This window comes from Nyctereutes procyonoides, unplaced genomic scaffold (assembly GCF_905146905.1).
Source record: "Nyctereutes procyonoides isolate TBG_1078 unplaced genomic scaffold, NYPRO_anot_genome, whole genome shotgun sequence".
NCBI classification, from domain to species: domain Eukaryota; kingdom Metazoa; phylum Chordata; class Mammalia; order Carnivora; family Canidae; genus Nyctereutes; species Nyctereutes procyonoides.
The window spans coordinates 14066943-14133809 of NW_026575160.1; the positions used below are offsets into that span (position 1 = coordinate 14066943).

Here is a 66867-nt window from a genome sequence, read left to right on the forward strand (position 1 = left end):
CGAGAGTTCTCCAGACTGTTCTCTGTCTGAGGCAAGTCTCTGGAGCGCACACGGGAATAGCTGAATTTCAAAATGCCTGATGGTGGCATTTGAGGGCTTCCCGGACACCTACGCTAGGCATATGATTTTAGAGAAGCAGTACTTTATCAGCCATGCCACCAATTAATTGTTTAGGGGCAGTTTTCTTGTTGTAGTGTATAATAGTGAACACAACCCACACATAAGGATTGATGTTCGTATCCGGATTTAACATGAATTTCATGTGTGGATTGTGTGAGGGACCTAAAGATAAAAATCCTCCAAATAAAAAAAGTAGGTATCCCCAATGCAGTAACTTCTGCAGGTACTTTTTTTTTTTAACTTTAAAAACTGGCTAAGGAAAAAAAAACTGGCTAAGGGGTGTCTATGTTTATTGAAGTTGACATGTTTCTAAGGAGTGGCACGCTTTTAACCAATAATGCAGTAACAAGGTTTTCTTGAAAAGACACATAATTGTCTTGGTGAGTAATAGAGGGGGTTTCAGTTTTCTTCATTTCGCTAGCCCAGATGTGGTAAAGTGTTCACTGCTATAACAGCAATCACCACGGTTGTTTCCTTCTATTTTCATCTGGCACACCCCCATTTGGCTTCAAGCTCTTGGCCAGAGTAAAAACTTTACACATTGCACAGTGGAAGCAATCTGATTACTTCCATGAAGGCAGTGCTTAGGAAATATTTACTTTACCACTAAACGTACCTGGCACCAACAAATCCAATCAACCAGAATGTATTGGGATGATCTTAAATATCACTGCAAGAGTCCACATTCTGAGTGGCTGAATTAACTCATTTCTAAAGTTAAAAACACAGAACAAAATCTCATCTTTCTCTTCTGTTTTCCTACTCTGATTACTCAAAGATCAATACATAGGAAAGGACAACATGTCCCCCCTCCCCCAGAAAACAGATTCTAATGGCACCAACTTATACAGCTAATACAGGAGCATGAAAAATAAAATATTGTTTAGTTCTCCAGTTGCAACTCACACATGAGGCATGGTTCCAGTTGGCTTCCTTAACACACTATTCCCTTTCTTTTCTACTCTCCCACCCTTCCTTCTTTCCCCTTAGCTTTATTCCAAATGTATTTTTAAAGCGTCTTTTCTGGAGAATAGAATCCCTCATGGTGGTCTTAGCGAAGTGGTTTGGCTTTTGTGGATTCCCATTTTCCTGTTCAAATGGCATGCTTTTTTTTAGCTTAGTTATCCGCTACTTCCAGACTGTAGCATTTGTCTTACGTTGGAGTTAGGGTTACCAACAAACAGATGCAAAAATTTCCAACAACAGGAAAATTTTCATGGTACCAATAAGAGTTTTCTCGCTGCTGGAAGAATCCTGCCCTTTCTGGAGCATTCCCACTTCCTTCCCTCCCTTCCCAGCTCTGGGAACTCTTTGCATTTAGTGGGTGGAGGTTTCAGAAAGACCATTCTGCTTTTGAAAATGGCAAAGAACACGTTTTGGGAGAAGCGCCTGTGCTTGCCCCTTGTTCTCACACACTTCGGGGGATCATTACATGTATGAGAAAGAAAAAGAAACCGTCCAATCAAAAGAACAATTTTCAAATAAAGGAAGCGTCCTGCCCAGTTCTCTTGCCGCTGAAGATATGATGAAACCTCGAAAACTATATATTGTTTCTTAAATGTCTACCGATGAGTTTTGAGCTTTTTAATTTTGTGACAAACCCACAGACTCCTGGTTCTCCAACATCTAAGGTGTTGGTGTTTTAGTAATCTGTGCCTATTTACCTGCTGCTATTCTCTCCGAATGGGAGCGATAATTCAAGATGAAATACAGCATGTATTACTCTTGAAAAGAGGAATTTTCTCTCCTTTCCTCCGTAATTGAGGTCATTCAACCACCAGGGTTCACCTGGAGTCCATACCATGATACACGCGTCACTCCGAGCCATTTTATCTTTTGTGCTGATAGTCAAGATCGCAGCTCTAACATTGACATCAAACTCCGTCTGGGCAGATGACTAAGAGTGCTGCACAACATAAACTTTTGACCCTCAACTTTCTGACCTGCAGTTGCAACGCACTAACCACAAAGATACACAAAGCTATGCCTCTTCTTTCAGGGGGAAGGGGCCCCCAAGGAATCTCAGGGACACCCTGCTTCTGGCACTGCCTTTTGGATTAAGAGGGTGGATTGGATAGTTTTGGGTGTTTGTGACTCTATTTCCTGTCAAATCAGCCTCCTTCCTACCTCTTTTTGTCAGCACTTAAAAAAGAGTGAGATTATTTTTTTAAATCACTCATCGCATTTAACAGGAAAAATTTGAATAAGGACAGTGGAACCTCAAAAAAAAGTGAAGGAAAAAAAGAAGACAGGGAGAAAGCAGGCAGCGGGGGTTGGAGACATTTTTCCCCCTTTATTTAAAAATAAAGACGCAGTCCTAATTGTTGGGAGAGCTGGCCCAGGCAAGCGAGTTGACTGTGAACTTGTACTAAAGCGTGCTCTGCTGGCGATTCCTAGGGTGTGCAGATTTATCTTCTCTGCATTTACTTAACCCGGCAGTGAACTGCACGGGCGTCATTTGTTAGGCGATGACAGACTTCACCTCCAGCAAGGGCTGCTTCACAAAATCGCAATAATTACCCAATAACCTTCATAACAAATATTATTATTGAAAATACCGGTTTGTGGGGAGGGGACCTAGTGGAAGAAGGACAGCTTTCTTTGTGAAAAACACCAAACAAAACAGACCTAGGCAGATCCAGTTCTGGGGTTTAGAATGGCCAGGACTGTGGTTCCCCTCTCCTAGGTGGGTGGGACCCTAGACCGACCCCCTCAACCTTGTAGGGAAGCCCCGTTACAGTTTTGTCATTGACTAGAAAGAAATTTTGCCTTAGAAGCCAAAAAGGGATGGAGCCCACAACATTCTGCACTCTCCATGGTGGGCAAACCTCAGACAGACTCCCAAGCTAAGGCAGGGGAAGACGCTTCGAAGGGCATCTTTTAAGCTAAAGGGATTGTCTTCCTCTTTAATAGCCCATCTTTCAGGATGCAATTTGCTCTCCCCTCACTAATTGTTTGGATATAATACTCTTCACATCTCAACAAATGAACATGACTCTGTTTCTGGTAGAAAATTCTGTCTTGCTCTCCCAGAGCCGCCAACAATGAAGCAGGGAATGAGCTGGAGAAAAGGAATCTCGGCATAATGTTGTGAAATTAGACCATGGAAAGCCTAACAAACCCCTAAGTAAGTGTGACCAGAAGCTTCCTATTATATTTATAGTTCAGGAAATATTGTCTCTTCAGCTTGTAGAAACAAACGAGGCCCTGCACATACTGGACACCTTCTCCTTTTACAAGATGAGGAGCACAGACACTTCTGCCACCGGCTGAGGCTGGATGTCTTCATAAAGCCCTTAATGACAGAGATTTTTTTCCCCCTAAGTAAGTTCCTCTGCAAAAACAACACCAAAGAATGCACAAGAAGAAATAACTTATCTACAAAATGAGCAGATAACCAGCCATCCTTTTTACTATGCTTCCTATGAAAATAGGAAGAAAAGAAATTCTCCAATCATGCTCACACAGGTCTGACTGGATGCTGTATTTTTTAAAAAGTCATTTAACTCCTTGTGAGTGAACCTGCTCTCCTAAGAACTCTGAAGTTTTATGAAGATTACAAGAGACAGAAATAAGCAAGCTGACAATATTTATAGCCTGTATTTTTTTTAATACATGGGAAAGATTCTCTGTATTGGGTAATGCTGGATATGGGTCCAACAGCCTTTCTGCCCATTCCCACACCCCGGGTGGGATGTGGCCACGGAGGTGGTGTGGACACTTCCTCCGGGCAAGTTACTCAAATGAACCTGCCAGAAGCCCTATCACTCTTTTTTTTCTGCTACTAATTTTAGTCACCAAGAAATCACTCAAGCAAGATCACCAAATGAGTAACTAAAATAAAACCTTAACCCAATATTTTCCAGTAAAGAACTCAAAAGTCAGAGCAGCAAAACAAAGACTCTAGAATTCTCACAGACACACAAAATGACAAAAGAGAACACAAATAGAGTTTATATTCTGGTTCCCAGTAAGATGCCAACACATCTTCCTGAGTGCTGAAATATTAGTACTTTAATAGGTCACACAAGATGACTTCAGAGATTTGCCTCGCCACTGTACTTCAGAGAAGTGGGACTTGTGGGAGGGTCTTGATTTTTCATAAAACTTCCCAGGTCTGTTTTTTGAACCTCTGACTTTGGGGACAACTGTTGGACTTCTGTTGGGTATAAGTGGCCTCTGCACGATAAAGTTTGTTGAAATTCCAAAACTATACCTTTTTTTTTTCATTTTAAGCACTTAGTAAAAATATCTTTACCAATTAGCACTTGCAGGAAAACTATCCAACTCCTAAGGAGAAAAGCATCTGGAGACAGAAGATCTTTTTTTTTTTTTTTTTGGTTCATTTCTGAGTTGGAGAATTTGGCTTAATTCTTCAGAGGGAGTAGGGGAAATCTGCTAGGTCCCTTGTGGGTACCCATCTAGAGAAAGACCCTTGGAGAGGCCACAGCATCCCCAGTCACTTTGCCTCTGAAGATCTTATATGAGGGTTTGGGGACAAAGAGGGTGGTGGCTGAGGCCAAGTTAGAATTGTACCCAGGAAAAATTTATTTCACCTTACTTCACTGTTGGTGCAATATTGGGAACTGTTTTGGAAATCATAGATTATGTAAATTTCCTGGGATCAAACAGAATGAGCAGCTAACAAAAGAAAGGCGGAAATCTCCTACTGACAAACGACCAATTTCTTCCCTAAACTATCCTTTATGACGTGTCAGGAAAAACAACCTAATGGCTCTGGGGACTTTTAAGTTGGGCATTGAAGACACCTCCACTTCCCCCGCAAACTTTAGGGCACATTTTGGAAGGCAGAATTTTTCTGTGTGTTGAGGGGGAGTAAATTTCTCTAATCTTTAGTGTTACCTAGGGGGAAATCCCTAAGTTGCCTTTTGAGTGTCCTGTGCGTGTGTGCACGTTCTAATTCTACAAAGGAGGAGAGGAAAAGGAAAGAAGAGAGGGAGAAGAAAGGGAAGGCGGAAGAAAAGAAAGCGCTTTAACTCCTTTCATTTAGCCTGGGGATTCAAAGACTAAAGTTAAATCCGGCCATAAAGTTTATTGCTTCAGACTCACAGGCGGGTGAGAACAGTCCCACCGAAATAAAAAGACCGTGCAGGGAAACAAGGTTCAGGGCCTGGTCCCGGGTGCAGGGGAGGGGGTGGTGAGCCCTCCGCCCCCCCACCCCCCCCCCACTCCTCGCCCCAGGTGGGGGACCCGCAGTCCCCAGAGCCCTGGGCTCGGCCTGGCAACCCAGGGGCCCAGCCTGGAGGTGCGGCCGGCGCCTCGCCGGGCCTCTGTCGCCCTCCGGCTCTCTCCCGAGCCAGCCTGAAACTCGGCCCCGAAGGCAGCCGCCTCAATTCAGGGCTGCCAGATGACCCCGGCCCGCGAAGACACATTGCCACAGCCCCATAAGGAATCCCGCCAGAGTCGGCCTCGGCCCTGCCCGGGCCTTTCTTTCCAACTCCAAGCACTCCTCGGCGCAGCGCGGCCCTCGGCGCCCGCGGCCCGGCGCCCCACTGTCTCCCAGCCCCCACCCTAGGGCTCCGCGACCCCCGACGAGCCAGCCCCGCCAGCCCCGGAATGGGGGGGGGCGGCGGCCTGGCCGAGTCTGCACACACAGGGCCCGTTCGCACACAAAAATCATCTTTTGCGCGCCGGCGAGAGCAGCGGAAGTCATTAACATTCGCGGTCGTGCAGCAAGCAATTAAAGTTAGGCCTGGGGACGCGGCGGCCACAGGCGCTTTTCACCGGGTGCCTCCGCAGAGCTGGCTCCTGGCGCTGCGACTGTGGCAGAGGAACAGTTGGCTCTGCCCTTTTGAATTCAGAGGCAACCTCAGAGTCATTGAACCAGAGAGAGAGAGAGAGAGAGAGAGATGGAGGAAGAAAGTTTTCAGAGTACAAATAAACTTGAAAGCGCTTAGGAGGCGAGCTTACCTTAACTCGGAGGGAGCCATTTTTCAGAGAGTTTTGAGAACTTGTGGTTTGGACACTTCTTGACCTAAAATTGACAATTTGAATGACCAGGCGGCACACGTAGCCTGCAAAAGAGTCAAATGGAGTCCAGCGTCAGTGAGATTATATGTTATGTGGTATATAATGTTGGATGTCAACTCCCCAAAACCATAAAACTTACTTTAATGGCCCCACGTGATGTTTTATAGCCAGTGAGCCGATCTGTCTGTGCTATGGATGATTTTACGATCTAATTCATAGACAAAACCCTATTCATTTGGCACCCAAATGTCATATAGCCGGAACTGGGGCTTATAAAGTTTACTGTTTTATAACTTTTAAAAGGAAAGACGGCATCAGTGTAAGCAGTCGGTAAATGTGCAAATCTCTAGTTGCGCTTTAGCTGCTCTGAGGAGTTTCCCAATCGAGCTAGGATGGGGTAAGTACCTTCCATTTGTAGCAAATTAATTGTAGCAAAAGAAGCCAACTGGGCTCAGGGTAAGGAATGGGAAGGGGTGCCTGGGTGGGTTAAGGGGCAGAGGGTTTCGAAGCCACGACGGGGCGCAGCAGCCTCTTCAGCAAGTGAAGGCCTAGGATGACCTTAGCAAAGAGGCAGCATCTGTGTGGGCCCTGAGGGCTGCTAACAAAGCCCAGTGCTTTTGCTCCTTCTTTCTCTCTTTTCCTTTTTTTTTTTTTTTTGGTACCCAGTAAGTTCACTTGGTTTCCTCAGAGATGGGCAGGTTGGACTCAGGCTTTGGAACCACCTACATACAGCTTTTCCACCTTCTGCCCTGCACTCTGATGGGTCAGAGTTAGGGAGGTGGCGGGTCAGGGTGCTAGTTAGTCTGAGGTCTCCTAGCACAGGCAGGCTGCTCAGGTAGCCTCAGACTCACTGCCTCCCAGCACTGGACAGACAGAAGAGCAGAAAGAGCCGCTTGCTATTTTGGCACAAACCAGACCAAGAGAACTTACAATAGAAAGTTTATTTTTTTGTTTCCAGTCAGTATTTTTTTCCTTAAAAACAAATACAAAAAAAAAAAAAAAGCTGATCACAGTTTGCTTAAACAGCCAGACTCGGACAATATTTGTAACTTTGTTCACAAAAACATACATCACTGAAGCTGCGCTTAGGAGAGCCACTTCCAGAGTTCGTGCAAAGGGTCCTACAAAGGCACGCAGGGACACACCGCTCGGAGTCACAGTTTTCGTCACAGAGTCACTAGTCACTACACGTCAAACAAGTTAAGTTGTGTCTCATCAAGTCACCTCTACAACAGCATTAATTACACAAGGAATATAGGTAGTTTGAATAAAAATATCTTTAACAGCTTGGAGCTATTGAGACAGGAATACTTCCACTCACATGCACAGTTAAACAACTGGAGTGCAACACACAACATTGGCACTAAACGAGGTTGAAGGGGGACTTTTTTGTGTGTTTTTTTTCTCTTTTTTGTTATAGTTACTTCAAGTAACACAGCTTGCTTCATATAAATAAGTTAAAACATCTATTTTTTTTTTCAAGACAAAGCCATTCAGGACAAAGAGATGAACAGAAAGCAGATCTACTTATACAGGCGCTATAATGGCAATAAACAGGCTCATGATTAAAAGATGAATTAGGGCAACGAGAACAGGGCTTCTTCACAGAAGGAACACAAGGGAGTTTCAGAAAGTCACCTTAGTACTGACACTACGCGGGATCCGCTAATACTGCTCAGTACTTTAAATGCTCAAATACTCAGGGGCGGAAGGCCCCTCCCGCCGCCGCCATGCTCATGCTTTTCAGCTTATTATCCTTTTTCCATTTCATTCTCCGGTTTTGGAACCAGATTTTAATTTGTCTCTCGGAGAGGCAAAGAGCATGTGCTATTTCAATCCTTCTTCGGCGGGTCAGGTAGCGGTTGAAGTGGAACTCCTTCTCCAGCTCCAGAGTCTGGTAGCGCGTGTAGGCCGTCCGGGCTCTCTTGCCTTCCGGGCCGCCTATGTTGTCTGCAACAGAAAAGTCAGCGATTTAGCCACCAACTCCGCAGCCCCCGGGTGCCCAAGTGGAGCTGGGGTCCTGAGCAGGGAGCGGGGGAGAAACGCTCAACAAGTCCTCCCTGCTCGCCGGCCCACCCCTCCCGAATTTCCTTCCCTCTTCCTTTCTAGAGAGAACACAATACAGTTTGGACTCTGGGAACAATCGGCCCATCTGAGGCTGGAGCCGCGTCCCGGAGGATCGCCCGGCTTTCCTTCACCCCTCTCCTGCCCTCTGGCCCTGCCCCTGACGTCCCGAGGCGGGGCACAGCCCTCCCAGGCAGCCCACCTCTCAGAAACCCACGGAAGCAAGGCCCTTTCCTGAGCGCCCAAGTGGCCTCCAGGTCACCCTCCCCTAAAGTTCCAGCCCCGCGAGCCGCCTTCTGTTCCAGCCTGCACGCTTGGGGCGCCTGCTTTCTTTTTCTTCCCCTTTCTGCTGTCCCTTCTGCTCCCAAACTTCAGAATCCCGCCGGCTCTCGCCTCGATTATTCCCCCCCCCCAAGCCCCTTTTCGGGGACTCTAATTAGTAACGCTGTTTCCCCAGCGTAGCCCTCCTCATAAATTATCCGCCCTGACAAGCCCAATTCACGGCCCCTCCTGCCATCCTCTACCTCTCTGCGCCCTGCTCGCTGGCCTGACCCGGGAGCGCGTTCCGAGGCGCCGGGGTTCGATACGGGATTTTTCGTCCCCACCCCCCCCGTTTCAACATCTAAACTTGCCTGGCCAGCGGCCCTTCTCCCCCACCCCCATCCCTCCCCATCTGCGAGCTTTGGGCGCTGCAGAGAAGAGAAGGTGAAAGGAGGAAGGCAGGGGAAGGGAACGGCGGGGAGAGACTCCACAGGGCTGGGAGAGGCGAGACCAGGAGACAGACGGGAAGAGAGGGCGGTAAAGAAGAGAGGGGGGACCGAGAGCCGCGCCCCCGCGGCCGCGTGGATTCAGAAAAAGGCTGGCTTTACCATGACTTATGTGCAGCTTGCGCATCCAGGGGTAGATCTGGGGTTGGGCGGGCGGCGCCGGGCTCGGCTCGCTCTGCGCGCTCGCCTGCTCGCTGCTGGCGGGGGCGTCCTCCTCGGCTCCGGACGCCGTGCCAACCCCCTCTCTGCTGCTGATGTGGGTGCTGCCGGCGTTGGCCGAGGCGCCGCTGGAGTTGCCCAGGGAGTTTTTCCCGCCGTGGTGGCTGTCGCTGCCGGGCGAGGGGGCCACGGCGGAGCAGGGCAGCGGGTCGGGCGGAGGCGAGTGCGTGGACGTGGCCGGCTGGCTGTACCTGGGCTCGGCGGGCGCCGCGCTGGCGCCGGCCGCGTAGCTGCGGGCGCGCTCCCCGGAGCCAAAGTGGCCGGAGCCTGAGCGGCCGACGCTGAGATCCATGCCATTGTAGCCGTAGCCGTACCTGCCGGAGTGCATGCTCGCCGAGTCCCTGAATTGCTCGCTCACGGAACTATGATCTCCATAATTATGCAACTGGTAGTCCGGGCCATTTGGATAGCGACCGCAAAATGAGTTTACAAAATAAGAGCTCATTTGTTTTTTGATATGTGTGCTTGATTTGTGGCTCGCGGTCGTTTGTGCGTCTATAGCACCCTTGCACAATTTATGATGAATTATGGAAATGACTGGGACATGTACTTGGTTCCCTCCTACGTAGGCACCCAAATATGGGGTACGACTTCGAATCACGTGCTTTTGTTGTCCAGTCGTAAATCCTGCCTGATGACCTCTAGAGGTAAACTCGTGCACTAATGGGGGAGTTGGGTGGAGGCGAGAGGGGTGGCGCGCGCGCCGCAGGCGCGTGCCCGCCACCCGCCGCCGCCGTTCAGTCGGACTCGAGCGCCACCCGCTGGAGGCAGGGCGCATCGCTCCGCTTCCGACCCAGGGCTGCAAGGGCCGGGGTCGAATTGAGGTTACAGCCCATTATGGCAAAATTATTGCATTTCCCTCGCAGTTCCATTAGGATGTACCAATTGTGAGGCCGTCAGCTGCCGATCGCGCGCCCGGCGAGGATGCAGAGGATTGGGGGGAGATGGTGACTTGGATTTTATTTACAACAACTTTATTTCCCCGCTGTGCAGCCCCTCTTATTTTTGTGTCGAGGTTGGGGTCGGTTCTGCCCGTCGTGCCTGCAGCTCTGAAATTTGAAAATACAGATAACACCTTCGGGGAAGGGGGGAGGTCATTTAGCCAATTGGAGAAATAAATCCTGCCCGCAGCAGCAGCTACAATTACGGCTCTGTTTTTCTGTGAGTGCATGAGGGACAGTGTCCCTGCCGCTCTTAAATGACAGGCGTCTATTAAAGATAGCTTTTGTGTAGTGTTTCTCCGAGGCGAGGTCAAATTCCATACACTTTTATAACCGGAGTCGATTTTTCTTTCGTGTAAATATGGTTTTCGTGTCATTAGTTCGCTATTTGATTTGCTTTAAGTATCCAATCCGGAGAATCTTCACCACCAGGTCCCTTTCCTGGAGGCAGCCGGGCCCCAAGTCGGAGGGTTCTCTGTGAACCCAGCGAGTGGGCCCAGCCTCCCCGCAGCCACAGAAGCTGCTTGGAGGCTGGGGATCCTTGGGCCGAGGTATGAGCGTCTTGCTTAGACCTCCAGGAGTAAAATGAGGGTGCTAATGGAAGCATTTCGTGCCAGTTCCTAGTAGCTTCGTATTTTCCTGGGTCCTGGAAGAGGAAAGTAGATCACGAATATAGCCGAAAGGCATGGGGGGGTGGGGACTTCCCGCTGGAGGCTGAGCGTCGCAGGCACCCCTGGCACATTTGGAAACCGGGACTCTTGCCCCATGGCCCCGAGCCCCTTCCTTTGGTCCTGAAAGCTACCCTGGTAGCAGCGCAGGCACCATCGGAGGCGGGGTCCGGGATCCGGAGCTGGAGACTTCGGGAGCCCAGGCTCTCCCGGGGCTGTAAAGTTCCACCCGCGCCCAGGTTGGGGCGGCTCTGCTGAGGCTGCTTCTCTTCCACGGACGGTTGCGCGCGCGGGGCCGAGAGACTAGGCTGTCTCAGGGCCCCCTTTGTTCCTTACGCTTCTTCCTGTCTAGGAGCGGCCTGGAATGCTACTGCAGTGCTGGGGCCCCGACCTTTAGGCCCCCTCTTTCCAGTGGCCCGAGTCGATTTGGTGGTACCCTCCGGGACTTGGTGGCGAGGGACCGAGGCGGAAACGCCCAGACACCCACCGAAAGGGGCTCGGCCCCGGGTTCTTTCCTCTCCAGCAATCCCGCGTCCCCGAGCTCAGGAGCACGCAAAGGCGCAATATAGCACAAGAGCCAGGGACGAATTCGGGGCGCGCCCCGGGATCCGGAGCCGGCTAGGGCAGCCTTGGAGAGCGGGACTGTGTGTGCAGTGCGCCCTGCTCCACCGCTGGGATTGGCTGTGTGTAGTTTTTTTTTTTTTTTTGGTAAGAAATAAATGCTCAGGCGTTTGCAAAGCTCCCAACTCCCCTGAAGCTGCGGAAGCCCCCCCGGAGGAGCAGGCGGGGGAGAAAAGTTGGGGAGCAGGCGAAGGCAAGGGGGCAAAGCCGAGGGAGGTTGCGGCGCTGGCCTGGTCCCTGCCCAGGCGTCTACTCGCCAGCCTTTGCCTCCGCGTCCTCCCCGCTGGGCTGTGTGGAATTGATGAGTTTATTTTCCTTTTTCCACTTCATGCGGCGGTTCTGGAACCAGATCTTGATCTGGCGCTCGGTGAGGCAGAGCGCGTTGGCGATCTCGATGCGGCGGCGCCGCGTCAGGTAGCGGTTGAAGTGGAACTCCTTCTCCAGCTCCAGCGTCTGGTAGCGCGTGTAGGTCTGGCGGCCTCGGCGCCCGTGACTCCCATACACAGCACCTGCGGGCAGAAATGGCCGGGCGCCCGGTGAGCCAGGATCCCGGCAGCCGAACCAGTCAGACCCGCGCCCCGCGCCCCTGGCCTCTAAACTGGAAACCCACTGGCCTCCGCTCCAGCCTCTTTCGCTATGTCTAAGGCCAAAAGCCGGCCGGATGGGAGAAGATTATTTCCTACCAAGCGAGATGCTTTCCACCTAAAACAATTTGGAGTGAGAAGTTATTGTTTTTTGAAAAATCTGCTCGGTCAGAAAACCATTACAAGCAAAATAAGAGAATGAGCTGCTTAATTCAGGGTACCTGAGTTGTGCTTTTGTGGGAGTGTAGTCTGTGTGTGTCTGGAAGGGATGGGTGCGGAACCCTGGGAGTAGGTTGGACCCTAGGAATTCACACACGGATCTCTGTGAAGGTGTTACTGTGGCCACCCATGTCAGGACTCAACATGGGGGTTTTTTGGAAGATGAAAAATGGTTAGCCCTCTCAAATCTTTGCAAACTCCCCCAAACTGTATGGCCCTTCTGAGAAAGACAGCACTCTCTTGGGAAAAAAAAAAAGTTGATCTTAAAGCAAAACACTATCAGTCTAAAAATCTGCACTAGGCTCTGCCCTGCTCCAAGGATTCTCTGTCGAGTTTTCGGAAACCAGAGGCAAAGGGATGGAGCGATGGGCCATCTGGGGTTTCTGGAAATGTAGGACTGTGATAGGGCTATCTGTTCTGGTGCCAAAGGAGCCCATGGGTGGGGGGCTCCCCCCCCAAGCTGGGTGTGTGAGACTCAGGCAGGGCCTCAAAAGGAGGCACAAGTTGGCTAAGAGTGAGCAGTTGAGTGGAAGGGGGAGGAGGGCAGGGAGGGGAAAGAGAAAAAATCCCGAGGCTGGGGATGTGGCCCTCCAAGGCTTTAGGGAGACCCTAGTGAGAGCCTTTAATCTATTTGGATTTCTGAAAGGCAGAAAGGAGAGGGATTGGGGAGTGAAAGGGAGTTATCAATGGTGGGTGCAGAAGGCCATCTCTGCTTGGGGATCTGAGCAGGGTGTTATTACCAGGGTGAAGTGTGGGCAGGCACTCCCTCCCACCCAGCCTAGCTCTCTGTTCAGGTTGCCCCTGTCACCGAGTCTCACATAGAGTGGCAGTGACCCCTCTGGATTCCCTAAGGTGTCACCTTACAAGGATACTAGTGCCAAGCCTTCACACGGCCACAGCTTGATTGCCTCACTGGGAATGGGTTGGGGTTGTTTGTTTTTGTTTTTGTTTTGTTTTGTTTTGTTTTTAATCTCTTAAAAAAAAGCCAAAGAAACTTTGTTCAGTCTTTCCTCCTCTCCTTCTATTTCCTCCTTCTACTTTCTCTGTCTCCTCCTTCCTTCCTCCTTTCCCCGTCTCCCTCCACTCTCCTGGGGGGGCTGCAGGGAAATGCCTTACCCGCGCAGGAGTTCATCCGCTGCATCCAGGGGTAAACGGGGCTCGTGTACTTCCGGTCGGTGCCTTCGTCATGGAGGGCTTTGCCCGGCACGCTGCTGCTGTCGGGTTTGTACTGCTGCTCGGGAGAAAAGTGCAGGTAGTCCCCGGGGCCCCTCTGCTTGCCACTGCCCGAGGGCGAGGCGCCACTGAGGTCCTTATCAGAATAGAAACACGAGGCCCCGTACTCGTAGGACGCCCGGTTGCAGGCCAGGACCGAGTTGGACTGTTGGTAGAAACAAGGTGAGGTGTACGTCTTGTCCGGGAGGCTCGACGCCCCGTACGAGGCCGGGAAGGGCCTCAGCGCGTCATAGCCGGCCGGGTAGAGGGGCAGCTGGCCCAAGAAGGAGTCCTGGCCGCTGGGCAGGCTCCCGGGGAAAGTGGGATTCACAAAATAGGAACTCATTTGCGCGCCCCTCCGCAGGACTGTGATTTGTTGTGTATTAGTACATCTGGCTATAACTATTAGTAGTCATCGAACTGGTTTGTTTCTGGATGGCCGAACGCCAAAAGCGACAGCAGCAAATCGCACCAGCTGACGCGGCGGCGGCCAATGGGAGCGAGCGCTGGAGCCCGCTCCCCGGGGACCGCGGCGACCGAGGCAGCAAAGTTACAAACAGCCCCCAGCCCGCCCGCCCGCCGCCGGCCCGGCAGATTGATGGGCGCGCACAGCAGCCGGCCCGGCTCTCTTCCCGAACGCCGGCGGCGGGCGCGGCCCGGGTAGGGGCGAGCGGATCGGGCCGGGCTAGGGACACTAGAGTCCGGGCCGCCGCAGAGGCCCCGCCAGGCCCGCTCCTTCCTCCTCCCCTTCTTGCCTGGTCGGATTTTGCTGGTTTTTCTTTCCAAACAGGAAACCTGACAGCCCCGCGCCCGGAGGGGCGGTCACAACGCTGGCTTTGCTCCCCCTCGGCCTGCCCTCCCGGCAGGGCCCTGAGTTTGCCCCTCCCTCTGCGCTCCCCTACCCGTGGGTGCGGGTTCCAGAGCTCGAGAAGGGGGTGTGAGAAACCAGGCCTTCACGCCCTGCTCCTCACTCCTGCACCTTAGCAGTCGGTGCATCCCTTTCTCCTCTCCTTCCCCACACCCACCGAGGGCCTGGGCCTCGCTGCCGCCGCCGCCGCCGCCGGGTGCGGAAGGCTCACCTCCAGCTGACCAGGATGCGGCCAAACCTCTTCCCCGACCGGCCCCATCCTCCCACACACAACACGCCTCCTTTGAGTCCTGACGGGCTCCCCTCCAATGGCCAGCGACTGCGTGGCCTCAAAGCACCCCACAAGCTGGGCATCCCCCGTCCTACCTCTGCACCCAGGAACTGAGAGGCCAGAAACCACTGTTTTCAACAAGAAAGGGACCTACAGAGGAGTGGTCTTGAGACTGAGCTCGGAAGCCGGCTGTGGGACCTGCTCCCATCGCCCAGCACTTGGGCCTCGCCAACCCGACACCCTGACAGCTCAGAGCTGAGACAGATCCAGATGTGGAACCTCTGTCCTCATTCTGGAGGCACAGCCACCCAAGGTCTCTGCCCAGCCAGGCATAGAAGGAAGCTGGGATTTCCAAGGCTGTGAGATCATTGGTGTGCTTGGTTTGCGGGGCATCCCACAGCCCGCCCTTTCCTGGGGTGTACCCCTTCCTTGCCTTTCCTGGGGCTGTTGGGGGTCTGCTGCCCGCAGTTGCTCCTATACCAGGAAGAGCTGCCTCAACCGCTCCAGGAATCCTCTGCATTGCTTTTTACCGTGGTCCCAGGCCTGGCCTTCCCCAGACAGGATGTGAAAAGCATGTCCTGGTTTACTTTCCCTTGCTTGAGAGGTGTGCCTTCCAGATAGTTGACTTTTACAGCACATGGATCAATCTCATTTTGTAAAATGTGATACCTTTCCACTGGCATTTTTACAACTGTATTTCTTGGGCTAGTAAAACCCTTGAATTAGCTTTAAAATCCTCAATTCTGTGGAGGCTGAAGAAAGACTATTTATACAATTTGGTTGTATTTCCAGAGGATACTTGTAAGATCTGTAAGATTCTGGTGAATGCAGGCAGATGGGGTTCAGGACTTGGGGGGGTGGGATGCCAATGCCTCCTAGGGATCTGCCAACGACTTCCTTAATCTCTTCCTTGCTTTTTGAATTTTTTCCCCTGCCCTCACTTCCCTCAAAAGGATAAAATTGGGAAAGGATGGGACTATGGGTGGCCCCCACAGAATCTCGTGAGCACCCCTGAAAGTGGCTGTTGCCCACCCGATGGGGGCTGCACCCAGAAGCCTTCTGCCTGTGTCCCAAACCAATCCAAGCTGGGAAAGTTTCCCCTTTGTATATATAAAGAAGGGCCCCGCAGGAGAAGATAGAATATAACATTTCCCTCGAATTCCTTCAGGGAATAGACACGATAGGCGCAAATGAAAGCTCTAGGTTAAAATTCTAAAGGAAACTATATTTTTAAAGCTAGATCCAAAGAAAATCATGTTTGAGTTATTGTTTCTTAAACAAGACCATCAGATGACAGTGATTTCAAACAAATTATTATTATATAAGACGAAAATAACTGTTGAGAGATGTTGATAAATGTTTACATTTATAATTTCTGTTTCATATCTCCAGGTCTCACACAGTATTGGGACTGATGGCAGTTTACTACATATGCTACCATTGTTACTATTTGTCATGGTTTGACTTGGATTCTTGATCTAATAATTACGCCAGACAATGACAGAATTTGATTTCTCAGCTAAGAGCCAAAAAATACTGTATTTCCAGCTTCTGTAGGCACTGAGATAGAAAAAATAAATTAAATCTCTACGTGTTAGCCAAGGCTGGTACATATTATGTTGGCAACGGCCCAATTTATTTCTCCAACCAGCATTAGGTGCCTATATATATGGAGAGAGAGAGAGAGAGAGAGAGAGAGAGAGAGAGAGAGAGAGAGAGAAACAGAGCGAGAGACACACACACCGCTCAGGCCAGAATAGGAGCCCCAGACGCTGGAGGGAGCCTCTCCTGGGATAGTGAGAACGGCTCCCAGGACTCTCTCTTCTAGGTCAAAGCCACGGAGAAAGTCCACTTACCTTTCAGCTGCTCTTCAAAGGGGACTGGATGGTGTGCAGGGCCCCACAGTCCGCCCTTTCCCTGGGCTGCCCACTCGACCTCCGCCAGCCTGGAGAGCGGCCCGCCGGTGTGTTGGGGGGGACCTTGAGGGCCACCCAGGCCGCCTGGATCTGTAGCCCAGGCCAGAGCCCATAGCATACAGGTGCGGCCTCCGCCTGTCACAGGCCCTCGCCTGACGCCAAAGCCCGCCTTTCTTGCCATAGTCAATCCTCCTCAGGGCCAGCCAGGCCTGCAGGCCTCGGGACCAGGAGAGGTCTCTCCGATCTCAAAATCCCAAAGCGGGCGTCTTCCCCGCACCAGCGTGCGCCCCGGGGGCGCCCTGGGACGCGCAGTTTGGACAGAAGCAGCCATGACGTGCCAGGCCGCCTGTGCAACCAGTCTCCATGGCGCTGGGGGTGGGAGGAGGGCCCGAGCAGAGCCGGGCGTCCAGCTCTGGTCAGGGGTGGCCAAGGCGGGGGAGGTTCCCGACAGGCCCTGGGAGGCCGCCCATCGGGTCCTCCCTTGCCCCCCTCTCCTCGGCCTGCTTGGGAATCTCTGAGGGGCCCGCGCAGCAGTCGCGCCAGGCTGCAAGACGCGGGGCTGCGGCTGGCGTCGGTCCCGGCGACGGCCACAGCGTGGCAGCAGCGAGCGCCCGGCGCGGCCGCAATAAATAATCTGCCCGCGGCAGCCGCAGTCAGGCAGCCCGCGGCCCTGCGACGCAAACGCGCCGCTTTATCCGCCCCGAGCGCACCCAGGGCGCCGGTGGCCGTCCCAAACGGCCGCGGCCGCTTCTCGACGTTCTAATGCATACCAAGGCATTGTCTTAGGGTGGGAAAACAACATCAACCGAGGCCACAAAACAAACAAAAAGAACTCGAGCCCAGAACCTCAGGATCCTTTCTGGTCGCAGTCCCAGGAAGCGTCTGGGGCAAATCTGGCCGAGACGCACCCGGGCCACGCCACCGCCGGTGCCACCGCGCCCCATAAAGCCAACGCCCACGGCACCCTCCGTGCTCTCCTCCCCGGGCGGCTCCACGGTCCCCTCCGCGCTCGCGGAAAGTGGGGCGTGCGGTCGCCAGCGGGCTGCGCCGAGGTGGGGGGGTGGGGGGGTCCCCCTATCGCCCAGCCTCGGTTTGCGTCCCCCCTTCAACCTTCGCTGCGGCCCCTGCCACTCTCGATAACAACCACTACATTTCTCAGCACCGAAACTTCCCGCCAAGCAACACCAGCCAATTAACCCCATCCTCTCCTCCAACGCAGAGTTCCACCCACGCACCCAGTCCCTCTCCCCGCGCTTCAGACACCTCTGTCATCGGAACACCGAGTGAAGGGAAGCAGGCAATCAGCAGAGGAACCTGGCTGAATTAGTAAGTTCCTGTTGTGTTTTTTTTTCCCCCTCATTCTACCTTCCCCTCCACAAACCTAGTCCCTCCGAATAGAAGGTGCTATGTTGATACTAATAAAACGCATGTCAATTAATTCCCTCTGCCCCCCCTCACCTCTTCCCACCTCCCCAGGTCCAGAATGGTCTCCGGTGGTTGGGGATTTCAATCGAGCCAATTGGGTCATGAATGAAAAAAAAAAAAAAACAAAACACCTTCAAACCCGAGAGTCTGGTTAGGGAACGCAGAATGCAGGGCCACTTCTTTTGGGGGCTCGGCAAGGTCGCTGGGGAAGAGGAGAGAGAAGCCCTCAGTGCTCCTGCCCCGTGCCAGGGCGCTGTGCCACGGAAGGAAGGCTGGCATTACTGCCCTGGTGAGCCAGGGGGAGGCGAGAGAAAGGGAGTGTGTGCGCGCGTGTGCGCGTGTGTGCAGGGAGTGCGTGTGTGCGTGTGCGCGCGCGCTCGTGTGTGTGTGTGTGTGCGCGCGAGCGCGCGTGATGGGGGGCAAGTGTGAGCGCTGAGTGTGGGCGAGGGTGAGTATGTCCCTCTTCCAAGCCGCCCCGGGTGCCCTCTCCCCCCACCGCCGCCGGCGCCGGCTGCCATCTCACCACCTTTGCTCCTGTCTCCCCACTTGTCTCACCTTCAGATGGCGGCTCCCAGAAGCTCCTGCCCCTCTGACAGCTGTCGCTTGGGCAGCCGGGGAGACGAATTGTCCTCCTTCCTGGTGCCAGAGGACGCAGGAAATTAGCCAGGTTGCGAGTTGCAAAGCGGCCGCCCAGGCGCCGGGAACTGGACGCGCCCCACCTCCAGCGGGAGCGGCCGGGCCGGGCCGGGCCAGGGCCTCGTCTGGCTCGCCATCGCCGGACAAAGCGCAGCCAAGCCCGGCTGGAAGGCAGAGCTCCGAAGCAGGCAGGACCGAGCGGAGCAAAAGAATGCGGCTCTATTCTCGCAAGGGAAATTATAAAAAAGTTCATGTTCACGGTTCCCATCCACATGACCGACAGCGGCCAATGGAAGGGCCGAACAACTCATAAAGTTGTATTGCAAAGTTGTAAATTTTCATAAACAACAACGGATTTATGACCCTTTCCCCATCACTAAGAGGAGGCAGCTCTTACACCGGCGCCATCTTACCACGGAGGCCGCCCCGACTTGGGGCCGCAGGTTTTACAAACCCAATTGGGCCGGGTTTTATTAAAAGAGCAATAAGAAGCGGGCCCAGCCTAGGCAGGAGGCTGGAGTCGAGGTCTCCGCCTGCCTGCCCAGCTCAGGCTATCCTGCGCTGTCCCCATCGGCCCTCGCCCCTACCCAGACCCTCCACCTTCCCCGCGCCCACCCGGACGGACGCCCCCGCCAAGGCTCCGCAGCAGCCCAGGCTCAGCAGCAGCCCGGGGCTGCGGTCCCTGCCCCTTCCCACACCCCTCAGCTGCAGCGCTGTGCCCGGCGCCCTGGCTTTGCCTGAATGCAGGGTGGGCGGGGGGCTGCGTCAGAGGCCCTGAATCCCACCTCCTAGCTTGGGGCCCTGTTCAGGACTCATGGAAAATTCGGGATCATTGGCAGGGTAATACCCCTAACCCAGCCCACCCCACAGCCTTAGAGGAAAAGGTGGATTTTGTATTCGCTCATGGAATTTGTGGAGGGGTTTTTTAGGGAGGTTCATAGACTATAACATATCCATTGAAGATTCCGTTTTCAAGAGATCTGGAAGATGTTTGTGCACACACACACACACACACACACACACACAAAACGAAGATGAAAATCTCTGGAAAAATTCATATACAATTATGACACACAGAAAAGCACACACTCAATTATTGACATGGAAATACACGCAACTATTTACACACAGAAACACATGCACTCAGTTATGGACATAGAATCACATAAAATTATTGACTCATGTAGCAATACACACATACATAAAATACACATACAAAAGAGGTACACACATACCTATACAAATCCACACCAAAAGGGACTTGACACACATATACACCAATACATAGACACTCAACACTTGGACCCCATTTGTCCTTCCACTTTTGCTTCTCCAAAGCCCCTTTGGACATAGAGACATAGCCAGGCTTTGCTCTCCAGTCATGCTTACCTTACTTTCCCAGGCCCCCCTGTATAAAGCAGTCCACGTTTCTTTGTCACCAAGCATCTTTATTTTTGTTACATAAAACACGGTTAGCTGGGCAAGACAGGAAGCGTGCCTTCCCATTCCTGGAACCCCAAGCTAGAGCCTACAGGGACAAGGGGGACGCAGGACAACACAAGAGATGAAGGGCATTGGGAAGGGCAACGGCTCTCCCCACCAGCTATAAAGTTAGCTCAAGACAACACACCATGCTACAAAGTCACCCCATTAACACATCCTTCCCAAGTCAAGACATTGCCTTACAAATGAGCTCCAAGACTATATAAATGACAAAAAAAAATCTTGTTCAAATATACATTATTTGCTATTGTAGGAAAAGTCAGGGTGTATATATTCAACATGGCTGGACAGTAGGATTTGGGGAAGTGCAGGGAGGCTGGGAGCAACTCTGCAGTCCTACTAAGCAGAAGCTAACCCAGAGATCTGCAGCTAGCTTGGGAATGCTCCCCTCCAGAAGTGGGGGTAATGGGCCTGAACTTGGGATGCCCAGGCCAGAGAAGGAGGGATTCTAGGTTGCAGCACTTAGAATGCTTTGGAATAAATATATTATTTTTCAATTTAAATAGAAGCCAATACCCTGGTCCCCGGACCCCAGTGCCTTCTCCATGCAGCCTCAGGGACCCCTCAAGGCTGCCAGGCAGAAGCAGGAGGGGCCTGGCGGGGGAAGGGGCCGGCACTAGGTAGCAGGCGAGCCAGTGAGCGAGCACAAAATAGGTAGTTTGGGACTAGTAGGTAGTACTGAGAAGATCAGGTCCTTGTCGGTATGGGGGAGGTGCTGGGTGTTTGCCAGTGTGGGGACAGGTCTGGGCTTCCTGGGAGTGGAGGCCTACTGGGGCTGGGCCCATAGGTAGTTTGGGGTGCCTCTCGCTGAGGCCTGTGCTAGGTAGTATTTTAGCCGTGCCAGCACAGAGCCGGTCCGACTGGGGTTAGGGAGGGTGTCTGCTGGGGGTACTTGGGGGCAGAGAGATCCCCAAGGGGACCCAGGCTAGGCGGCTGCTCGGTCCAGAAAAGATGGGAGCTGGAATGGGTAATGGGGCAGATGGGTGCAGGTTGGGGACTGTTTTGTTTTTGTTTTTGTTTTTGTTTTTACGTTTTCTTTTTATTTTTTTCCACTTTTGTAAATAAAATCAGTGAGTCTCTAAAGACGCTTTTCCCGACTGTCTGCTGCAGCCAGGGCCCCGACTTGGCCCCTCATTCCTCCTCCTCTTCGTCGTCGTCTTCTTCATCTTCGTCCTCCTCGTCGGCCTTGTCGGTGGCGGCGGCGGTGGCGGCGGCGGCGACGGCGGCGGCGGTGGGCACGGCGCCCTCGGGGGCGGCGGCGGCCGGACCCTCATCCTTATGCTCTTTCTTCCACTTCATGCGGCGGTTCTGGAACCAGATCTTGATCTGGCGCTCGGTGAGGCAGAGCGCGTGGGCGATCTCGATGCGGCGGCGCCGCGTCAGGTAGCGGTTGAAGTGGAACTCCTTCTCCAGCTCCAGCGTCTGGTAGCGCGTGTAGGTCTGGCGGCCCCGCTTCCTGTCGGGCCCTGGGAGCAGACATGCGGACACACGGACGCATGGACACATGGACAGATAAACCAACAGAGACACAGACAGGACAGTGCATTAGCCAGGCCGCCGTCCCAGAGCCTGCACCTTTCTCCCAGCGCTGACCCGGGCGCGCGTCCCCCCTCCGCCCGCGCCCCCGAACGGAGCTGGGGGAGGAGCGGGAGCGTTAGCGGAAGACCCCAACTGCGGTGCCAGACGCGCAGGCAGCTCTGTGAGGAGGAAAGGCGCAGAATCCCAACTTTACAACCGCCCTTTCCAGCCGGCTAGGCTTCCACAATGTCCCGCTTCCCCCTGACAAAGGGAAATTGTAAATATAGAGTGTGGGCAAGTGGGAGACGCTGCGCTTTTGCCATTCAAAGGCGAGCTGGGCCGCTTCCCCCCCCCCCTTCCTAGGCAAGTGGGTGACCCTCGGGCAGTCCGCACTCCAGGGGCGCCTTTCCTCCCTGGAAGACCGCGCCCCCATCCCCGGACCTTCCTGGGGCACTCCGACCCCCCCCCCGTCCCCGCTCTCTCCGTTCCCCACCCCTCCTTTAAATGGCCCCTGGCACAGGGGCGTCAGAGGGGCCCTGGCCTGAAGGAGGGTTTGGCTCTTCCTGCTTTTGAAAAAGGAAAGCCTGGCCGAAAGGAAAAGGAGGAGGGAGGGAGAGAAGAAAGGGAGAGAGAAAGAGAGAGAAAGAGAATAGCGAACAAAATGTTAAAATTCCAAGGCAAATGGAGTTAAATAAATTTACGAGGATCGAACCCATTAATTGGGTCATAAAAAGTTTTATGAGCCTCATTTACATACAATGCTACGGGCTCTCCACGCTATGGCGCCTTGACTCTAATTAAAACCAGAAAGGCTGCGCCGCCAGGAGTCACGGGGCCGCCGGCTCGCAGTCGCCTCGCTCCGCGCTCGGCGCTCCGCAGCCCCGCGCCCCGCGCCCCGCGCCCCGCGCTGCCGCCCCGCGCTGCCGCCCCGCCCGCCGGCCCCCCGCCCGCCTGGCTACTTCGCCTACCTGAAGACCGCATCCAGGGGTAGATGCGGAAATTGGCCTCGGCCGGGCCGTGCAGCGCGCCTTCGTCCGCCTTGTCGCAAGCGCCTTTGGCGAGGTCACTGCAGAGCCCGGGGATGTTTTGGTCGTAGGAGGCGCAGGGCAGGTTGCCGTAGGCGTCGGCGCCCAGGCCGTAGCCCGACGCGAAGGGGCTCTGATACAGGGGGCTGTTGACATTGTACAAGCCCGGCACGGTCGAAGCGAAGGCGCCGGCGCCCGCCCCGTAGCCGCTTCTCTGCGAGTTGGGCGCAAAGGAGCAAGAAGTCGGCTCGGCATTTTGGAACAGAGAAGCCCCCGCCGTATATTTGCTAAAAAGCGCATTCACATAATACGAAGAACTCATAATTTTGACCTGTGATTTGTTGTCCGGCAGCTTTCAGTGTCGGTTTTACGAGGTAGCGTGATATATGATAACATTACACCCCCAGATTTACACCAAACCCCATTTTCTTTTGGACGGAGCTCGCCGCAGCACGTGACCGCCCACATGACCGCCTCCGCCAATCTCAGCAGCCCTCACAGGTGGTCTTGCTCCGCGGGGCCCGCGGCAGCCTAGAATGGAAGGGGAAGAGGCTCAAATATGTGGCCAACGAATCCGCCCGCGCCCCGCGGGTGCGGCGCGTCCCGCGGGGAAGGGACCCCGAGGCTCCGCGCGAGCGCTCAGCCCGGCGCCACCTGGACGCCGGGCGGGCGGAGGCTGCGCGGGCTCGGCCGGGGACAGCCTCCTTTTGCCTGTTACCGAAGTCTGGACCGAGCCTGCGGGCCCTCCCGCCCCCTGTCCTGTCTCCTGACCCAGCCTAGCGAGAGGGTCTCTACCCTCTGCGCACCCGCCCGCCCCACGGCAGCCCGTGGGCAAATCTCAGCTCTGGGCAAATCGGGTCTTTGCCCTCATCTTCCTCCACCCTCCACCCCCCACCCTCCCCGCGGCCCCCACCCCCGTCCAGGTCCACTGGGCAATAGGCCCATTTAGACTGTGATCCAGATGGGGCCGGCGCAGCGTCGCTTCCAGCTGCAGCGAGAACGCCACCACAAACTGGAACCATGTGGTTCGAATAAAGTCAACGTCTCCAGGCTTCCTTTCCTTAATCGGCGGCACACTGTTTATCCGCCTTAAAGGAAGCAGTGAAATATTTATCTATTAATGAGCCTCATTTGCCAACAGATTTATTAACGTGGGGTTCTCCTCCCTCCTCCTGGACACCGCTGTCCTGGCAGGCTCTGTGCATTCGCTGCTGGGCACCTGGCTGGCCTCTGGCAGCCTAAGAACTGGCTAGTTCTCTTTTGTCCTCCCTGCAACCTCTGGTTCCCCCTGGCTCCAGGGAAACCAAATCTCCTTCCCTAAGGCTGGAGGAACCTCAGGTCCCACACCGTTCCAGGTACCCCTAGAGCTGGGACTTCTCTGGAAAGCTGCTTCAGGGCCAATCATGTTCCTCTGCCAGCTCCTCTTGGTCTTGAGTGCCTGGGAACAAGCAATACACACTTTAGAGCCAGTTTGGAGAGGAGAAAGAGGGGCCCAGGTGCCTGGGTACCTCAGCCCATTATGGACCTCTATTTCTTTTAGAGACCCCCCAAAACAAAATAGGGGGACACTTCTCGAAAGACCACCCAGCTCTGGAGGCTTCACATTTCCAAGACTGGCTCACAGAGAGGGGAACACATAATAGTCTCCCTCCTCCCCATCCAGGCCCCCAGCGCATAGAGCTTACCTTTCCAAGCCTCCAACCCTGTGCAGGGTTGGACCAGCCGAAGCCCCTGCTGCCCACCGCTCCGTGGAGTGTGGTGGGGCGAACCCTTCCCCTAAACGCCTCATAAACTGCTCAGGCCGCACTGGAAGCCCAGCCGCCAGGTCAGTATGCCTTTTACTGCTCAGCTCGATTGCACACCATAAACCCGACCTCACAATGGAATTGCTCCGGAAATTCTCCTCTAAATTATAGAGTTTGGTTCCTTGTGTACAAAGCACTTCCCATCACTTTCAGAGAGTCCAGGCCGCCCCTGTTCACTGCACCCTCTCAGGGGGTCCCAGGAGCACAAAAGGCAGCAAGAGGGTTCAGACCCGGATGCAACGGAGCCCTAGTTCCTGCCTAGCGGGCTGCCCAGGGGCGTGGGTGGAGAGGTGGGGGCTGTCCGGGCAGGTGGGCGCCTGCTGGTTTCCCCTGGGGGCACGGGGCTGGTGGGGAGGCAATATCCGGGGATGCCCTTTATGGAGGACCGGGATGATAGCTTGTCTCAGTTGGGGAATGGAGGCTGTAACATGGGAAGAGAAGAAAAACTAAATATTCTAAATAGCATCATTTTCTGGCAGGAAATAAATACCTAAAAAAGTTTAAGGAAGACGAAGCAAGCAAGGAAGCTAGGAGATCAAAGAGACGGAATTAGACAGCTTTAGACCAATAAATTGTTCCCCGGGTGACACAGAGCAAGATGCAAAGAGAAAGACCCGGCCCGCCGCCGCCGCCGCCGTCTGTCTAGACTCGGGCCGGCTGGAGCAGCCGACAGCGATGGCGTTTAAGGCAAAACCTTGCCCTGAAGTGAAACGACCCAGCCCCGGTGGGGATGCATTTCAGGGAGCGCGAGAAGGAACGCAATCCCAGCCAAGAGGGCTCGGAGCCCACGCCACAGGCTCATCCCTGCCTGGGTTTTTCCGGCGCAGGTCCAAACGGTCCTGGCAGGACGCACTGCCCCTCTGCTTGGGCCAAGGAAAATCCAGATACTGCCGTCAGGGCCTCAGCCTCTCCGGGCCCAAGTCAGCCAACTGGGCCGAGCCCCGCGGGTGCCGAATCCTTTCTTTCGTTTCTGGGCTTCTCTCTTCCCTCCTGCCTCCTGTGGCAGGGTTTTAAAACGAAAAGGCCAGACAGAGTCAGGCTTTCAGTAAGGCCTCCTTAATCTCGTGTTCTCGATCCATTGCTTTCCTACTTATTTGTCTGAAAAGACACAAATGCACTGGGTTATATGTGATCATATTCACAGAAATACTCGTTGACGATCAGCCTGGATGGAGCAGGCACGTGCAGGCGGGTTTCTCATCAGCCGAGCTGTCTTTAGATAAAGACTTTTTTTTTTTTTCCTCACCGCTCTCCTGGAGAGTTGGGCTCCTACCTATCACACGGAGTGTGTTTCCCTTGCTTCTTGTTACCAAACTGCTCAATATTGCAGCCCAGCTAAGAATGCAAGCCCAGCTCTGGGTGGGGGGAGCGCAGGGAGGCTGCCTGGAGTCTGGCGGCTGGCGATTTGCTTCTCTTAACGTTTCCACTCGCGCCCCTGCCCCTCGCGCGGGCTGCGCTCGGTTCCTCCGCCACTGAGCAGTCCCCGGTCCCGGCGCGGGGACAAATCCATGCCCGACGAGTGCAAAGGAGCGAAGGCTGGCAGCTAACCAGGGAAGCGCTTCCCAGGCAGCCGGGCCAGGAGAGCCGCCTCCCAGCCAACCAGCCGGCCAAGGGCAAGGGAGGCCCCGCGCGTGGCAGTCCGTGAGGCCTCTGGGATCCCAACCCGCCGGCACCTACCTGAAGCCTCCGTCATTGGTGGAGAGAAGCGGTCGCCACCGATCTGCTCCTTCACCATTTATTTGTAGTTACATAAATTGAGCTTTCTATCTGCAGCTTGGATGCATGACCACGGGCGGCTCTCGGCGGAAGCTATATAAAACCCTTCTTACAATCAGATGCTGTCAAAGTGTGTGTGTTATATAAGGAAATATAATGAGGACGTGTGCTGCAATACCAACGTGTGTCTATAAACGGAGAAGAAGGGAGGAGAGGGAAGAAGAGGGAGGGAGGGAGGGAAGGAAGAAGAGGGAGAGAGAGAGAGACACTCAGGAGATGTCAGCCAAAATCCAGTCCCCAGTTTTACAGCGTGTACAGCGCGGAGACGCAGGTTGTAAACATTTTGTGGGCTTGGCAGAGACTATTACAACCCAAATAAACACACCGCGTGGCGTGTTCACAGGGCTCCGGGGTGCTTCGAGGGGTTCTCTGTTTGCTTTGCGTTTTCCCTCCGAAACTATTGGGCACCACGGGCTGATCCTCGCACCCGCGCTCGCGGCCGCCTCCTGGAAGGTTCCGGGGCGTGTTCCCCGCCCACGGTCCAGGATGGGCTGGGCCTAGCTTGGGGTCCTCTCCCTCCTCCTCGCCTCCTGAGCCGCTCCACTGCCAAGGAAGTTCGGTGGCGAGAGAAGCACCGGCAGCTTTCACGAAGTGAACTCCTAGCCCGGAGCGAGGATGTTATTATCATTATTTTAAGCATCGCGTTTATTTTTAGAACAATCAAAGCAGCCCCTGCTGTGCTCCCAGGGATTCTCCGTCTCGGGCAATTCAGCCGCCAAACGCACGCCAGAAAGTCAGCAAGAATGCCTTTCTCCACCCCCCCCACCACCCCCCGATTATCAGCCGCCTGATTTTACTGTCACTTATTCGAGGCGGCCGGGTCCTGGGGCCCTGGGGTCCTGGCTCTCCAGGGTGCTGGCTCCCCGGGGCCGGGCACCCGGGCGCAGCGTGAGGGAGCCTCCCCCGCCGCCGCCGCAGAACCCTTGGCCAAGGTAGGCGCCCTCTGCACACCCTCCGGGAGGTCACCGAGTCCCGGGGCTGGAGGCCTCAGTCCTGCGGTGTGTCCGCCGGTCAGTCGAGTTCTCCGAGCGTCGCGCTGGCCCAAGGCCCGTCCCGGACTGGGGACGGTGACCTTAGAGCCGCCCCCGCGCCCGGGGCTGCAGCCCCGCAGCCGCCGGACAGCTGCAGCCACGCAGCGCTTAGGCCTCCGGAATCGGGCAGAGGAAAGGGGGGCCGGAGCGGTGCGGGTCCGGAGAGCCCCACCGCTTGCCTGTTTGCGGCCCGGCCTGAGCAGCACAGAAAATATACGAGCGCAGTGCATTCAAATCTGGGGCTCCCATTCGAGAAAGGCGAGCGTCAAGTCGACATCTTAGGAACTTCCCAGGGTTGCGGCGGCGGGAGATGGCGGCGCGGGCGCCTCTTGCGTGGAGCCACACTGCCATCTGCTGGCCGCATCTCTGCACTGCAGCCCCGGCAGCCCGGCCTGAACTTCGTCGGCCGCCGAGGCGGGCCGGGGCGCCCCACTCCCAAAGGTGGGCGAGGGCCGGGTCCCTGGGGCGGAGGCGGTGTGTGTGTGCGTGGAGCCCGGAATCTACGCTGCCGAGAGCGCGGTGCCCATAAAAGAGCTGTTTCCGCAGCCGCTTTATCGGTGCAGACAGAGCAAACAAATGAAAGGGCTTTGGTGGAAAATCTTAATTGGGGCTGGACAGTTGTAAACTCATTAAGGGCCGAATTCCAGACAGTTCGCAGACCCGGCCTTTATGGCACACCCTTACTGCCCATTCTTTGAAGTTCCTTCTGTCTGCAACAACTGAGGGCGTCCCAACCTGGCGGCGGGGTGGGGGTGGGGGTGTAAGGGGAAGACCCATCCCTCGGGCGTCCTGGTTCCCCCTTAAAGCGTCGGAACTCAGACAACTTTCCAGAAGTCTCGGGGTGGTGGGGGGAGGGCGAGGAGAGCGAGAAAAGAAAAGGGGGGTGGGAGATGAGGTGAACCCTCTGGCCACATCTATAAGGCGCTCGGGCCTCCGAAGTTGTAGCCATTCCCCCCGCAGCCCTTTACACCCCATAAACGGCAACAGCCCTCATTTGCTTTTATGGCGTTTCAGGCTCCCCGGCTGCCTAGGCCCTGCCGCTGCCAGGACTTGTGCTCGGGAGGGGAGTGTGGTACAGAACCCAGAGCCCCCCAGGTAGGCCAGTCTGACTGAAGGCCCCGAAGTGCGGGGGGGGGGGGGGGGTGCAGTCGGGCTCCTGTTTCCCTCCGTGGAGACTCCTCAGGAGGCAGGCCCTTCAGCGCTGGGCCCTGCCCTTCCACTCGCCCCCCACTCCACCCCAAGCCAGAGGAAGGCCCCGGAGACTCAGTGGACCCGGCTTGTGGAAATTTCTGGGGGCCCCAAGATGAAACGGTGGCCTTTTACTACTCTTGGCCAAGGATACCCGAGATCTCAGCCCAGCTCCTCAGAGGCCTCTGGGCCTCCCCGCAAATGGGACGGGTCAACCCCGGGAGCTAGGCCTCGCTGCCCCTCGTTTCCCAGCCTTCCTTCGTCGCTCCTTGCTGCGGGCCCAGGCAGCCAGCGGGAGTGGGAGCGCAGCTGGCTGCCGCAGGTCCCCGCTGCAAAAGCCCGCAGGAGGTAAAATTCAGATTCTGTCCTCCTCCAACCCAGCCCGGCCCGGCCCCCATTCAGAGACTCTACCCACGCTCCCCTAATCCCAGAGGAAAAGGTGCAAAGAGCTGACCCGAAATAAATAGAAAAGAATCAATATATTTTATTTGGCAAAAAGTTAAATATCATCTCAACACAACAATTTGGTCAGTAGGCCTTGAGGTAAATATTGCAAAATATACAGTGTATGTTCAGCCCGATGGAAACCCCGATTCATCAAGGATACAAATCTACAGTAGCCCAATGGCGGTTTCATAGTGTATAATTTATTATCAATAAAATTAACTCCATTACAATAAGCATTCATTCCCCCCCCAAATTAAAATTAAATGTAAACCATAGGTAGTAACCTTCTGCACATATGTATAGCTCCGAATTTCCTCAATGTTCATCCGGTGCAAAAACAATATTCAAGCTTGTCTGATTACTTTTTCTTTAATATGTGGATTATATATACAATGGACAAGACAGGTCTATAGAGCATGTAGAGACTAAAATGTCCACATTTCAAAAGAAGAGAAAAACCATGAATCTATGCATCCTGGAGAACACTTTCTTTCTTTTAAAATTTTATTTCACTGAGAAATCCTTACAGCTAGTTTACAGTCAAAGGTGAACAGCCTAGTCATACAGAAGACATATTCCACTACAGAGCTATACTCTATGCAACTGTTTTTCTCCCTCATCAACAACCTGAGTTGAAATTGAATTCTAAGCTTTCACAATCACAACGGGTGCATCACCCAGCACAGAAGTTTGAGTCACAAAACATAATTACCACAATAAAACACAGTGTTCAAGTATCTGGGCAGATCGCTCTGCCACACAAAGAGTAAATTAAATTAACTACACAGACTAAAAACTATACAGCCCGCCAGTCAACAGTTGTGCATTATAAAAAGGTAGTTTTTTTTGTTTCTTTGTTTGAAGTCAGGAACAGGTAGATTGTTTAAAAAATATATACAAGCCAGCACACACAGCCATCAGCGCTAATGTCCCCCCACCTTTTTTTCATCTTATAGAAAATGGAAAGCTTACAATACCTCCTCCATCAAAGCGGCAGGCGGAGGAGCCGGCCAGAGCAGGGTTTGCCAGGGGGAGAGGAGGCCAGGAGTTTAGAGCTGCTTTGTGCGGGGTGGTGGAGGCCTGGGGTGGAATGGGGGGGGGAGAGAAGGGATGGGGCAGTTTTTTCTCGTTCTCTCTAGCTCTCTCTCTCTCTCTTTTCTAAATGAACTCCGTTCGAATCACTCGTCTTTTGCCCGGTCCTTGTTGATTTTCTTCATTTTCATCCTGCGGTTCTGAAACCAGATCTTCACCTGCCTCTCGGTGAGGTTGAGCAGTCGGGCCACCTCGTACCTGCGGTCCCTGGTAAGGTACATGTTGAACAGAAACTCTTTCTCCAGTTCCAGCGTCTGGTGTTTGGTGTAGGGGCAGCGCTTCTTTCTCGTGGAGCGCGCATGGAGCCAATTGGCAGCAGGGTTGCCTGCGAGGGAGACAGACAAGGGGGTTCAGAACGAGGAGAAGCACCCACCTCCCCCCTCCATTGGGGGCCAGGGAACCTCCTGGGGTCGTCGGCCAAAGCGCAGGATGCTGCAGAATTGGTTAGGGAAGGGCAGCGGAACCCGTACACAATGGAACTGTGGCCGACAGACAGAGGACCGGTCACTTACAATTGCACGCAGTAAAACCTCGGCCTCCCCCTCCCTCAGGAGACCCTCCTTTCTCCTCCTCTGTGCTCTGGTCCGTTTCCTCTCCTTCTTTCCACCCTCTGCACACTGTGCAAGGAGTGAAATTTGGAAATAGATCCTCTTCTGGCCAGGCACAGGGACAGCACGCTCCCTGTGTTCCTGTAACACGCATATTCTCTTCTCCCTCTCACCATCTCACACACGCATACACACTGTCTCTGTGTGTAGCCTCCCTTCCCCTCCTTTCCTTCTCTCCCCAATCCTTCTTTGACCTCCCTGAAAGGCCGCGGGAGCCTCGGGCAGCCCTCACCGCGCGCCCCAAGGCGCCCCAAGGGCGCGGATCACTTCTCCAGTGTATTTGAATAATCTGGCAAGGGGACCACCGTGGCCCGGTCGCCTACAGCCTCATCCTGGGCAGGATTTACGCCGCCACTGGCTGAAGGCAAGAAGTGGAGGGAATCGGCCGTCTTCTCCAGGGTCTAGGCTGCAGTGGCTGCCGCCGCTCCAGGACAATCTAGCCGCACAAAAGATTCTCTGCCGAGCTGCTTTCGAAGAACGGCCCAAAGTATTGCTGTCTCGGTACCGGGCAGCCAGGGAGAGGGGCGGCTGGTCTTGGCTAGGCCGGCAGCGCCCGCCCCGCCCTCTCTCTCTCTCTCTCTCTCTCTCCCCCCCCCCGCAGCAGCCGCCTCCCCTCCCCCCTCAACCCGGTAGCCGGCTTGTCACTGCTCTCTGGAATTGGGGCCCCATCCGAGGCATCCTAAACAGCAACTTCTGGTTCCCGGCCCCTGCTCAAGAGGCTCTCGGCGGCGCAGGCGAAGGCAGGCTCAAGAGAAAGCCGAAGGGCTGGCAGATCCTGGTGGCCGGCGTGGAGGCGGCGGCGGGTCTGAAGGGAGGAGACACTTACTGGGATCGATGGGGGGCTTGTCTCCGCCGCTCTCATTCTCAGCATTGTTTTCGGAGAAGGCGCCTTCGCTGGGCTGTTTTTCTCTATCAACTGGAGGAGAACCACAAGCATAGTCAGTCAGGGACAAAGTGTGAGTGTCAAGCGTGGGACAGTCACCCCTTCTGGCGGACAGTGGTTCAGGTTTAATGCCGTAAGGCCGGCTGGAGGGCAAGCCCGCGAAGGAGAGCGCGCCGGGCGTGGGCTCCAGCCAGGAGCGCATGTACCTGCCGTCCGGCGCCGCCGCCGCCACGGGCGCCTGGGGGTGCACGTAGGGGTGGTGGTGGTGGTGGTGGTACACGGCAGCGGGCACCGCGTTGGCGCCCGCCGCGTGCACCGGGTTCCACGAGGCGCCGAACACCGCCGCCTTGGACTGGAAGCTGCACGGGCTGAAGTCGGGGTGTTCCGCCAGCGCGGTGGCCTGCCGGGGAGGCTGACCCAGGGCCCCCGGCGCGTAGCGGCCCGCGCCCAGCTCGTCCGCAGCGTCGGCGCCCAGCAGGAACGAGTCCACGTAGTAGTTGCCCAGGGCCCCGGTGGTGGCCATCGCTGTGCCCCGCGCCTGGCCGGTCGGCCCGACCCGCGGAAATTATGAAACTGCAGATTTCATGTAACAACTTGGTGGCACCAGGGGGGGGGGGGGGAGTACAGTCACCTAATAAGTTGCCGGCGCCCGCGCCCCGATTGGCCGCGCGCGTCACGTGCCCGCCCGGCAGAACAATAACGCGTAAATCACTCCGCACGCTATTAATGGCCTGGTGTTTTGCAGTCATAATTTTTATAGCAAAAGCCATATGTTTTTATGCAAAGGGATCGCGGCGCTCCACGATCGGGTTTGTTTTAATTGTGGCCAACGAAGATTAAAAGATCAAATCTGGCCTTGCCTCTGTACTCCCTCCCCTCCCACCGCCACCACCAGACACACACTTCTTAAGCGGACTATTTTATATCACAATTAATCACGCCATCAGCAAGGCGCGGGTCCCGCGTGCGAGTGCGGCCAGTGGAGCCCCTCACATAAAATTAGACAATAATTGAAGCCATAAAAAAGCAGCCAAATCGCATTCTCGCTCTACTGTATTTAAATCTATATTTATGATATTTCATAAGGAGTTATTGTTTCAGAAGCCACACAGGCTGGTGGAAAAGTTGGGAACGACCAACTGATTCGTTTGCTTCGCCGTGGCTCCCAGCTGTAAAAATTTACGAGGACTTGGAAAGGTTAAATTAGAGTGTTGCGTTTGGTCGGCGAGCTCCCTGTAAATAATCCCTGCAGCCCCGGGAGATGCGAGTTTACCCGGGACGGGCCGCGAAAAGTCTAATTCAACGCAGTATCCGTCCCAAACTGAGTCACCACCGCCCCTGCCCGAGTGCGCTGGGCAGCGACAGGCCCTGGAGAGGGCACTGCCTATTGTGGGGCCCTGAAATCTGCCCCCATGGGATCCCAGGACACCCGGGCAGCTAGCTCCTAGCTTCGCCCGCTGCGCCTCCAGCGAGCGCTCCACCGAGGAGCCGCCAGCTTGTCCCAGAAGCCAAGGGTTGGAGGGCCTGGTTGTGCCGCGGGTTCGGTCCCGGCCCCGCGCCCCCGCGCGCCCCCGCGCCCGACGAGTCCTGTGCCGGGAATCAGGAGGAGACCCAGGCGAACGCAGCGGGAGACCCAAAACTGTGCCCAGACCCCAAAGGCCCTCACGCTGAGCTCGGCAAGTTTGTCGCGTTCCCCCAACCCGAGCTTGCGAAAAAATACCCCACGAGGCAGCCTCCGTGGAGGGCGAGATCGGCTTGCGAGAAGGCAGCCCAGCCGCACAGACCGCGGGGCTCCGGGAACTGCGAGGCCCGCACGGGAGCGGTTGGCCTCGCCGCCCAGGATGGGTTCTTCAGGGCTCCTTCCTTCCTTCCTTCCTTCCTTTCTGGCCACTGCCCCGGGCCCCGCCTCGGTTTTCACCAGGCCGGACAGCCCGAAGCTGGGCGACCGCGGCTCAAGTCCAGGGCTAGATATTAAAGCGGGGAGGGGCACGGGGCATTGACTTTAATCCCATTCCTTAGCTTGGCCACATTGAGGAGGGCATTTCTCACCCCTCAGAGTCTTGCAGGGTTAAATTAAAAGGCCTCTGGTAGTTGGAAGGAAAAAAAAACCCACCCCAAATCCGAACGGAAAGCCTCGACTCCAAAAAACGGGGTAATTAAATTCACGTGTGAACACTGTGCCTGCAAGAGTGTGTTTCTCATTAGCCCACTTCCCTAGCGGCGAGGGCGGGCGACGAGGGCGCTTCCATCTCCTTTTCTGCCTTCATGCTCCCCAGCAGTTCCAGTAATCCTCCCCCAAAGCCTGATACATCCCTACCCGGGACAGGGACCCTCGAACGCCAGGCTCTCCCCTAGACCGAGGCTGCGGAGCCTGGCGGAGACCAACCGGGTGCCCCTTTATCCGCTCTCGCCGGAAGAGGGAAGTGGCCGACACAGTGAACTCCGACGTGGCTGGTCCTGGTCGCCTCAGCCTCCTCCCCCCTAATATTTTCCTTTCCCTGTAAATTCCTCCGCCTGATCCCCACCCCCACCGCATCCCGGTGTATCCCAAATATTGGGCAGTTCGCGGGTGCCTCTGAGATTTTCATTAAGGAACATTAACCCTGGAGGAAACCTCGCTCCAAATTGCAATTGTCTGCAAGCAGGCTGGATTCGCCTCATTGCTTTTTGACTTTTTGTGCCCAGAGAAGACTCGAATTATTAGTAGTATTTTTTTAAAATATATAGAAAGCCTGTTTAAAGAGCCTTAGTCCCCAGAATAGGACAGTTACCAAGTAATTAGCAGGCGCTGAGTGTTAAGCAGTCCTTACTGGTGCCTAAAAGGGAAGAAATCTCACATACAAAAAAAACTAATATTACCTCTTCGTCAGTCCAGAGACTCGGGGAGAAAATATTCAGGCTTTGGAGTCAGCTTTTATTTTGGAAATGAAAGGGACTGAGTGTGTATATAAAAAAAATAATAAATGGATGTAATTACAAACCGCCTCTTTTTGCCTGAGAGTTCTAAAACCTTGGCCTCTAAACAAATCCAATACTCTGGTCCGGAAAATGGCACAGAAGAGTTGAGGGGAAAGCGGTGTGCTGGCCTTTCAGATAAGAGGACCGCAGGCAGAGCAATGGAAACAGTTCCAGGGCCGGCAGCCAGAGCTGGGAAAGGAAGCACACACAGCTCAGTGGGCATGAGTCTCAAGGCCCCATGAGTGTGCGTTTGGGGAGCAGGGAGGGATGAAAGTTATTTTCTGTTCCAGACCAAGCATGGTTCGACTGCCTTCCAACGGTGGACTACAACTTGGAACAAGGACTCAAGTTTGTAATCCAATGGTTGTAGCATTTAGGACACCTTTCCCCTATTATTTGAAGCCGACTGGAGCTGGAAGGGTCCCTTTCTCCAGCACCCGTTCTGCACCAAGGATGCCATTTCTAACAGAGTCTGAACCTGGGAGAAGCTACTGGCAAACAAGCAACCAGTTTTTGCCCTAGCGGGGCTCCCCTACCGCGGTTAAAGCCAGGGCTGGGACCCGCAGGCAGGCCTGGGAGAGCAGAGGAAGCTTCCAGGAGGAAGCTTCCAGTTCCCCGCATAGTCAGGCTCCACGGAGCCTGGCGTGGCCTCAGCCCAGGTCCCACCCTCAGGTGCCCACTGAGGCTGGCGAAGGCCTCCTTGCCCTCGGTGTGGGCACACAAAAACGCCGCGAATGCCCCCCTCATCCGGATCTCTTAGGCTGTGGTTGCCGACCCGCCGAATAAGAACGCAAGGCCGCCGCCATCCGGTCGTGATCGTAACCGAGGCCTTGTCTGTGCAGCGACACACCAGGCCCAGATCCACAGCCCTCGACAGCTGTCCCACGCGAGCCCTTCCTTGGCAGATGATTCCAAGCCCAACTTGAGCACGCAGAAAAAAATAAGACCACCACCCCAGGCTCTCCCCAAGCCAGGTCTGGGTCCCTCCAGAAGGAAGATATGGGCAGACAGGAAGTGGAGATAGAAAACTGGGTGCACAGAGACAGAACATGAAAGACAAATGAAGGGAAAGAAAGAAGGAAGGAAGAAGTAAAGGACGGGATAAAGAAAAAGAAAAAAAGAGGAAGAAAGGAGGAAATAAAAGACGGAAGAAACGAGTCAAAGGCGACTCCTGGGAGCAGAGGGCAGCTTACACGGAGAAGGGTAAGTGACAAGGCCAGGATCCCAGCCCCTTTCAGCCCTGTCCCTCCTAGTTTGGCCTGAGTCTCTCTCAAAGGGATCTTTCCTGATCTCCTACCCTGGATTGGAGCTGGTTGGATCCCAGCCTTGCAGGAGAATGACCTGGATGGGGAGGAGGGGAGGCCCAGGATGGAAGCGGGCGCCCCTGACCTTGAATGGCGCGGGCCCAGAATCCCTACCACGCCCCTGGCGTCCGCCTAGGAGCTGCTAACCTGACCGTACCTGCTCTGGGCCAGGTGAGGATGGGGGAATGCGGCCAACAGCCTGGCAAAACGCTGAGAAGCAGGCAGGGACGAGGCTCCTGCGCGGGAAAAGCCGAGGTTGCCACCGCAGGCCTGGCACGACCAGGGCCCGGATGCCCCGCCCGGCCCGGCCCCCGCGCGCACAGGTACCTGGAGACGATTTCAACTGAAGTAATGAAGGCAGTGTCGTGCTGTCGAGAGAAAGGTGGATCCCAACAACAGGAAACTACCTAAATCACCGACCAGTTCTGGTGCTGCCCGCGCGGGGCTGCCTCGCCCGCCGCCGCCGCCGCCACCGCCACCGCCGCCGCCGCCAAGGGAGAACCCTGCGATCGCGCCCGGCCCGGCCCCTTGCCAACCTGCGCCCGCGCTGCCACTGTGTGTCCCGCGCTGCCGCTAAGGCGTCGCGGAGGGAGAAGCCACCGGCCCCGGTACAGTAAATCTGGGAGGGGGGCGGGGAGGGAAGGAAGGTAAAGGAGAGAGAGGAAAATGGAAGGAGAGGGGGAAAGCGAGAAGAAAGGAGAGCGAGCAGTGTGCGTGCTGGTTCCCCAAATCTTGCTCCTCGGCGAGCCGGCGCCAGGCGGCCGCAGCCCCGGGCGACTCGAAAGCGCCTGGGACGGCACCGAGCCCGGCTCCCGGTCTGGTCGCGGCCTCCGGCGCTCGCTCCCCGCGCCGCTCGCTCTCCCCCTCTCTCCCTCCCAGCCAGCCAGCCAGCCGGGGCGCGCGCTCCCGCGCCCCCTCCCCCTGCCGTCGCGCCCCCCCCACCTCCCGCGAGCAGGAAACGCGTGGCCCCGCGGAGGGCGACCAGGTGGGGGAGGCCGTGCTGGGGGAGGGGGGCTTGCAGCCGGCAGCAGTCCACCTAACTGCTGCCGCGGACGCTAGTGACGCGCCCTGGGCCCAGCCTGCTCCCCTGATTTCTAGGCTGGGGGTCATCTAAGACCAGGGGACCCACAAAACAACCGGCGTCTGCGAGCCTCCCTGGGGCTCCCGAAAGAAATCCTGTTTGGCTTCCTCTGTCTATGCAGCTCCCCTCTCAACTGAAACCACTGGTCCAAGACAGCCACAATCCAGATATACTAGCAAGTCATAAAACTGAACAAAAGCCGACAAACCTTACGGCACCAGGGCTATAGGGCCCAGACAAATTACGACCGTCTAGGTAATATTTAAATAGATGCCTAAAGTAATTGCAGGGGGCGCGGGCTAGTCCTCCTGTTGTAAAAGTGGTGGACGGGATAAAGTGGAAGGTGAAGATAAGAAGTCAAAAAAAGAGGTAAAATTAAAAAGCTTCATTCCACAGCTTTTATTCTTCTATAAGAACATAAACATCGTCTTTTTTTCCACGCACAGCAGCATTACAATATTAATTTATTCTGATTTAAGATTAGAAGTAAATAGAGCTAGAACTAACATTTATAATAACGATAGAATGCATTTGCATAAAACAAGATTGGCAATTTTTCATAATAATAGACATTTATACAGATTTGTATTTATAATTTTTCTTTTTCTGCACCTACAGGTTTGACCCTTTTATGCATGTAACTTCACAGTATAAAGGAAACCCAAACAATGTCTCCCTTCTCTAGTCTATTCCGCTTGCCCCAGCCCTCCTCGGATTCTGTGAATTTCGGAAAGGAAAAAATAAAAGAGGAAGAAGAAAAAAAGAAAATGAGAAAGAAAACTCTCCACAAGATAGGGAGAATTGTGGTGTGCTTGTCGCGTTACCAGTGGTAACAATTATTTAATAACAAAAAGCCCCCACTAAATCCGCACGCATAAACAAATCTACATTAGATTATTTATCTAAAGCAAGAAGGGTATGGAAATTCAGAGGTAAGTGAAATAATTTAGTCCCACAATGCAAGACCTTACACAAACTGGAAGAGAAGTTTCCTTCTCCTGATCGTTCTTTTTTCTTTTTTTCTTTTAAAGCTGGGATATCTTACAGAGGAAGGAAAGATTAATCTTTCTGACTCTCAATTTTCTAATCAGCCAAAGCCAAGCCCTTTTGCCAGCCTGCATATCCATGCCTGTAAGCCCTTCTCTTTGCCAAGGAAGAAAGAAAGAAAGAAAGAAAGAAAGAAAGAAAGAAAGAAAGAAAGAAAGAAAGAAGAAAGCCAGGGGCCTGTGTCCCCTGATTAAACACAGCCCAGCACTCCAGGCAGGCGAGTCCGGTGGCGGCTCCTTGCACCATTGACCTCAGGCCAGACACCTCAGCGCCTACAATGGGACCTCGGCCTTCCGGGCTAGGTTTGCCCGCCCCCGCAGGAAACCAGCTCCACCGGGAGGACAGGAGCCATTTCCAGCAGAGGAACCCCAAGATAGCAAAGCGGCCCAGTCACCACTCAACACTTTAGGATAATATTTATCTCTATAGAAATTTAGCACGATATGGCTTTTTCCCCCAGAACACAAGTAAACCAGCACCAAGCAAACAGACAAAGAACAAAAAGTCAGAACAAACCAGCCCTGCACAGATGTAACGGCCAGCGAGATGGCGAGTGTGGGAGGGAGGGATGGGGCTCCAGCACAGGTGCGAGTTCCTGGCAGAGGCCGAAGACAGAGGGAGGAGACCGGCTCTCTGGCAGCGAAAACAAAAAAAAAAAACCAAAAAAATGGCATTGCCTGGAGCTTCATCAGGAAAAATTAAAATTGGCTGTGAGCTCCCGGATCCGATTCTCTCGGTTCATTTTCTTCAGTTTCATCCTGCGGTTCTGAAACCAGATTTTAACTTGTCTGTCCGTGAGGTGGACGCTGCGGCTGATCTCTAGGCGCCGCTCTCGAGTAAGGTACATGTTGAACAGAAACTCCTTCTCCAGCTCCAGGGTCTGGTGCTTGGTGTAGGGGCAGCGCTTCTTCCTGCCGCTCTTTGCAGTGAGCCAGTTGGCTGCATTTTCGCCTTTGGAATTGCCTAGCATTTAAGAGAATAAGGAAGGGAAGGTTAAATAGGGGCCACCCTAGGCTGTGCGTAGGGGTGAACCTGGGACTTCTCTGCCATAAGAGGGATGCCCTAAGTCACACAGAGAGAGTTTTGCACAACCACCACCCTCCTTTAGCTAGCTCAGAAAGAGCAATTCCTCCAAAGGGCTTGTGCAAAGATGGAGAGGGCCTCCAATCTACACCAACTCGCCCAATTTACATTTTCCTCCACTTTTTTCCAAACACCTGCTTTAGCACAAAGCTGTCTGGAGCTAGCCTACGGAAAGAACGGCCTGGGAGGGCAGGCTGTATATCTTGAACTTAACACCTTTCTTTGCTTCTCGCCCCAAGGCAGGCAAGCATTTCCTGCAGCCCCCAGTCTGGGGGCATGGGTGCTTACTTGGAAGGGAGGTGAGGAGCGGGGCTTGGGTCCCATTCCTGTACCCTGATTGCCTAAGGCCCAATGAGGAGAGGAGCTAGGACGTAGTTGGGACACCGGGAAGGCACGAAAAACGGATTCGGGGTCAAGGGCCGTCCCTCACGTCTTTCCAGGAGCCAGAGACATGCAGTCTGGGCGACTCCGAGTTCCAGGGGAAGCGAAATGGCCCCTCTCTGCCTCTCAGCTCAGGGGCCCGGCGTCCGGGCCGGATTTGCCTTTTCTTCTCCCCGCAAGGAGGATTCCCGCCCCTCCAGCAACTTTGAAAAAAGCATGGGGGATCGTAAACTCGAACTTCGCCGGTTAATGGGCTTATTTATTGGTGCTGGCGGCTGCTTATTTTGGATGCCTTACAAACATCCGCGCTATCTGCGGGCGAGCCACTTTCCTCCCTCCCCCTCCCCCCCGCGTGGGCCGCGCCTCGAGGCTGGGCCCAGACCACGGTTTGGGGTGCTCGGGGCCACGGAGAAGGGCATGCACAAGAGGGGGGCTGCTCGTCCGTGCCCTCGACCCCAACTGGGGTGAGCTGAGGCCAGCGCGGAGGACGTCTCGGTGTGCGGCGCTAAGCAGGACATGAATTTTTACTGCGTCCCCACGCCCAAATATTAAAAAGCAAGTTCACAAGGTCAGCCTGCCTGCAGCTTGGGCCAAGGCCCGCCGGCTGCTGCGCGGACTCCTGGCTCTCCGCTCCTTCCCTTCTCTGGGTCTGCCTGTCTGCCCGCCTGCCTGCGGCCCTTCAGCGCGCCCTGCTTACCCAGGGAGTCCTTCTCGGGCGAGGCTTTGCTGCTCTCGGAAGGGGCTGGGGAGAGCTCCTCTGCGGCCGAGGACGACGCGTGCGCCTCCTCGTCGCCCTGGGAGCCCCCGCCGCCGCCACCGCAAGTCAGCGTGGGGGGCGGCGGTGAATCGAGGGCTCGCTCTTTCCGGGCTGCATCCGCTGAGCCGGAGGCGAGTGCGGGTGGCGGGTCGAAGCCGCGCCCGGGGGGCTGAGCGGGGAACGGGCCGGCCCCGAGCTGTTGCGCGCCGCCACCGCTGCCGTAACCCTTGGCCGTGCCATAGGCCTGGGAGAGGCGGAAGTAGCCGGGCACTGGCACCCCGCTGGAGGTGCTCAGGGCGCAGCCGTCGGGCGGCGGGCCCCGTGGGAAGGGGGCCAGCTCGGCCGTGGCGGTGGAGCCTTTGGGGCATTTGTCCGCAGAGTCGTAGAGACAGTAGGAGCTCTCCTCTTTGATGTTCTGCGCGAAAGAGCACGAGGTGGCCTGCGGCGGGGGTTGGGGTGGTTGCGGCGGGGGCGGTGGCTGCTGCTGGGGCGGCGGCGGCGGCGGCCCCTCGGGCGGCTCCATCCGGCACGACCGGGGCGCGTCCAGCCACAGGTCTATAGGCGCGGGCGCGTAGCCGTGCGCCCCGGGACCCAGGCCCCCGCTGCCGCCGCCGCCGCCGCCGCCCGGCGACGCCGCCTCATTGCGCTTGCCTCCCAGAGCCGGGAAGAGCCCACAGCTCTGCAGCCCGTAGGACAGGTCGGCGGCCGGCGGCAGGTAGACCCCGCCGTGGGCGTAGTAGCCGCCGCCGCCGCCGCCCCCCGCGCCGCTGCCACCGCCGCCGGCCTCGCCTCTGCCCGAGCTGATGAGCGAGTCGACCAAAAAAGAGTTCGCGGCGGGGCTCTCCGAGCATGACATTGTTGTGGGATAATTTGGCGAAGGGAGCAGATAGCCCTTTCTGGCTGACATTTCTTGTGCAAAACATGCTGAATACGATTAGCAATCCCCCCGCACCGCGGCGGGTGCCCGCAGCCAATCCTGAGCCAGAGTTTCCGCGCGACCACTCCCAGTTTGGTTTCGTAGGCGCGGGGCCGCTCTCCGAGGGCGCCCTCTGAGCCCACGATTGATATAAATATGTAATCTGTATTGATGGGCCGGGAGACGCACACCCAATACCTCAGCCCAAAGGCCAGGAGCTGTGGGGGCTGCCCCAACGTGCTAGTGGGGGGCCTGGCCCCTGGGCTAGCCCCGCCCACGCTCGGACGCGAGCTCTCCTGCGGGGTCTCTTTGAAGGGCCCTTGGGCCCCCGCGCAGTTAACAAGTGGGGTGTTTATGGTGCGCACCCTGGCCCGCCTTGGGTGCTCCCCATTCTTGTGTCGGAATCAGCCACTAGCCCTCCAGGCACTCTAACCATTAAGGGGGCCTGTCGGGGCCTCAGGCTCTTCCCATTCAGCTCGGGACCTGGAGCTGTCTCCCAAAAGTGGAGGACCTGGCCCTAAGGCCACCAAGATCCTTAGAGTGTCCGAGGTCCAGCGCGCACTGGAAGCTGGCTATTGCCACTTTTTCCTTGCACCCCGCACAGAATTCCCCCCCCCCAAAATGTAACGCCCTGGCTTCTCAGCCCCTCTACACTCTCCTCTGCCAGTCGTTGATCCCGTTAGGATCTTTGCTTCTGGTGTGCTCACCTGGCTTGCTTTCTCCGCAGCTCCTGTCGGTGGACCCTGGTGAGCTGAACCGAGCTGGGGGTGGGGTGGGGGTGGGGGTGGAGGTGGTGAAAGCAACTGGTAACCTTGGCTGAAAGACTCCCCTACCCCTATTCGGAGGTCAGAGCCAGATCCAGGCACCCCACAGCCCCATCATCCGGGTAGCTTTCAAGCTTATACCCCGTTTCAGAGAAGTGAAAGAAACATTGCTCTTCAGGGTCTTCAGCTGGGCTGGAGGCGAAGACCTGGAGGGGGACACTCGGAGGAGGGGGCGGCAGATGGACATCTCTGCCTCAAGCTCTCCCTTTAGCCTTGGCATTCGCACGCTCTCGGAGGTTATGACAAGAACCAGTGTCACCACACTCCTGCCTCTCCGTCCCCTCCCCTCTCCCCCCTCCCCTCCAAACCCGCGGCTGGGGCAGCCCTCTCTCCCGCGGTGTGCGCATTTTAACGAGGCCCGCGGTGAGGAAATCCGTTCCCGGCAAGGCCGGGCTGGGCTCGTGGCTCAGTTATAGCAGCGTTCGGAGGCCAGGCCCTTTGCTCAGCAGACACCAGGGCCTCTTTCTTCCCTGGCCATAGGGATGTGCTCTTAGTCAACTGGAAACCGCTGGCCCACGGCGCTAGCCCCCGTGTGGGCCTCAGACGTATCTCAGGAAATGCGACCTTTTCCGGCCCGGATCCAGTGGAGCCCAGGAGGTCGCTGACTTACCCCAGGCCTGTGCCCACATCTCTCCGGGATGCCCCAGGCCTGCCCTCCGCACCAGCTCCAGCCCCTGCAGAGGCCTTGACGGGCCGCTGAACGCAGGGATCGAAGGAAGCAGTCTGCTCAGGCCTCTGCCTACAACGGGGAAAGACCTTTGCATCCTGGGTGCTTTGCCAGGCACTTGGCCTTGTTCCTGCCATTGTGAACCTAGTCCGAGAAGGAAGCCGAGCCTGAGAAGACTCAGAGAGTACACGGGGAGAGCTGGCGGAAGAACCCTGACGGTGGCTTCTGAGATGCTAGCAGTTGCGGTCTCTGCCTGCTGTGGCTGCTCGGCGCGCAGCCCCGGCGGCGGCACCACTGCTTGCACTGCGCTCCAGCCACTTCCACCCAACCGGCCTGTGCCTCACGGTGACTGGCTCCGAGGACCGGCCTCTGGGGTAGAGAGGAGGGGGATAGAGAAAGATAGAGAGAGAGAGACAGAAGGAGAGAGGGAGAGAAAAGAAAGGGGAGAGAGGGGAGAGAGTCTGAGAACCAGTTCTCTCCAATCCAACAAGATCTTGAGGCTGCACTAGCAGCCGGAGCCGAATCAAGTCTGTGTGGAGAGATCAGGAACTGTCCTTCACTCCCCACCTCCTTCCCACGAACAAGACCAAGGCAAATTCTAACCTGGTGAAGCCCAGAGGCCAAGAAAGTTGAATAGGGAAAAGCTTCAGAACAGGGACACCTACCTAGGATCCCTCTCCGGATGGGCTTGGTCCATATCCAGCTCTCCAGGAAGATGGAACGTATTGGGACTGTTGCACTTAGCAGTGCTACTGGGAAATGCCACAAAGCTGAGGACTGCCTGAGAAGGGGGTTTACACCCATAGCACTGTCCATGCCAATCAAGAAAGCTCTGCAGAGAGTGATGAAGTAGGTCCCAAGAAGGAGAGAGGGGTTCCTTGAGAAGAATGAGTCCTGGCTGGCTGTTTGGGCCAGGGTCTGGTTCCTCTCCACACTAAAGGCAGAAAGCAACTTCCCAAGGCTGTAGGTTGGGAAGGGAAGGGCCAGTGGCCATAGGAGAGAATGCTTGGGAAGGTAGAAGCTAAGAAAATAAAGTGAAAGTCAATGATCGAAACCCATCTTTCTTTTTGAAAGTTAAGGATCCTTTGGAAAAGCTAAGGCCAAACTCTGATTCTTATCCTGTGAAAAATAGACATCTGGTATCCCCACAATTTGACCCATCATTTTCAAAGAGTCCCCAGACCCTTCACAGCCTTCTCCTTGGGCCCTCCAGAATGTTCCAGGACTCTCCGGAATTCAGCAGCCCTGCCAGTTTGACTGGTAAGACAAGCCGGGTGCCCGGCTGTAAGCAGCTCAGGCTCTGTCTGGTCAGGGCCCTGTAGAGTGACCAAATGGGCTCCTAGGCTGGATGGGATCCAGGAGCAGACAGGTGCCAACCAAGGTTACATTGTAAGGCAGTTTGGTACTGCATCTGTTTTAAGAACTTAAAGGACTTAGGGGAGGTGGAAGGCCCGCTGCAGCCTCGCAGACCATGGCATTGGCACTTGGGTCTTCACTGACCTATGGGAAAGTGGAATGTTTTTTTCCAGCCTCTTTTCTCCCCTTGTAATAAACCAAATGGGATGTTGAGTTTATGCTGTTTCTTGCTTATTTTTTTTTTTTAATGACGATGATGAGTGTGTAAGCCCGCCTGAGAGTTCCTCTCTGGCCGTGGACCGCCGCCCCACCCCCAGCGGGGCTTGCCGAGCAGCAAGCACCGGACAGCCTGCCTACGCGCCCGGGACGCGGACTGGCCTGCTGCCGCCGGTTCGGTGGAGAAGATATCTACGCAGCGCAAGCTCAAGTTAGATGCTGCTGCCCTTTCAACTGGTCTCGGAGCTCCCAGCATCCGCGACCGCCCCCAACGCTCCGCACTCCCCAGACTGTAACGCCGAGGTGTTAACTTCCTCAATAGAATATTCCGTTTATCGATCGCCAGCGCTTTGCCGAGGGTTCCCCATCCCGAGAGATTAAGAACAGCGATCCAGTTGCAGCACGGGGTCGGCCCCAGGATACTTTCCTTTAGCCCATTTGCCCTCTTTCCCTCTCTTCCTTTCGGTCTCCCTCCCAGCTGCTGATTTTCTCTCTCACTCTCAGGGTGCCTTTGACCTAAAAGTCTCGGTGTCTGCTTCCTTCAACCAGGCCTGTGTAGCGGTTCTGTGGCAGCCCCCAAGGCCCATGTTTTATTTAGGAGTAAACACCGTCCATTTCTACCTGGGTAATAACACTCCTCCTCCCCGTGGCTCTGGAGCCGAAGGAAAGGCCAGGCCAGCGGAGTAAGCTCTTTGGCTAGGATCACGATGCATTTCACCGGAGAGTGGATGCCTCCTTCTGAGTAGGCCCTCGCAAAGGACGAGAAATAACAAACTGTTACTACCCCAAACCCCCACCTCTTTTTTTCAAAATACTAGGTACTGAGATTGAGATAGCCAAAAAAGCAATTTGTATCTAAAAGTCTTTCTCAGTGCTTTCCAGGCTCAGAATTATCTGGCCGGTTGTGGAGTTGGGCTGCAGCCCCAGAGAGGAAAAATAAAAGCTACTTTCACACATCCACTTTAACAAAAATTCTGGACTTCTCTGATTCTCTCATTTACTGTATGGTTAGACATTTTTCTTTTTTGTAATCCATGGTATTCTTTTCTTGTTCATCTTTTAAAATGTCATCATTTCCAGGGAAATGTGATGTGCCTGTTTTGAATTAATCAGGTGCAATCTATCCCTAAACAACCCACTTTAAATTTTTCTCTAAATCCAACCACTAAACTGGCCCTTCTCTCCTGATGGGGGAGTGTTGGGGCCTTTTCACACACTCCCTAAATTACAATATCCTTAATTTTGTCCATAATAAAATGCCTCTGGCCTTGAAAGCAGAAGTGGTTCTGGGATTTTAGGGACAGCTTGGGCTGCAGAGAGCACAGTGTGGGTGCCCACTTGGTGTGGTTCCTGTGGTTGCCTTATTTTGGCAGAATCTGGGAGCCCATGCTCAACAAAGACTAGTGACTTTTGATAGGCAAGATTTATGCACACATGCAGCGCCTGTTTTCTCTGAGATGCCCCCCACTCACCCATGCACTATATATTTGTGAAATTAACGATTTCAAGAAACTAATAAAAACATATCAGAATAAAAACTTAAATATAAGAAAAGAGGAAAATTTAATCTAGCCTCTGAAACGTAAAGTGAAATGAATACTTAAAACTTGTTTTGTGACAATCCTGTCGGTGAGATTGTGGTCAGAGTTTATCCTCAATGCCAGCTTTTGAAAATGTATAGGTTGACACCAATATAGTTTTTGCATATTTGCAAAATATTCAAAAGACCTCATATTTACATCTAAGAAATCACTGCAAAACCCCAGCCAGGTTTCTAGCAGTACATTCCAAATAAGCAAATACAGACTTCTCTGGAAGCCTCAAAAATCATTTGCGACTTTTTTGAATTGGCCTCTTTCAGAACAAAGGTTTTCCCCAGGCCGCTGGGCAGACCTAGAGACCCCACCTAGTAGGAAACCAGAGACCTCCCGGATATCTGCCCCAGGGAATAAGCAGGCCCCAGCGGCCACGGTTGCTGACCACCTCATTGTTTAGAGTAGAAACTTTGTTTTCCCCAGTCCCGCCATCTCTTTCACTCTTTTTCTCTCTCTCTCTCTCTCTCTCTCACCCCCCCTCTCTTTTTGTTGCCAACACAAGCCCCATCCCAGTACAGCCAGAACCCTTTCGCTTGGATGCCCCCCCCCCCATCCCTGGCTCATCCCATTCTGAAAATTTCTACAAAATTGAAAGATCACCTTGGGTGAATTGCTGGCGCAAGGAGCTAACATCATCAACTTTTCCACTTAGGCCTCCCCCTGCTTTCCAACCTTAGGGAGCGATGGAAGGAAGGGGGGTGGCTTGAGCGCCTATAGCGTCACCCAGAGGGGACGGACACAGCCACTTTTCCCAGTCCTGCTCTGACATCGGCCACCTCCCCACTCCCGCCTCAGTCGGATTGGAATTGCTAAACCTGTGGCCTCTTACCTTGACACATTTCCGAAATCACTGCCAAGGGACAGCAGGCTTCTCCGGGGCGCGACGCCTGCGAGGCCTAGAGAAGGCGCGTTGCTTAAAATTACAACACCAATTACTTCTTGAAGGTGAGGCCCCCCCCTTATTTTGATACTAAGGGGAGCGGGACAAGTGAAATAATGTAACATGCTGCTCTTAGGATCAGAAGCGAACAAAGGCCAAGAATCGCGCTGGGGTTCCCGGCTCCCCGGCGGCTTTGACATTGATCGAACGTGCGCCATCTCGTGGCGGCTGAGCGACTAGGCCCGGCCCGAACTTCAGCCCGAAGCCGGGAGAGGGAAGCAGGCTCTAGGCATAGACAGAGGGAAAGAATGTGCCCAGCCCGCTGCTAAAGAGATCTCATTTTTACATCTAAGAAATTGCTGCAAAACCCCAGCCGGGTTTATAGCGGCGCATTCCAAATATGCAAATTGGCCAGCCCCGGACGGGTTTACGACCACATTGTCACAGCCATCGGAGGATGGGCTTTTATAGGGCTCAGAAATCAAACCCGCGCCCGCTCGCCGCCCGCGCCAGCGAACAGTCCTCCTGGCTTGACTCTCTCTAGCAACTTGCAAGACTTTGGTTAATCTTTAACCGTCCCAAAGGAAGTCTTTCCTTAAACCCTGGGCTTCCCTGCCCACCACTCCCTGCTCCCCAGGAGAGTCCTTGTTCACCTCTGTGTGTCTGTTCATCAACCTAGACATTCATCTAGGGGGTCTGTCCCATTCCCCCTTTGAGCTGGATTTCCCCAGTCTCGCCAGTTAGACAAACACACAAACAAATAAACAAAGCAGGGTCTGGGGTCTGGGGCCTCTCTCCAAATTCAATCTTCTCTGCAGCTCTGGCCCTGCCTGGGTGGCTAGGGAGAGGGTGGGGGTAGAGGTGGGGGGTGGGCAACAAAAGGCTCTGGCCTCTCTGCCCTGCCCCTCAAGGTTATGGGTGATGTCCAAATTTAAGGCAGAAGTTCAAAGGCAGGAAACAAAGAGTAAACCAGCATCTTTCTTTCCCCAAAGGGAAAAGACAGACTCAGCTGGGAGCTTGGGACAAAGTGTCCCTAGAGGCTCCTGGGAGTCTGTTCTTTGTACCCAGACGGGCCTCTGTCTTTCTAAAGGGATTCCTAGGGCACCCTAGAGTGGTTCCTCTTCAGGCCTCCTAATCCTGAGGAGAGCAAGCCCAGCCTGGGATCAAACTCAATGACTACCTCAAGCCCTAGGGCTTTCTCCCAGGCCTCTCTCCAGTCTGAAAGGATGAAACCCCCAGTTCCAGGTCCTGAGATACCCCATTCATGGGACCCCCACTTCCCCTCCAAAGGACCTGGCTAGTCACCGTGGCTTCCCAAGCTCAGCTTCTAGTGGAGTTAAATCCCAAGTTACCTCCCCACCCCCTCAGGGGCCTGGTAACTTGCCCCTTGGGGGGGTGGGGGGGCAGACATTTGGCAGTAAAAGGCAAACAGGAAGAGGAATGTCACACCAGAACCCAATACTCAAGTTTCCAGTCTTTATTTTCCTTGTGCCTGTCGCCTGTATACATGCTGCGACATATGTGGTGGGTGAGAACGGAGGACAGGCCAACACTCCCGCTACAAACAGAGCCACCAGACACTTCTTAAAACAGGGAGGCAGAGGAGATGCGATGGGAAGGTGCCTGGCTTTCTCAGCTGAGGTCCCCAGACCCTGGAGGGCCAAACTACTTCAGAGCATCCCCCTAAAGCTTTCCAAACATTGCAAGAAATTAAAAAGATCATTCCTAACACCCTTCCCACCCTTCCAACACCCCAAGGAAACCAACTAATGACAAAATTTTAAAAAGTATTCAAACAAAATAGGTTATGGTTCTTTTATTTACAAGTCTTTTGAACACCATCCCTGTATGAAGCGTACATTCAAATATTTTAGCAGTGAGTGAGTTTAACCGTGGAACACTGTAAACAGATAGAGCCTTTAAATATTCTCTTCATCATCTTTTCCCCCCTCTACGTTGAATCTTTTAAAATTCGCTTTGGTTCCTGCAGGGAAATATATATAATATAATATAATATTTATTTTTTAAAATAATTCCAAATGCTCTTGAGCTCTTGGAAGGTTGCCGGAAGCTTCCAAGCTCAGTTCTGGGGCACGAAGGGCAGAGTGCGGCGCCAGAGTGGTGTTTTGGGGACTCAAGCCCCTCATAGCTAGTGACCGCTGGCCAGGCCCACTGCTCCGCTGAGCAAATCCAAGCTTCGGTTAAGTGTGGTGGAGACTTTGCCAGGCTGCCGTACTCCACAGGCATTTCCTGCAGAGATCTTGGGGGCGAGCTCGGGATATCTTCCACCTCGGGGAAGGTCTGCTCTGTGACCAGGCTTTAGGCCTGAGTGGAAGTCCAGGAAGAAGACCCACATCGGTAGGAAAAACTAGGTGGGCTGCAGGAGGCAACTGCTAGAAGCTCAGGCCTCAGACAGTGCGGTGAGTGGCTAAGAGGGGTGGAGAGCCGCTAATGCCACCTGGACTAGATTTTTTTTCCCCTCAAGGATCAGCAGCCCTCTCCCACCTCATAGCCACTCTTAGTCCAGCCGTCTTTCACATTGGCTTTGGAAAGCAGCCCCACTCCAGACATCTAGGAATCCTCCCTCTTTCCTCCTGCTCTTGTCCCCAAGCTGAACTGGGTTTAAAGATTGAATAGCTTCTTGACGCAGGGGTCCTGGGGATGAGCAGGCTCCACGTGGAGGGTCCTGGGCCCAGGTCGATCTCCAGGGCGCTTGGCAGGGGGCCCAGTCTTGATGGAGACCACACCCAGCCCAAAGCTCCACAGTCTCCAAGAATGAACCACCAGGGGTCCCAAACCATTCATTCTAGTTGATGCACAACTCTCCAAATCCAATTTTTGTTAGGAATCTTAACCACAGATGCCCAAGAGAATCCCGGGCTGCCTTCTCAGAGGCTGTCTCCGTGTAGCCTCCCCTCCTTTGCACACCTCTTTTCTTCAAAAGTCACCACGTGCCTTGACCTTGTCAAGGGCAAAATCTGCATATAATCTCACGTGTATGAAGCCCCCCACCCAATTCCAGCTGGCTGGAGCCTTAGAGGAGCGGGTTGGCTGAGTAGTACTGTAAACGGTCTCTGTTAATTTTTTTTTCCTTCATTCTCCTGTTCTGAAACCAGATTTTGACTTGACGGTCGGTGAGGTTGAGCATGCGAGACAGCTGCAGGCGCTTCTCTTTGTTGATGTACACACTGAAGAAGAACTCCCGCTCCAGCTCCCGGATCTGGTACTTGGTGTAGGGGCAACGCTTTTTTCTGGTGCGTTGGCCACCTGTGGAGGGAGAAAGAAGCAGGGAGTGAGCCAGGTGTGGGGGCTGCAATCCATCCCAGAGCCCGGGTGGAGGTAAAGGGCTGGCCCATGGGACTCGAGGCCCTGTCCAAGCCCCCTCAAGGTCTCCTCAGTCCCCTGCCTTCAGGCTCCTACTGCCAGCTGGGGACAAGCTGCAGGCGGAGACTCAGCCCCAGATAAAAGCCAGCTCCCCAGATAGGCCCCCAGGGAAGCTGCTCACGCTGCCCCCAGAGCAGAAAAGAGGGCTCCTTACAGCAACAGGCGAGTTTGTGCTGCAGAAGCGGCTTTCAAAGCCACAGAGAGGGGGTCGACCGCTGCCTGCGGGCCCCTCCAGACTAAACAAACAGTGGTGTGCGGACATTTCACCTTCCAGCACCTGGGCGGGGGTTCCTGAGGCAGTAAAGTCGACCCCAACCCCAGTCCTGCCCAAGCTGCTGCCGTGACTCAGCCCTCGTGAGCATCTGAGGCAGCTGCCCGGCCTTTGTCAGCCTGAGTCCTGGCCACCAGCTCCTGCCTCCTGGACCAGCCTCGCGGCTTCCCCGAGGTGAGGAGGTGGCAGCGGAAGCCCCCAGCCACCGACCTTGCCTGAGCACCACCAGGGCCACGGGGCCATCCTGGTCCCCAGCCGGGCAGGCGTGTTGTTTTAGACGGCGTGGAGGGAAGGGGGGCTTCCTAAAGCGGCCCGCAGGCTCGACTTGCTCCCCTTTTCAATAAAACCTCACAGGAGGGAGAGAGAGAGAGAGAGAAAAAAAAAAAGCACCCGCTTTTGACAGATTGAATAACAATTGTGAGTAACTTGTAGTCGGACAGAGGCGGCACGTAATTGCCCCCGCGCCCGAGGAACAGGGCTTCCTTTGGATAAAAAGGCCAACTTTGGCTTAATTTGTTTCTTTTAATATATTGCTCTAGCTAAGCGGGCTATTTTATCTGTTAAACACGCTCCTAGCGCCATCGTTAAACAGCGATGCCTTTGAATCCCGGCCGGGACTGGAGTCCCGGCGCAACACATGGCTTTTATAAAAATCTCCGGATTACCTCGCTATCAAAGGCTCCCGGAGCCCTTGCAGGGGGAATTTACAGGCGCCCACCTCCGGCTCCCCAGCCCGAGCTGGCCCCGAGCGGGGTCGAGCTGCTGGGCTTGGGACTGAGAAGGGGGGGAAAAAAGGGTAAAAGGGAGTTGTGTGTGTGGTTTTTTTTTTTTTTTTTTTGGTTTTTTTTTTTTTTTGGTTTTTTTTTTTTTTGCAGGCATGCCTTGGCCGGTGGGTATTTCACGGCCAATTTCAGCACTCGCCACGTGATCCCGCCTTTTATAACAAAGTTTTGTTGGGGGAAACCTAAAGGCCCTTCATAAACCTTATATGCTTATAAAACAGCATATAAAAATTTAACAGCGGTGCTGCGCTACATTTCCAACTCCCCTTTCATAAAGCGCAGGGCGCGCTGCCTTTATACGTACTGGAGCCGCCGGCCTTGTCCTCAGTGTGGCCGGAAGACGACTCAGGGCTGCTGCTGCTCTCGGGGCGCCGTCGCCGCTCCTTCTCCTCCGCCGCCGCCGCCGCCGCCGCCTCCCGGCAGCCGCCGCCGCCGCCGCCGCCGCCGCCGCCGTCCGAACTTGAAGTTGCCGGCGTGCCCGTGCCCGTGGCCGCTGCCGCCGCCGCCGCCGCCGCCGCCGCCGCCGCGGAGGTCGCTGCGGCCGCCGGGGGCCCCTTGTCCGCGCTCTTGTCCCCGGGGTAGTCGGAGGAGGCGAGGTTTTCCGGGGTGCCGTAGGCCGTCTCGAAAAACTGGTCGAAAGCCTGCGGCAGAACGCCGTTCCTGCCCACGGTGCTATAGAAATTGGACGAGACGGCGGGGGTGGGGTGGTGGTAGACGTTGGCCGAGCTCTTGGCCAGCACGTCGCCAGGCACGCCGGCCGCGCTGGGCGCCTGCAGGCAGTCTCTGTGCACGAGCTCCTCCGCGGAGTAGCAGTGAGCCAGATTGCCGCGGGGGTGCCATTTAGTGGCGGGCTCAATGGCGTACTCCCTGAAGGTCACTTCGCGTACGGGTTGGACCTGGGGCAGGTTGGAAGAGTAGGAGTATGTCATTGGGCGCGAAGACGGGGTCTGGGGCAGAAAAGAAGGGAGGCTGGAGAAATCTGGACCCGAGACGTAGTAAGTACAACTTGGCAAATACATGTTAGAAGAGCAGGGACCACGCTCATCAAAATCCATCATTGGGCTACCTTGGGCTCTCCGCAGTAGCCGAGCTTAACATGATTCTCCACTGCAGCTGCCTCTTTGAAGCGGATCCGTGAAGTAGAAATTTGGAGACGTAAGCTGACGTGGAAATCTATCCCCATCCTTAGCAGGGAGGTGCTGGTCATGTGACCTGATGTTGAAATTGACAAGCTGCGAGCTGGTCCCGGCCTTTTTTTTTTTTTTATTCCCTTCCCCTTTCCTTCCCCCCCCTCCTTCCCTCCCTCCCTCCCTCCCTCCTTCCCTCCCTCCCTCCCTTCCTCCCTCCCCGGCTTCCTTTCTTTGTAGCCACCTCAGGGGAAGCAACAGATCGTCACTCGGTGTTCTCACCGAAAGCACGTAATCGCCGGTGTAACTCATGTTGGCTGGGGGGCCTCCCGGCGCGCGGCGAGGCTGGGGTGCGCCCCATGCCGCTCGCCTGTGCTCAGCTGCACGGTCCTGGCCCTCAAGTGCGCCGAGGGCGGTGAGAGAGCTCAACTCCTGCCACCCATCACTCCCCGGGTGAGGGATGCCCCAGGCTGAGGGTGGCCGGGTGGGAGCTCGTCGCTGCGTGGCCGGTGCGCGGTCCTGGAATCTGTTCTCCTGGAGGCTCGCGTTCGCACCTCCTTCTCTACCCCCCCCCCCACCCCAACAAGCTTGCTCTGGGAACCACCTCTGTCTCCGACTCCGGCCGGCCGGACCCCCTTCGGGGCCAGGGTTCACAGCCGTGGATGTGCCTGCCTCGTGGCTTGCCTGATTTGCACGGTGACTTGATTACACGCTCGCATTCATGGTCACTTCCGAAGCGCTTTAGTGCCTTCCGTCCCTAAACCGCCAACAACCACGGCGGCTTCCCCCGCGGTTTGTCAGGCATCTGCAGGTCCCGGAAGGGGCTTCGTCTTACCCGGGATCCACCTCCACTTCATCCTCCCTGCCGGCCTCCTCACTCCACCCCCGTGCCCTTGAAGAATCCCCTTCCTCCTCGCTGCCTGCCGGGGTTCGGAGTCACTCCGCCGCGCAGCCAGAGGCGTGGGGGCTGCGCCGCTGTGCACGAGTCCGCCCGCCCGCCGGGTCTTCTGGAGCTGAGGACTCGGGAAACCATGCAGTTGAGGCGAGCCTTGGGCTGCTTAGAGGCGCTGACATCCGAGGAGCCTTTTCCTGGGTATGCTGCACCTTTCCCGGGCCCACCAGGCTGCCAGCCGAGCTGCAGAGCTGCAGGAGAGGGGAGGCAGTGAGGAGGAGGTGGCTAGGGCCGGAGAGCTGTGGCTAAGGGGCAACACGGGTCCTCTTCTTCCTTGCAAAGCGTTGAGAGCCAAGGATGTGCAGGGAGAAACTCAGAAGGCTCAGCGCCTTTTCTACTACTCATCCCACGGAAGGGACACCAGGCTAAAGAAAAGAGCCGTGCTTCCCAAACTCCCCGATCGGTGGGTGACAAGAACGCCTTGAAAAGGCTAGGTTTGAGCCAAAGATAGAGACAGGGGCCATAGCTGCTACTAGGAGTCTAGCTTTCTTGGGAAAAGGAAAGAAAAAAAAAATTAGGTAGGTGAAAAACGCTTGCCATCCTGCAGTATTGAATGATCAACGTTTGGGAGAAGTGAAAGAAGAGGGCACAGAGCAGCCATGCAGGACTGGGGGGGGGGTAAGGAGGGGCCCAGAGGCCTCCCGCACCTATCTTCTTGGAAGAAGCTGGATGTCGCTGAAGGAAAGTCGAAAAATGAAAAAGGATAACCTTTTCCCTTTCCCCATCCAGGAAATAGCCGAAGGTATTTATATATTGTGGGGGAGATTTAGAGTATAAACTCTAAGATCTTTGGTATTTAAGTGTCAACATCGATTTATTTATTTATTGCTGAGCTGACTGTAACTGACTCAATAACAAATCTAATCATGTATTGCACTGGAAAAGAACTATTCTCATTATGTATTTTCTGCAAATGATGGCCCACCATTGCATTTGAATACCCGTTGTAAATATCAATAATATCAAGTAATTACTCTGCAGTGGAGTAAACTAATTTATTAGCAGTAATGTTTATGTGGCTCCTACCCCCTTCCTTTACAAGCATTGCTTATCACAAATCAAACTGCTCCGACACATTGGTTTAATGAACTCTTTATTCAGGATTTGCTGCAAGAACTTTCATACCCCTTGAATCCCTGAGAGTTGAACTTGAAATTATTTGTGCATCTTCAGCTTGACATATTTGTCCACTGTGGCTTCTGCAGAGGGCAGCAGCGGTGTGAGTAAGAAGGTCTGGTGGGAAGGAAGGTTATTTGGGGAAGGGCAGCCTGAGACCTCCTAAAGCTGGGAATCACAGTTACGGGATTGCCCTGCAGCGAAAAAACTTCGATTTCCAGCAGTGACAAACCAGGCAAAATATTTTTTTTCTCCACAGCATATCTTTCTTGGAGACAGAATATAAAAGGGAGGAGGAGAGAGGTTTGTGAACAGTAGTATCTGAGCTGTCCCCCAGCTTGATTTTGGCTCTCCCAAACTATCTTCCAGCAGCCCACCCAGTCCCCGCCACCCGAACCCTCAAACAAAAGGAATGCTTGAGGGGTTTCAGTGACTTTGCCATAACAAAGGCGCCACCATTTCGGGGCTTGCCCCGCCCCTGGGTGAAGGCAAACAAATTCTTGCACTTGTATTAGGGCTTTTAAGACTATAATTGAACCCGGGGGCGTCTAGAAGAACCGAAAACAGTTCTAGACAGACCTGGGGTTTTATAGCAGTTTTGGCAGTCAACTTCAGCTTGTGCCTGAGCAGACCGGCTGCGGTGGCCCACCAGCGGGGGACGCCAGGCCGCCTCCCCCAGCGGCACGCAGCCCCTCTCCTAATTAGATCGCTTTTCCCCTAGGTGCCAGGGAGAGGGGGTCCCCGCTGAAAGGTCAGTATGGGATATATGCTGTTCTGCATGATCGATGCCTCCCATGTCCTTGAGAGCCAAGCCGGGAGGGTGCCAGCAGGTCTGGATCCCATGGGTGTCTGCAGGAGACAAAGGCAAATTTCCAAGGAGAGGCTGAGGTGGAGGAAGGCTCCCCCAAAGCAGTCGGCAGGGCAGTTCAGAAGGCTGTACCAGTGTGGGGTGCCAAGAGGGACATGCAGGCTGGAAGAGGGTGTGTGTGTGGGTGCTGTAGTGAAGATGGATGAAGGGAAAGGCTTTTGATGCCAGGAGAACAGAAGACGCCTGGTGTGGTGAATGCTTTTACTTCCCCAGCAGAGACAGGAGGGGGTGCTCAGGTCCCCAAGGCTAAGTACCGTTCCCAGCTTTGCCCGCTCCTGCCCCTCTTGCTTGGAATGTACTGGCAGAGTGAATGTTCTGGGTGGCGGTAGCGGTGGCGGCGGGGGGGGGGGGGGGGGGTAGGGGGTGGGTAGTTGGGGATGGTCTCAGATCTAAGGATCAGACCAAATCTGGGAAGGTGGAGAGGCAGAGCTGCAGTGCCTCGGTTTTGACTTTGCTCTAAGCCCAACGGACTCCTCCGCTTTGCAGGAGGCCCAACGGCCGAACTGAGCTCACCCGGCTCAGGGGAAGACCTGACCAGTGCTAAGGCCACCCGGCAAAGCCAAGTCCGGGTCTCATTTCTTGAAGAGATCAAGCCGGCAAGGCTCTGACATTGGCCATGGCGACTGGTTGCCCATGAACTGTTCTTTCTCAGGAGCTCCGCAGCGAGGGGGCCATCTCCAGAAAACAGTCTTCAGCATGTATTTCCCTTTATCTTCCACCTAGATCCCCACGGCAGCTAATGCAAAAGGCCAAAAATGTTTTGGAGGAAGAAAAACAAAGGCAGGAAGTGGTGGCGGCCTGACGGTGCGTGTGTGTCTGCGGAGAAGGGAGGGAGCCTTTTCAATCTCTTCTTGTTGTTTTTCCAAACTTCAAGGTCTAAGCAGCCCTCGCAGGGCCGGGCCCTGTCGCTCCCCAAGCAGCGTTTGGAGATGGCCACCCGGAGAGGAGAAGGCTGGCGCCCGCGCCTGCCTTGTCAAGCGGAAACGGCTAACGAGGCGATTTGCTCAGCAAAGCAGACCAAGCCTTTGCAAGGCTCCATTTGATTTGGCCCTAAATTGGGGGTGGGGAGGATGAGGGGTTCGGCAGCACCTCCCTGATCCTCCTTGCTCGGGCTGAGTGCGCTCTGGTGGGGATGACTCCTGCGTCCTGCTCTCCACCCACCTTCCTGAGCAAGATACTGGAATAAATTGTGTCCAGGTGCCTCTGCCCAGCACTGCCGCCTCCACTTCTTTTTGTAGCGGAAGGGTGCCTGCTGGCAGTGCCCAGGCAGGGTAGCCTTGGTGCAGTGTGGACCAGGGCAATTCGAGGCTCTTTCACCGGAGGTTGTCATCCTGGGGGCGTTTCCAGCGCAATCATTTGAGGGGCATGAGCTGAAAGGACTGTCACTTGATAGGCAGCTTAACACCTGCTCACTCCAAGGGAGAACCGAACAGTGGGCAGGGAGCAACTCCAGACTCTGGGGTTCCCAACCCCAAGTGGCACTGCTGCTGGGCTGCCCTCTTTAAGTCCTTGGTGCTTGCCCAGGCACTGGGACTGGGTTATTGACCTCCAAATCTTAGAATCCCCAATGCCCGCACTTGCAGCTTCTTGACTCCTCGGCATGTTGTCAATACTGTGAGTGCCAATACCAGGCTGCCCTCTCACCACATTCCCTCCTTAGCTGAGCCTGTCTCCCTGCAGCTCCTGCTCGCCTGTTTCCCCATCATCCTTTTTTTTGCCAGTGGAGTGTCCCCTTCTGCAGCCTTCTGCCTTTTCTGATGCCCCTCCTACGCTGAGCAAGACCTGAGGTGCCACTGGAAGGGCACCAACACTCAAGCGCAGAGAAAGTGGGCTGTTAGGTTACTGACCCCCCCACACACACACCAGGTTTAGGCCTCCACCAGGGACCTGAACTAGATGCTCTTACCTCATTCTTCTGAACACTCTTTCCAAGGCTCTACCATGTCCTTTCTCTCTCTCTCTTTCTCTCCCTCACCAATACTCCCTCCTTCTCTTCTTGGACCTGGTTCCTGGATGGCAGCCAGCCTGGGAGGGGTTAGGCCCACCGGACAAACCAAAACTCACTCACAAAGATCTACAGTCATTTATCTAGGGATGGCTTAGGGCACCAACTTTTTTTGCCTTTTCTTGTTGGATTGAGCCCCTAGCTACCTCTGTCCCTAAATGTCACACCTATTTCTGGAAAGCTTCACAGAAGACTACTTCAACCCCAGTGACCATATGCACACAGGTGCAAAGGGCAACTGGTGGCCCAGCCACGGAATCTTCCCTGGAGTTGCAGGTCAGGCTTTTATTTAGGGGCTGTCTCCTTCCACGTGGGAGGTGTCTGGAGGTGCATCTGTCTTCCATGGTGATTCTGGGTAATGGGTTGTCTGGGAGAGCCCAAAGCACCTCCCAGTATTTGTTTTCAAGAAACAGCCTATGGCAGATCATGGCCAATCTATCACATTTCCAGGCGCTGTCCAGAGGCAGGACTGAGGCTCAATGAAATATCAGGAGACCCTCTCTTCACTACAAGGTGGAGGCAGCGGCTAACTTATCCCCTTGGCTTGGCCAGGCACCCTCCTGTCCACAAGCTCCTCTACCCTCCCCTAAAGCACAGGAACAGGTAATGCCTTGAACTTGATCTTATGGTTGGTTCTCATCTGACTCACAGATTCAATCTTCCAAGGTCCCTAAACATCTGAAGAAGTCCACATCCTTCCCTTGGCCACAGAAGAGTGGGGCATAGGGCTTAACTGAGAGTCTCAGACACCCTAGCGATCTAGTTATATTTAGTTTAGTGGGTCCCAAACTGATGGGAGAGAGTTACTTCCTTTGAGAAAAACTATTTTTATTTTTATGTTGCGGTGGGTTCATTTAAAAAAAAATCCTCCCCCCCCATCAAATGGGAACAAATGGAGTAGGGGAAACTTTGAAGGACAAAGCCCTGGTTCAAAGCGTCTGCTTTCCATTCTCCCAGAAACTTCGGCCCAAACGGGTTTCTGCAGCCAAGGGTATCTGCAATAAAGAGGACAAAAGAGGGCGGCCCAACCAGAAGGCCAGCCCTAGCCCTCAGCTGTGGCTCACCGCAAGCCTCCATGCCTCAAGCTCCAGCTGCCTCCTAGGGCAGTTCCCCAGGCTCCTCCATTTCTACTCGGTGGCAATCCATAGCTCACATTTCAGACTTGAAAAAAGAGAGACCATGCCCAGTGCAACCCTGCCCTAGGAGTCTCCCCTACATGCCCTTCCACGCAGTTCTGTGATGGTACCTATCCATGGAGAATTCCTCCAGCTAGTGTCTCCTCAAGCCCTGCTCCACCCATGCAGTTCTAGGGATAAAGCTCAGCTTTTCTGTCTTCCGTGGGGGAAAAAAAAAAAGATGAACTCCTTTGCAGGGCCTTTTTGAATCACCTGGAGCAATGCGTTCAGGGCAGACCCTGCTTAAGCTATTTGTTTACCACTGGGCCTGATATGTGACCTGCTGCAGGCAGGCTACAGGCAGAGGGCAGGGGCTCCCACCCATGCAGGGCACAGTGAGTGGGTTTGTCCCCCCCCTCCACCGGCCCCCCACCCGGGAGTCAGGGACTTTTACCTTTGGTAGAGTGCACCTCATTTCTTGGCCCAGATTTTAGGCAGGAGAAGAAGAGCATCCAAGTGCACAAAGCATCAGCGTGCACTTGAAGGAGCAGATGTGAACCCAAGTACCTTAAAGAGAGGTTCCCAGCAGGATCCTTGCTCCCCTATCCTATTCTGGCCCTGCCGGTCCCTTGCTTCCGCCGGAGCCCAGAACTCCGATCCAGCCACATCGTCTCTCCTGAGCTTGCGGGCGCTGCCTCTCGCCCGGGCTAGGCCTCCGCGGGCTCCGAAGTCTCCTGGACCCGCTCTTCTAGGATTCGACGGGGACTTAGCCTGGGCCACCCCTGGCTGCGGGAACTCCTTTTCAGTAGGGCTGGGAGCGCCGGAGTAGGAAGCCAGGCAGGAGCCCCTGCCTCCGGTCCGAGAGCCCGGGCAATCGGAACCTGTTTGCAGGCGGCCAAGTGTGGGTCCTGCGGCGCCTTCCCGCGTCGGCGCGGCCCTGACCGTGGAGCGGCCCTGGTGCCGAGGACTTGACCTTTGCGGCGCGAGGGGAGGGCGCTCTCTGAGCTGCCGGGAGGGGGATTCCGCTGTCTGCGGCTTCTCCCACCCAATAGCAGCCGGGACAACCCACGCATGCTGCGCCGCTCACCCCCGTGCCCCCCTCCATTTTGTGCAGGATCTGCAGCCCCGCAGCCGAAACAAAGCCCCCAGCAGCGCTCTCACCACCTCTCTGGCCAGCTCTGGTCCCCAACTGCCCTTGGCTAAAAGGCTCAGAGCCAGAGCCAAGCGGTGCAGGGCCCTCCCCAGCGCCCTCTTCTCTCGCTTGACCCCACGCGCCCTTGGCCATTGCCAGGGTGCTCCTGTGGGTGCCCACCCGGCCCCTGCCGGTGCCAGCTTCCCGGGCGAGCGGGGTCCTGGCTCCCGGCTGCGGACGGCGCCGGGGCTACGGCCGAGCCGAGCGGCAGAGGCGCTGGACGCGGCGAGGCCCGAGGCCGCTTCCCGGCCCAGGCCCAGGCCCAGGCCCGGGCGGAGACCGGCGCTGCCCGGAGCGTCCGCAGCGCGGTCCACGGCGCGGTCCTGCGTGCCCAGCTCGCTCGCTCCCCCTCGGATGTCACCCCACCCCTCCGCCCGGGGGGCTCAGAAAGCGGAAGTATTTGGCGGAGAAAAACACGGTTTCTTTTCAGCCCGTCTCAGAACCCCTTTTAGAGAAAATGCTCCTGTCAAGTTTTATTTCCCGTGCAAACCACCTTCCACGCTGCCAAGAATTAAGGCCGGGAGAGATTAAATACCCGATTATTCTCTCGGGGAGGGCGGGGCGGGGCGGAGAAGCGGGCACCCGCACAACACATTCGTTTGCATCGGCCCGTCCTCGTCAAATAACGCCTGGCGGGGCCGGCTCGGGCCGCTCTGGGGCGACCGTGACGTCAGCCTGCGGCCGCGGGGCGACCCCCCGGCGCGGGTGGCCCGTGGGCCCTCCCGGGTCCGCCCGGCGCGGGCCTCGACCCCGGCCAGGCCTTCCGCGCCGCTCCTCCTCGCACACACAGGCCTCGCGAGCCAGGCCGGCTCTGCTAGGGGTCGAGCCTCCATTTTGTGCAGACGGTTCATTTGGAAGCAGGGATGATTTTCGAGCCTCGCCTCGGCCCGGGGGCGCGACCTTAGGCGGCGCCCCTCCCGCAGCCGCGCGGCCGGGGCTCGTCCGCCCCCGCGCCCCCGCGCCCCCGCGCCCCGCTCGGGCCCCGCGCCGCCGCCCCCCACGGCCCGAGCATCTCCGAGAGGCCGCAGTAAGGCTTTCTGCCGGGTGGATCCAGCCCCCAGCGGCGCGACGGAGCCGGGCAGAAATGAAATCAACTGCGACAAGGCCTTAGCTGCTTTCGTGGAGGGATTTTTTTTTTCTTTTTTTTCCCGTGCCAGCGTCTTTTCTTCTTCCCTTTAAAATCGGATTACAAATAGCAAACACCTCTCAGGCGTTCGGCGGCGCGAGGCAGACGTGCGAGGGTGGTTGCAGCGGCCGATCGGAAAGGGGGTGTTTTCCTAAAGAGCGAGGCCGGCTGTTATTTACCCCGCGGCCTAGCAGATGAAAACTTAATTATTGTGTGCGGGTCCTAAAATCGAGGCATAAATCTCCCCAGACCGCTTGGATAAGGCTACATCATTGCTTATGAAAAATGGGATGTGAGCTACTCGCTGCACATTTCTCTGCTTCTCCAGGTCTTGGGCTGCTGACACGCATTCGATCAACTTTAAAGGAATGCGCATAAATCAGGAAGCCCCCAGCGTCTCTCCCGTAGAGGTCCGCAAATCCGGAAGGGCGCCTCTGAACCCACCAGGTCTGGGGCTTAGCAGTCCCGGACAGCCCTCGTCTCCGCTCCGAAACTCCGGAATTCGTAGAGGGGAAGCGAGACGCCGCATCTTCACCGAACCCTCCAAACACACGCAGCGGGGTGTAATCTGCACACATATTATACGGTGAAATCTGTGTCATTAGCGACCCGCACGCATAGGTATCACTCTCAGCTGAATTTCCCTGCCTCGTGATTTTTTTTAAGAAAACACTTCAATTAGGTTGAGTTTTTTTTTTAAAAAAGAATTTCCCCCCTTTCTTTAAAAATTATTGCTTCTGGTTTTTTTTTTTTTTGAACAATGTAAACGGATGGCTTCAGTTCTGCATCAGGCATAAATAGTAGTTAAATGCAAAGTGACATTTTACAATCATCCACTTCAAATACCTTAATAAATCTGACAGAATTAAGAGCATATGGAAAAAGTGGTGTGTGTGTGTGTTTTTAAAGTCCCACATTTACAATTTTTTAAATGGTAGGCCATTACAGGATTAAAAATCTTTGCAAATTTAATAAAGGAAAATGATGTCTAGCTGTTTCCGTATTTATAGTTTCTTGTTCAGAAAAGGTTTCCCTTTTTGGGAAAAAAATCTGAATCAGCTATTCAGCAACACTGTCCTGGTGTCCAGTGTTATTCCTATATGGTGGCCGGAATCCTCTTGGATGTCTTTTTTTCTACAGGTTTAGATTAATTGCTATTTGGGCATTAGGGAGCCATCATAATCCATTGCTTGCTTCAGGTTATCTGGTAGATCCATGGGAATTTTTAAAAGGGGGGGGGAGTTAGGTAAGATCGACATCATCAACAGCCATTTTAGAGCAGAGGGGGTAAAAAAACCCTTGCAATATCTTCTGTCATTAGCTTCAAAAACCAAAGAGGAAAAAAAAGAAAACTACTACTTTACCCAGAGTTCCTGCGATGGTGTTGTGGAAGGGGCGGTATCCCGGCTGCAGAGCTGCTGTTGGCCTCCTTCCTAGGCCTGAGGCTCAGAATATTTCTTACATCTAAAGAAAAATATCCCCCGTCAACAGAAGAGTCCCCTTTGGAGCTGTTCCGTAAACACACAGTATGATCCAGCTTTGAGGGGATTTTCCACCACTTTAAACATTTAGGGAGAAAGTTGTTACTTTGGCTTGATGGCAGCTCATTTAGAAAGGGAGTGCTGTGGCACACGATGTAGGGAGCTTGATCTGAAGCATCATTTTCATTTGTTTCCACAAGTGGAGTGAAAATCCACTTTCAGGACAGCGAAACTGGATTGCACTTCACAAGACCATTCCATGGGTATGTTTTCAAGGCCATGCTGTTCCTGAGATAGCGCTAGAGATTCTATAATTCACCATTTATAAAGAAGCTCTAAGTCTTCGGGTTGGGGAGGTTTCCGTCAGCCAGGTTTCTAACCAATATTTTTTTCCTCACAAAATGATGAATATGGTTTTTTGATTCACGATTACTTTTCTCTACCATAAAGATAAAATTAACCTCATTTCAAAGTTCTGCATCCTAAGGCTCCTGGTTCCACCAACACACACACACGCACACACACATATATATGTGTGTGTGCGTGTGTGTGTATAGCATGGGTTTGACAAAAACACATTACCTTAAGTGTATATTAAATATAAGGCATACACATGCATTATTTATGACTCTAAACACAGCACCTGATGTGTTGCAGGGGGTCAATAAGTAGTAGATATAATATTTATTATAGTTTTGATGGTGATTGTTAATATTAAATGTATCTATTTCTTCCACAAATCAAATGGCAGCTTCACAAGCTCCGGTATAAGATTGCACACCACCCAAGAGCAGCACTCGGCTCTGAGTTATCCAGGATAACTCTCCTTCTGCATCCATATTATGGTCATTTTGCAGATATGAGATCTTTAAGCTCTCCATACTGACCTCTTAAGAGGTGAGTTTCTTCGAATTTCTGAAACGTAACTCTAGAACTCTAGAGTTAGCAAGGCATCTGAAACTTTTTATTTGCCGTATAGACTCTCCTATAGCTCTAATTAGGATGGTAGACCACCTTGGAGGGTGAGGGCCAGGAAAGTGGTTATTTAAGAACACCTTTTAGACTGTAACAAAAGTGTACAGCTTTAAAGCAGATCTGCAGAAATCTGAGGCAGAGCAAGCACTGTGAAGACAAATCAAACTTGGCCATTAAAGAAAAGGAGCAAAACTTCATCATGTAAAGTACATTTTGTACCTCAACTCTAGAAATCACCTTAAATTACAACATCCTGGGTCATCAGTAATTAGTGACACTATATCTGTACAGATTCTACAAATATATATACAAGCACACACGAGCACCGATATGCAAATGTATACATGTATACACATATATAATATATATTCACATATATACAGGCACATGTATAACTTACATATATTCAAATTTGTTCCATCTGGAGCCAAAGAAATGAGTACTAAATCTCTAAAACAAGGAGTCAAGGAGGTAAGACCTTTGGATTCCCTTGAAGCTGAAGAATTACAAGGAAGCTTGTCAACGCGAGGTGGCGCCCTTGATCTACTAATCCAGCCGAGGCCAATTCATGAGCTGTCAAAAGTCAAGGTCACAAATTGTCTTTTTTCGTCAAGGTCAAGGTTTAAGGCCTTTCCTAGTCCTGTCATTTCAACAAATATCAAAACCTGCCTTTTCAGACACATGCAGACCCAACAGCAGATTTTAAAATACTACAGCCTGGGCATCACTGATACTAAACAACTGGTTTTCATTTTCCGCAGTGAGCCTGGGAATTTATACTATCTCTTCCTCCTTTCTTCTTTCTCCTTTTCAGGGTGCCTAACACTTTAACTCTCTTGAAGCACTTATCTAAATTTTTTAGCATTTTAGTTATGGGGGATTTCTCCTTTCGCTTTAAAAAAAATTGTAGTGAAAAAAAGGTTGAATAACAGAAAAGAATGATCCTCAGTTTGTATAGGACAAACCTGCTCCTTTTCTTTCTGTACAGTGCACACTTAGCATAGGAAAATAAAGAGTATTTCCTTCAGATTTCAATGGCAGTGACTATTTTATTATCATAATTAATACTTCTATATCACTATCTACAGATCTAAGGTTCTTTTTAATTATTATTTTTAGTAGAAATGTTTGAAAAGCAGGTGCACAAATACATTTTCACAGTGTGCTGAATGTCTTTATTTACAAGATAGCATTTTATAGTGAATGTGAACAAAATGAATGTGCTGGTTGAAATAGTTGCTTGATTAAAATGTGCTGTAAAGATGAATCCCTAAACTTCCTAATGTAATCTTATAACACAATAAACAAGGAAAAAATACTAATCCTTTAATAGATCAAAATATAGAATGTAAACATCTAAATGTTTTGGGGAATGGATTTCTGTTCTGAGTCTTCTAAGAAATCAGAAAGCAAAATTACTCTTCAGCAAAATGCTTGGTAAATATTTGGTAACACCAATTTAAATGAAACATGAATTCTTTTCAAACCAAAGTTCACCATGTTGGGGTGGACCTCTCAGGAGATCTGATAAAGTGAATTCTGTGAAACAGCTGATGCTTTAACTATTTTTTTTAAAGTCATTAAATTCTTCGGAAAGTAAATGATATTGAGCAGGAAATATAATCCAAATGCCACAAAATATGCTCGTTATAAGCAATTTAAAATTATTGTCAGAAGGACATTCCCAACCTGGGGTTCCCTTGTAGCCTTAAAGGCTCAGCTGGTTGTATTTACTACCAAGACCAATGATCCTCGGAAAAGCTTTCTCTCCCTTTCTTCCTTCACTGTAAATAGCCCAAGATCGTTATTTCAGTACCTTCTTCTCTCTCCCCCCTCTAAATCTATACATAGGACGTTTTGCAGAATATACAACAATGGTAGGAATTTCACTAAGATTTACCTGAGCAGTCACTTAACATGCAAAGGGGATGGCAATGGCGACCCAAGGACAAACAGATGTTTACAACAGCCTCTTGCTTTTGTAACCCAACTTTTGGATTCTTACCATATAACACGGTATCCTGAAATAGTATGGTCACATAAATACTTACAAGACTTCAGTAAATGCGTAACTTATCTGAAATTGCGTATTTGGGGGTTGACGTTTGACTCTAGAGTTTGTCATTTAACGGTCTGGTGGGGTTGGCGGGAGAACTGGAAGTCTTTACCTTTTCTTAGAATAAAGTTTTAAAAGAGTTGTAGATTCCACCAAGGAGAAAGAGGTCCCCCTTAGGAAAGCAAAAATGCCAGTGTCTTTCTCTTTCTCTTTCCCATTCTTCAATTATTATTATTAAGCATTGTGTTCATTATCTGGGCAAAGCAACGAGTTCTGAAACATTTCTTCAAGTTGCCCTCGTGTTCCACTTTTAATCCATTAACTAGTGGTCTTCAGTTTGTTGATGACTTTTTTCTCTTTGACCCTCCTGTTCTGGAACCAGATTGTAACCTGCCGCTCAGAGAGATTCGTCGTGGCTGATATCCGCCTCCGTTTGTCCTTGGTAATGAATTTGTTTGTAGCATATTCCCGTTCGAGTTCTTTTAATTGCACCTTGGTGTAAGGGACGCGCTTCTTTCTCCCTCGCCTGTAGGAGCTGGCGTCTGAGGGATGAGAGACCACGTCTGGAAGATAGGGAAGAAGGCAAGTTACACAAGGACCAGGACACCCAGGCCAGGACACAGGCGACAGCTCGAGCTGAGCCACCCGCCTTGCAGCGCTCAACTGCCCTTTGCCATGCATTGCACAGTCCAGCCTTCCGCTGGAGCCTGGAGGGTCGGTGGGGAGGGTGGGTAGTCCTGCACTGAAATGAAATCGCCCGGGGCTCCAATGACCACCCCAACCGGGCCAGCCTGTCCGCACAGCACACTGGGTTCTCTGGACCGCCTGGCCCAGCGGCCCACGCCTTAGCGCCAGACTCAGGGGACAGCACTTTTATGCCAGACTCCTCTCTGTACACCCGGAGCCCCAACACTTGATGCTTCTACACTGAAGCCAGTTTTTGAGAGAACGAATGCGGGCAATTTGGGAGACCGCTTCCAGGTCAATTTTCCATCCTGAAGTCGATGTCAAGGGCTGGGGAGGGCGGGGCGCAGAGGGAGAAGGGAGCCAGCCAGGGTCCCCCCCCAAGCGTCTTCCCAGCCATCCCTCACCCAGGGAGAGCCACAGGGGCCAGCCCAACTCGGGGCAGTGCGGGGCCGCGCCAGCCAGCCGGGGTCGGGCGCCCGGGCGCCCGGGGCAGCAGCACTCCCAGGACAGGCCAGGGAGAGGGCAGAGGGGGCGGGAGGGTGACCCGGGAGCGAGCGGCAGAGAAGCTGGAGCAGAGCCGGGGACCGGGGTTGAGGAGGGGGCGCCATTTACCGGGCAGAGTGGACTTCCAGAGGTGGGGAGGCTGCGCCTGCTCTTTGGGGCAGTACATTTGGCCGTTCCAGCCGTTGGGCAGCGCCCAGGGCTGGTAGCTTTCCATGGGAAGACCCAGGGGCTCGTGGCGCGACTCGCCGGGGCCCCCGAGGCCGGGCACCACCGGCATATCCAGGTAGCCAGGCACGGGCTGATGGTGGTGGTAAGGCCCGGGCGCGTAGCCCTGGTGGTAGAAGGCGAACTCCTTGGCGCGGGAGCTGAACTCCTCGGCCGCCGGGCCGGCGGTATCCATGTACTTGTCCGCGAAGGCGGCGGCGGCCGCGGCGGCCGAGGCGGGCTGCGCGCACGACTTGATGGCGTTGGGGTGCGGGCCCATGCGGGCGCACGGGTAGTAGCCGCTGCCGAAGTAGCCGTAGGGCAGCGCCGCGGGCCCCGACGAGCTCTGCGCCGCCGCCGAGCAGGGGCTGCACTGCTTGGCGGCCTCGGCGCCCGCCGGGCCCGCCGGCCCGGGCCCTCCCGAGGACGACGCGGCCGCGGCCGCTGCGGCGGCGGCGGCGGCGGCGGCGGCGGCGGCGGCCGACGGGGGCGCCTCCCCGGGCGCGCTGTTGTAGGCGGCCGCGGCGCCGGGCGCCAGGGGCGCCGGATGCGCCATCAG

General features: G+C 54.4%; 7 protein-coding genes across 8 annotated transcripts in view; all 7 read right to left on the reverse strand.

The window, feature by feature from the left end:
- Positions 1-6078: 6078 nt before the first annotated feature.
- On the reverse strand, positions 6079-9939 carry HOXA5 (homeobox A5). Of its 2 annotated transcripts, XR_008663030.1 has the most exons (3): positions 9045-9939; positions 7750-8061; positions 6079-6155 (listed from the first exon to the last, which is right to left on the reverse strand). XR_008663030.1 is itself a non-coding variant. In XM_055314605.1 (2 exons), the coding sequence occupies exons 1-2, from the start codon at positions 9937-9939 to the stop codon at positions 7811-7813; spliced, it is 1146 nt and encodes a 381-aa protein (XP_055170580.1). In that variant the 3' UTR covers positions 7051-7810. The 2 variants fall into 2 exon arrangements, 1 of the variants encoding a protein (XP_055170580.1); XM_055314605.1 differs by lacking the exon at positions 6079-6155 and having other exon boundaries at positions 7051-8061.
- A 1690-nt stretch (positions 9940-11629) lies between these two features.
- Positions 11630-13939, reverse strand: HOXA6 (homeobox A6). The gene is made up of 2 exons (XM_055314610.1): positions 13311-13939; positions 11630-11900 (listed from the first exon to the last, which is right to left on the reverse strand). The coding sequence occupies exons 1-2, from the start codon at positions 13750-13752 to the stop codon at positions 11641-11643; spliced, it is 702 nt and encodes a 233-aa protein (XP_055170585.1). The 5' UTR covers positions 13753-13939; the 3' UTR covers positions 11630-11640.
- A 7086-nt stretch (positions 13940-21025) lies between these two features.
- HOXA7 (homeobox A7) lies at positions 21026-26166 on the reverse strand. The gene is made up of 4 exons (XM_055314611.1): positions 26051-26166; positions 23928-24006; positions 22512-23099; positions 21026-21491 (listed from the first exon to the last, which is right to left on the reverse strand). The coding sequence occupies exons 3-4, from the start codon at positions 22888-22890 to the stop codon at positions 21157-21159; spliced, it is 714 nt and encodes a 237-aa protein (XP_055170586.1). The 5' UTR covers positions 22891-23099; positions 23928-24006; positions 26051-26166; the 3' UTR covers positions 21026-21156.
- A 2662-nt stretch (positions 26167-28828) lies between these two features.
- On the reverse strand, positions 28829-33108 carry HOXA9 (homeobox A9). Its single transcript, XM_055314763.1, has 2 exons — positions 31342-33108; positions 28829-30232 (listed from the first exon to the last, which is right to left on the reverse strand). Exons 1-2 carry the CDS (start codon positions 31919-31921, stop codon positions 29994-29996), a joined length of 819 nt encoding a protein of 272 aa, XP_055170738.1. The 5' UTR covers positions 31922-33108; the 3' UTR covers positions 28829-29993.
- A 4008-nt stretch (positions 33109-37116) lies between these two features.
- On the reverse strand, positions 37117-41561 carry HOXA10 (homeobox A10). The gene is made up of 2 exons (XM_055314762.1): positions 39950-41561; positions 37117-38751 (listed from the first exon to the last, which is right to left on the reverse strand). Exons 1-2 carry the CDS (start codon positions 40914-40916, stop codon positions 38477-38479), a joined length of 1242 nt encoding a protein of 413 aa, XP_055170737.1. The 5' UTR covers positions 40917-41561; the 3' UTR covers positions 37117-38476.
- A 7936-nt stretch (positions 41562-49497) lies between these two features.
- Positions 49498-51958, reverse strand: HOXA11 (homeobox A11). The gene is made up of 2 exons (XM_055314874.1): positions 51205-51958; positions 49498-49730 (listed from the first exon to the last, which is right to left on the reverse strand). The coding sequence occupies exons 1-2, from the start codon at positions 51956-51958 to the stop codon at positions 49498-49500; spliced, it is 987 nt and encodes a 328-aa protein (XP_055170849.1).
- Positions 51959-65231: 13273 nt separating this feature from the next.
- HOXA13 (homeobox A13) overlaps positions 65232-66867 on the reverse strand; it is a 1903-nt gene continuing 267 nt past the window's right edge. Inside the window, exons 1-2 of the mRNA XM_055314469.1 lie at positions 66213-66867; positions 65232-65476 (exon numbers count right to left, since the gene is read on the reverse strand). The exon at positions 66213-66867 is cut by the window's right edge and continues 267 nt beyond it. Coding sequence (XP_055170444.1) covers positions 65232-65476; positions 66213-66867 — 900 coding nt within the window. The remainder of the gene's footprint in view (positions 65477-66212) is intronic.

Excerpts from the sequence above, each read along its gene's own strand:
- HOXA5 (XM_055314605.1), bottom strand. The coding sequence starts at position 9,939 with ATGCGCCCTGCCTCCAGCGGGTGGCGCTCGAGTCCGACTGAACGGCGG. Across the intron at positions 8,062-9,044 it reads CAAGCTGCACATAAGTCATG|ACAACATAGGCGGCCCGGAA; the intron begins GTAAAGCCAGCC and ends TTTCTGTTGCAG.
- HOXA6 (XM_055314610.1), bottom strand. The coding sequence starts at position 13,752 with ATGAGTTCCTATTTTGTGAATCCCACTTTCCCCGGGAGCCTGCCCAGC. Across the intron at positions 11,901-13,310 it reads GCGGATGAACTCCTGCGCGG|GTGCTGTGTATGGGAGTCAC; the intron begins GTAAGGCATTTC and ends TTCTGCCCGCAG.
- HOXA7 (XM_055314611.1), bottom strand. The coding sequence starts at position 22,890 with ATGAGTTCTTCGTATTATGTGAATGCGCTTTTTAGCAAATATACGGCG. Across the intron at positions 21,492-22,511 it reads CCCCTGGATGCGGTCTTCAG|GGCCCGACAGGAAGCGGGGC; the intron begins GTAGGCGAAGTA and ends GTCTGCTCCCAG.
- HOXA9 (XM_055314763.1), bottom strand. The coding sequence starts at position 31,921 with ATGGCCACCACCGGGGCCCTGGGCAACTACTACGTGGACTCGTTCCTG. Across the intron at positions 30,233-31,341 it reads CAAGCCCCCCATCGATCCCA|GCAACCCTGCTGCCAATTGG; the intron begins GTAAGTGTCTCC and ends TCTCCCTCGCAG.
- HOXA10 (XM_055314762.1), bottom strand. The coding sequence starts at position 40,916 with ATGTCAGCCAGAAAGGGCTATCTGCTCCCTTCGCCAAATTATCCCACA. Across the intron at positions 38,752-39,949 it reads GCCCGAGAAGGACTCCCTGG|GCAATTCCAAAGGCGAAAAT; the intron begins GTAAGCAGGGCG and ends CTTAAATGCTAG.
- HOXA11 (XM_055314874.1), bottom strand. The coding sequence starts at position 51,958 with ATGATGGATTTTGATGAGCGTGGTCCCTGCTCTTCTAACATGTATTTG. Across the intron at positions 49,731-51,204 it reads GGACAAGGCCGGCGGCTCCA|GTGGCCAACGCACCAGAAAA; the intron begins GTACGTATAAAG and ends CTCCCTCCACAG.